This window comes from Takifugu rubripes, chromosome 17 (assembly GCF_901000725.2).
Source record: "Takifugu rubripes chromosome 17, fTakRub1.2, whole genome shotgun sequence".
NCBI lineage: Eukaryota > Metazoa > Chordata > Actinopteri > Tetraodontiformes > Tetraodontidae > Takifugu > Takifugu rubripes.
In genome coordinates, this window is record NC_042301.1 from 12,668,599 (window position 1) to 12,740,352 (window position 71,754).

The following is a 71,754-nucleotide window of genomic DNA, read 5'->3' on the forward strand; positions in this document are numbered from 1 at the left end:
AAGAGGCTCATTATCCTGCTTTTAAGGACTAAAAATTGAACATTTTGAACAGTTTCAGGAGATAAAAACCCCAATTAATAAACCATGCCAGAATTAAAGCTTTTTTTAAAAAAAATAAAACTTACTGTATCCCACAATAATTTTATGACGCGATCAGGAGCCTCTTAAAACGTCATAATCAAGCGCCCAGTCGCAAACAAAACCGTGTCATCATCATTTTGCGACATCCATTCTCTCCAGTCGGTGAAGAGTCGGGAGACGAACAAACCTGGTGGTTGCAGAAGGGGTTGTAAACGGCGGATTTATCCTCTGGTGGCACGCTGTTTGGACTCACTGGATGCGTTGCCTCTCCTGTAGTAGTGGCAGGCTATCGTATATCTTTTAGTTAAGTAACCGAGGCAGGGGTTCGACCATAATACTCTCCTGAATTTGACTGAGTGCCCACTGTTAGCGGTGTTTTACTACTAGCATGCTAACCTTACATCAACTTGGTTGAAGCTAGATCGCCCTACGGCGGCTAGTTAGCAGCTCATGCTAGCTGCGATAGCTCATGCGAGTTAGAGTCAGACACCAACTACCCCTGGTGGGAAACCAAGAATCGTAGAAGGACCCTTTAACCTCGTTGGACCCTGTGATTGTTAGCCTTAGCAAACCTCAGCGGACAACTTGTTTAAGATAAGCAACCGGATAGGATCTCCGGAGACCTCCGTTGTCTTTGTTCCTCCCAACATTTCTGGGGTAAGTGATTGTAAACAGTAAACAAGGTGCAAGATCCTTACATGAGAATATCGAAGCGAACCGGGCCTAGCATTAGCCAGCTAGTAGCTCGCTGAACTGTTAGCAATGACAATCGTAGCCAACTACAGTAGTATCAATGTATAAAAGATTTATATGAGATCAACAGATTCACATTCGTTTTAATGCTAATGAACACAGTGACCCGTTTCTCTGTGATCTGATCTGGTTTAGTACCCGATTTAACACACTTTTTAAGAATACGGTTATTTTCCAGAGACTGAACCGATAGTTTAGTGCGACAACGTGCAAGTTCAGTCAGGATAAACCTTATTTTTTTTTTTCATATAACTCGCTCGGTCTCGACGTTTTACTAAGAAACTGTGTATATAGGTTTTGGGTTGAACGAACTAGTTGCTTTTTTGCTGCAGACCACATTTATTATGTTTGCCTGAGTGCAGAATCTTAAGTTTTTCCCCTATAAAGTGCAGGTTTATAGTTTTATAAGAGGTTTCTATTTGACTGAGACTACATGCTAATATAAACATGTTTTAGCAACTTTTCCGAGCTTTTTGTTATTGCATTCACCGAGTGTTTCATTTTTTTTGGAATTGATCTGTTTCATGAGTTAAGAATTTGTTGGGTAATGTCTGTCTTATTTAAATAATACCCATGCGATGCCAGGTTGTTGTCATGGGGTCATTTTAGTCGTTTTAATCGATGCAGATGCGATGACTGCAGGTGTTGCACTGCAGAAGAAGGGTGAGAATGGGTCTTACCCCTAAATGATCAATAACCAGGCTGTCATGTTGACACACATCGACTTATTGAGTCGCAGAGTTAACACCCTTTTGGGCTGAAAACAGTATTGTGTGATAGCCGTTCCCTTCCCTTAAACACTTAAGGTCTTTTGCTCCTTGTTTGCCTACATGAAACAAACCCGAGTCTTAGCACAACCTCTGTTTTAGATTTTTTCCCCCCAGAAAAATCCCAAATACTTCCCTGTCTGACTGGATCTGGCTTTGTTCATTTTGACCCAGCATGACAGGAATGTGGTATTTGTGTAGAAAAGGGTTACCCACACGGATATACCTTAACCGATAACACACTTGTTGTTTCATGCCTGAGCTTTGCATCAAAGACTTCCTGTAAAACCCTGGATAAGAGCGTTTCATTTACTTATTTTGTGTGACAGACGAAACCTTCAGAGAGCCAGCGGAGGTCTTGTCACTCCCAGCAATGCAAGCATGCACACAGGGCGTTTGTGACGGCTTTCACGACATAAGGGTCCCTGTCGAGTTTAGTTGTATGTGATGGAATTTCTGCAGTCGCTCTGATGCTAATGCCCCTTAGTTAGCAACAGAATATATAGCTGGAGCCGATTGGTAGCGTTTGTGGGAGTTTAGTTTGTGAGCTCTATAACGTGGAGCCTCTTTTGTTGCTTACTTTCAGAAAGGCTGCACTTTTCTTGCAACAGATTGTCTGAAAATATTGCAACACCAGAGTTTTAAAGTACAGTGTGATGCCAGCCTTTTGTTAGCGCCTGGGTGGATTCATGCATCCGAGGATCGGATTTACCGGACCAGATTAAGTGAAACACAGTAACTACGGGGGGAAATCCATACTTATTGACTTCTGATGAGGCAAACAACTCAAATTTCAGTGGCGCTTCCTTGTTTGGATGCTTTTTCTTACTTTAGAGAAGAAGCGTTGGTGAAATATGAACACTACTCTTTTTGTTTTAACATCAATGCGAGTCGCTTTTCACAGCAAACGCTTGTTCGCAGGGGAAAGAACGGGACTCGTCACGGGTTGGATGTGCTTAAGGAGACACCACTTCAGGATTGCTCCCGTCCAGGAGCAGCTTGAAGTGGCTTCTGCGAAGCTCTGACCACATGATATAACACATGACATATTTACATGCAGTCAGTGGACAGAGACTTTATTGTTTACTTTTCTAATTATACCCACAACATCATAAAAGCCTTTCCTGTATAGATGCACCGAGGGGACGCTTTGAAAGTGTTAAACTAATGCGGGCAGCGGGTATAATGAATATTTCATCATTTTGTTATCTTTCCTTTGGTACTCTTCATTCGGCCGCATTCAACAAGTTCTCGTAGAAAAGGGCTTCAGCAGATGTCAACAATGAATTGTAATACGGAAATGTGTGTTTTACTGCAGCAGTGTCTGGTCGGTGGGGGGTATCTTTGGGCTTGTTTACAGAACGTTTCATATTCCCACAGTGCGTGCATGACCCCAGGGCCTTCTCCCAACCATTCTCATGGACACTTTAGATTTCCTCCGTCCTGCCACTGAAGCCCGTATTGACAGACGCGAAGGGGTCGGGCGTAGGTACGAGTGGAACCGGGCATCCGGCGTCTTCCACTGTGGTGGAAACTGTACCAAGTGGGTGGGCCAGATACTCGAATCCACCACACTCACTCGAAGCAGGGGTCTAATACAACTTTATAGCTGCACGGGGGCGTGCACGTAAGGGGTGGTTGTTCAATTTCCACCGGAGTTCTTTCACATTTTAAAGATACTTGTTATGACTGGATGTGGTGATGGGGACAGATGTGATTTGTAACCCGGAAACGTCATAAATAAAAAGCAGAAATGGGACTAGCGGCACGGTAGCCACCACGGGGGAACTCAGGTTCACACACGGTGCAGCCCCCCCCGCCCCCCAACCACAGTGACGCACGTCAGAAACGCGAACATCTGCGTTTGGGCGGCTTTTCGAACACCAAAAGTCAACAAGGGTGTCAGGGTGCAGCTGGCTGATGCACTTGGAGGCAGTTGCTGGGCCCAGAAACATTAGAAACCAAGAGAGAGGCGTCTGTGTTAAAGTGGAGTGCTTTGGTGATGCAGCGAGTGCGCTCTGATTTGAATGGGCCCCCGTCCAGGCCTGTCGGTGCCCAAACCACTATGTAGTGAAAAATAAAGAGGCATTTGGCTAATGAGTGATTCATGACATGACCTGTGATTTTTTTTTCTTTTCGTTTTGCCAAAGGGGAGTCGGGTCAAATAGAGAAGCCACCAGTCTGTTTCGCTTTGTTCTTAAAATGGAAAATCTAGACATAAAAGTGCAGCCAAACTGGGGGGCGCGGTTCCATTTCTCGGCTGTTTGGCGTTTTTCCTGGTTGATCTAGTTGAGAGGCCGTCTTAAAAGTAGATACTGGTGAAAGAGGACAGGAATGAGTGGAATATGAGGACTTGTTCAACGTTACAAGACACAAAAAGGAGATGCAGTGAGATTAGGAAAGCAGATTCAGAGTGTCTAGCCTGCTGCCATCAGCACCGTGTGTGGGATGCATGTGAGATCAATGAAAGAGGGATATTAAAGCTTCTTCTCTGCATCGGTGTCCAAAAGTCTCTTTTCCTAAACTCGACCGACCCTTTTAAAAATCCAAGCAGCAGCAAACGGACCTGAAGTTGCTCAAATCTCCGTGTTGCTCAAATCTTGTTCATCTTAAATACCAAGGTGGCTGCGGAACGAGAAACTCTGCAGATCCTGCTGCAGGAACATGATGTGGACTTCCCTAGAGAGTTCCGGTTTGTCTATTGAAAGTCATGAAACGGAGAGATACTTATTTGGTAATAATAGCATTGCACTACTAGCCTGCTGACAGGAAGTAGTGGAGCCTATATGGCGTCCAATCACTTTAATATGTCCTTTTTGGCAGGATTAGGACAACAAATGCATATTTTCATCCAGAGTTCTGATCGCATCTCCACTGACAGCCAAGGTCCTTGAATTAAACTCCACTTTTAGCTGTGAGTTGACTCACCCCTCCATGTTTAGCTCCTTCATTTTTAATGCTTTGGATTTATGAATTAATTGTGCCGCCTCTCGGCATTCTCCTTTGATACGTCCTAATGAACGTTTAATGCATGTTTACAGCCGAATGCGCCGCGTTCTGTGGTGAATTGTCCTCCTCTCTGCTTCTGTGAGGCACAGGCAGCATGTTAATAATTCAGTGCTCGGCTCCGTGGCTGTGAGTTTGGTAATGACGAGGAGGAGTAATCTTCCAGGCACGACGCTTTGATGCAGCGCGCGTCGCGAGAAAGTCACAGTTTGTGTCGCAACAAGTTAATAATGGATGTTTTAAGAAGGGCTCTCGAGGAAGGCCTGCCTGTCCTGTCGTGGTTCTTATCATTATTTTAACGTCCCTCCTCACCCGTCGGGGAATGGAACTCGCGTCCACGCTGGCGTCTGACACATTTTTCAGCGTATTACAGCAGCGGCGAGGAGAGACCCCGCGTCCACAGAGGCTCTTGAGCCTTCGGCTCAGACCTTTTCTCGTCTCGCTTTAACACAATTGCGTCTCTTCGCCGCCACCCACAACTCATCGCCTCTGAGAACCCACCAGTCTCTGAGACTGCAGCGGAGGTGTTGGATGAAGACCGCTTGAAAGGAGGAATCTCCTAGCAGAGGTCTCGTTGGCATGGAAACGACCGTCTTTGTGCGCGGGGGCTTCTCTTGTGTGCTTCGGAGGTTTCCCACTGTCCTGTGGTCCGAGAAGGCCTGAGCAGACTTTAGAAATTCGCCAGGCTTGGGTTTCCATTGTGATTTTATTCAGTACTTTGTGGTTGTGCATCCTCATTCTTTCTCAGATATGACCCCACGGAGTGTTCGATGCTTATTTTGGATCAGTGCCCCCTCAAACAGTCGGGAATTCACGCAAAATATCGAGGAAACGCCGATTGAAATTAAGTTGAGTATCAGAAAAAGCCCTGCTTTGGGTGGGCGATTAAAGGGCTCGTGAGGATGGGGGTGCGGAACAATGTCAGCGCTATCTCTTGTTTTAACCGTGTTCCACTGGAAGCGCCTGGAGCCTGTGGGCTTGTGGGAAATGTGCCATAAGTGGATGTCAAGTGATGTTACCAAACAGAAAGATAGTGCATGATACATTTCCTCTTAGAGCTTTCAAAGCTAAATACTTTGGCTCGGCTAAGGTTAATAATAGACCAGACGTTTCCCTCGATGGCTTGGTTGTTACTGGCTTTTCTATTTAGTTTTTTTTAAAAACTTGAATTCAATCAGCAGGAAATTATAGACTCCATCTGTTTATTTGCACGTGGATTTCTTATGGGATAAATATTAATCAAAGCTCAGTGACTTGTTTTTATTTGGCGTTCAGTTTAATTTAGCGGCGCTATATCCTTTCTAATCGATCTCGGTACACGACAGATGCTATCAAACCTGAATTGGGAGGAGGAGGAGGAGAGCGCGGCGCTCGTGCGCGTCGAGTCGCATCGAGCCCAGCTCGCTGGCCCACATTCTGACTTTTGGATAAATTATTTACTGTTTATCCAAATTAAAGTGGGTTGACTCGCGCTTTGGCTCAAAATGTAATTGAATCCGATTCTATCGACAAATTCAAGCGCGCTGAAAAAGCATTTTTGACATAATAAATATATCCTACAGTGTCAGTTTAGTAATGAATTGTTTGGGTGTGATAAAGAATTAGAGGCATTATTGGAATGTGTTACATTGTCATGGTAGGATATCCTCTCTGTGAATTGACCTGGGTGGCTTTCCGCCGGGGACGCAGGCAGCTGGCAGCTTAGCTAAAGTGCCTTTAAATCTATTAGAGGGGATAATCTTCAAGGTAGAGTTCAACAGAAGGAGCCGGCGAACCAGCCTGTCGATTCACTTTCTTTAATTTCTCTCGGACAATCCTTCAGTCCAGTGGAGTCCAGCACGTGGCTGCCAGATGGGTCCTTCATCACCTCCTGAAGGACCAGAGACTTTCAAATAAAAATAATAAAAGATTTGGAGGAAAAAGAGGCCGAACACCCTCTCGTCTGACTTCCTCTGCTGTCGCTGTAATCATAAACATTTGTTGCCCGCTCTACGCCCGCTTATGCCTTCCCAGCTGAGTTATTGGCTCAGGCTCACTTCAAAGTGCGGTCTGCAGAGCTGCAGATAACGCTGCGCATCCCTGAGCACCAGCAGGCTTTCCTTAAGTTGCTGCACAGCCTCTCGACAGAAGGGGCTGCCCCCCCCCGGACGGCACGTTCCAACATGCTGGCCACAACACTTAGCAGGCCGACAGCACGGTGGCACGGGGGTAAAAATATCGCTGCCTTTGAACTCCTGGCAACGTGGTGTCAAGACTGTTGATGTTCTGCCAGTTCGGGGTGGTTTATGATTCCCACCGTACACCCGCCCTTCATATAGTTCTCATGCAGGCCAAATTTGAACGCACCTGAATCATCAGCCTGAGGAAGAACAAGGATGATAAATTGATTTTGCTGCTATTTTAGTTCTCTATATTTTCCTACTTCCTTCAGCACGGCTGAAGCCTGAGCCAGAGTCCACACGCGTTCTGTCCTGTACAACACGGGCTGGGTTCTGGAGAGCGCCGCGATCATCGCCGTTAAGCCTCGCTAGTGTGATGCAGACGGAATCTGTGGAAGAAGACGCTTGAAAAGGTGGGGTTAGAGGAGGAAATGAGGCTGCATTCCAGCGGTGATTTATGAACCGCCTTTCATTCTGTCTGCACCGTCGGCCAGGTTGCAGCTGCTTTCGGACAGATCCTCAACTTAATAACTAAAACAGCACATGTGCAGAAGGCTGGAAAGTGGCAGAGATTCCTCTGGCCAAGAAGCCTTTTGAAAATATGTTGTTGCAGTAGTTTCTACACGGGTCACTGTTATAAAACAGTACCTGCTGTAATCAGCGTCAGCAGCGTGTGAGAACACAGCTAAACTCAGCGTTCCCACCTGTAGCAGGAATTAAAGGCAATCTTCTGAGATTTGGGCCGTGTTTATGCAACATTTTTCTGGAAAGTGAATGTATTCCTTTGACAAAAGCGCGCTCAAGTCACGTCACTGTAGCAATCTCTGCGTACACGTACTCACAGAAGCTCTAGAGAGTAGCAGCATGCATACCAGGGAAGTAGACTCATTTCTAATTTATTTTATGCCGCTGCAGAAGTGGCTGAGTGTTATTTTGCACATGCAAAGCTGGGCGTTACAGCCATGGACAAAGGACTGCTGTGAGTCATAGTGAGTCCATAGTTTTCACTTTTATGTGACGGTGTCGGAGTCTCGTGAGGCCATAGATTGCAAATTTTGCCTTTTTATGCAACAAATTGTCACGTAAAGATGTAAATCATTGGAACTCATCGGGCATGCTGCAGCCAAATTCCATTCCAACGTGTGCTACTCTGCTTTATGGTTGTGTTTAAACTACCCTCAAGTTGCCTCAGACTCCTGCTCTGGGTTAGAGAGGACATCAAATCAGGATAACATCTGTGATTTTGTTCATTGAACGCGGTTGCGTAACCCAGTGGTTGTCTCATATTTGGGCCAGAAAGGAGTCCAGCTAAACGGGGGCCAGGACACGCAGCACTCGCATTCCTCCGGGCGCAGTCAGACGGTGCGTTTACGCTACCTGCGCCCCGTCTTCTCCTGTTTGGATCCGCAGCTCAGATACATATTTGTCAGAAGATGGCAGTTTGATGTTGTCTTGTTTCATAACACAAGTGGTGGAAGATGAAACAGAGCAGGACAATATTCAATTATCCTCATGTTGTGGCGTGCTCCTCTTTATCTAAAAACGATCTTGTCACAGATGATCTGCTACACCCCTCCCCCCCCCCTCCACTACATCTGGAGCTTTGCAAAGGTCTCTCCGTACCACATCATTACACAACGAAGAGGCTTGATTTTCGCAGCCCTCCTGCCGATAAAGCCCGTAAGAATGCTCGATTGTTCGGCCTTTGCGTTTGTCTCACGGTTATCGGATGTCAAACAGCTGGACGGCCCGTCTGGGCATCTGCTCATTTCCCAGAAGTTAAGGTCCGTATCCAGTTTTGTTTGCGTCAAAACTCTGGAATCCCATTTTCTCCACCGCCAGCCTCTTAATGCAGCGGAATGGTCCAGTCTGGTGAGGCAAATCACGCTTCCAGGCTGCTTCTCCAACCAATAATCCCGTCTCCCATGTCTGAATACACTTTTCTGTATATTAACCTCTTCATTGACAAATGATACCCTTGGGTACAAAATAAGCCATCCTCTTTGTGGTGTTCTCTGCAGTCCTGATTGAATGTTGAGAGTTTTAACAGTTGAACATATGGATTGGTTTAGGAGGATTATAGCTGCTGTGAGACTTGGATTTCTCCTGTCCTCCCTGAACATAATAATAAGAACGCGAAGCCTGTGAAAGCCATTTTTTAATGCATCGGATACACGATCAGCATTTTCACCGCAGTAATACGTCGAATGGGCTGACAGTGCAATTTAGATGAGGATTAAGGAAAGCGGCATAGCTGGAACCCCAATATTGTGAGCACAAAAAGATAAAATAATTGCTTTGACACCAAAGGGCAGTAAATCCGGGTTCTACTGCACTGCAAGGGCAGAATACATTTCTTTGTGGAGAGAGTTAGAAAACAAGTTTTTGCTGTTGCAATACCGTTTGAGATAAAGTGATAGGCTGTCAAAGGCCTCATTATTTAAAAGGTGCCCCTCTCTGGCCCGGCTTGGCAGCAGCCTCCAGTTAACTTCCTGTCAGACAACACAGGAAGGGCTGACGCACCAGAGGTGGTGACTCACTGATGCAGGTGTTGCATCCCCAGCCAGGTTTGTAAGATGAAGGTTGTTTTTTGGCAGACCCATGAAGAGCAGATGAGTGTCCTGTCTAGTTCCTGAGGCCACGTGGTAAATTCCCAGCGACCTCACCAAGCTGCCATGGCTTTTCCGCCGTCTCCTCTCGCGATCCATATGGCTCGTTGGCCTGTTAACCCTTGGAAGACCTGTGAGGTAGATGCACTGACAGGCTTTTCTCTCTTTGTTTGCAGAAAGATTCGGCCCTTAGAGTGGCACCGGGAGCTGAGAAGACCGATTGTGGCCTCAACAAAGACGGACAGATAGAACTGTGAGTAAACACTGCAACCATGTGGGCTTGGCTATGTATTATTTCTCTTGATTCAGCTTCTGTAGGCCTACGCACTGGTTAGATCAGTAGGGTTTCTTGTCTTAGAAGCAGACATGTATGTCAGGGATAAAAAAAAATTCTTTGGTGTAATGTTTCATTTATCAGGTTCTTTGCAAATCTTTAACTAACATGGTAGCACAACTAGCATGTTTCGCTAATCCCCTTAATCCTGCAGTGAACCCTGTCAAATATTTAAGACATCGCTGTGCCATCTTTGCTTATTGTAGCTTGTGTTATTTCAGGCGCAATACCCATGATATTAATGTCACCTCAGTGTTACTGTTCTTTCCTTCGTTGGGGTTCATGTAACCTTTTGTTCGCCTTCTCGATTACCACTGTTTCATGACAAAGCGAAAACATCCTCCCGAATATTCAGTGTCGTTTAAAGGGGATATCTAAGCTAAAGTTCAGCAAGGGAAATGGAAAAGATATCCCAGTGGGAGGGACGTGAGCAAAAGCTTCAACTTGCTTATCTATATCCTTAGAGTTGATGTTTTCTATGATGCCTTTAATGCTCCTCGACACTGTGGGAATTTGTCTCTAAAGCCGTCAACGAGACGGTCTTGAATATTTCATCATGTTGGCACGTGCAGGTGAATTAAAGGTAAAGCGATAGCACGTAGCAGCGCCGCTGCTGCATTTTTAAGGCGCTGGCTCGAGTGTCAAAATGTTAACATTGTCTCCTGTAAACTGTTAAATGAGTCTCGATATCGACATGAGGGTTGAATAATTGGCAATGATGGTGATGGATGCATGATTTGGAAAACAAATATGGATCACCATCACTATTCCAGGTATGAAATGTAATTCCTATATTTTGAAGTAATACCCCAAGGCGTAACCTGGCTCTGTTCACAGATCCTTTCAGCACTCCACCTGCTTCTTAAACACACTTTCAGAGGAGACTAAGGATTTAATAATCGCCCGTGTCACCACGTCATCACCACTCACCTGTAAATAATTCAGAACACCTTCTGCCCAAGAGAATATCAGACAGTTCACTTCGTGAAAGGTACAAAAGCACATAGGAATGTGGCCAATAATCAGGAAGTTTAAGGTCATAGTTTAAAATGATAATGATTAGTTTCAACTCCAAATAAACATGAGAAAAGGATATGATCATTTATGAGGTTAAGAGGTCAATGCTGTGTTATGTAATATTGCATTATGACCTGAGGAAATCAGATATTGTGTTTGGGTGGTTTTTTGAACCATAACATGGGTGTGGACGTGCGTATGCAGGGTGTGGTTAATATGTGGTTGCTCACACCTCAGAGATCTTGTTGAAAACAGGGAATGGCTTTGTGTCAGGGCAACATAAACTTCTTCCAATGTATATTTGACTCTGCTTCTCTTAACCTTACACATTAAATAGATATACATATGAAATGTCTGAAGCAATGCTAAATTCCGTGGTTGTTGCAGCCGGCTCTGAGTTTTCAGTCTTTGGCCGCTAGAGGGCAGCGCAGTCAGTGGATCTGCCCTGTCTACATCTATGATTTCAAATGTCTTTTATTATATAGAATAAATATCAGTGAAGTTATTGAAAGGCGTGTTTTTTTAGGCTTTATACAGAAGGATACAAGCTGACACTGGTGATTTTTATTTCAAAAGTGCGCAGTCGGAGGAATTGCTGAGTGACAAACTACTACAAAGTAGTAAGCCTTATATGTTCTATATATATATATTTTAATTACACACTTATTCTTTAGTATATAATGGTTTAGCATATAATGGTGATGCATTGATGCTGTGAAGGTACGGTTCCAATGGGCTGCTTTGACCTCTGCTTCAGTTGCTGCCTTCGATCGTTTATTTATTTGTTTTAGAGATAATAAAGATGGCCGTTTGCCTCTAAAATTGCCATGAAGATGGTCAATGTCGTGCCGTCCTCCCCTCAAAACTGTTTGTCCAGAATTTCGAATGCCTTTATCAATACTAATAGTGTTATCTCATCTAACAGACCTACTGGGATTTGATGCCACCTATTTATTTTATCCTACGTAAGCCGTGTCATTCGGCCCCGAATCCCCGCCGCTGTGCACTGAATCTGCTTTAGGATCGATACCGAAGCTGTAAGCCGACACTTTGCAAAAAGCAAAATTCATAATTAATGACCGAGATATCCTTTCTTCCTTCCTTCTCTTTTCGAACCTGTGTGGAAAATAATAGATATGTAAATGTCGAGTCATCTCTATAATGTTTGTGCTTCATTTGCCGTGACAAAGGGTGTTTGTGTTAGTGCAACACTTTGTCCTTCGGTGCTACCGTCCTCTGTGTTTTTCTGCAGATGTGCTCATTTTCCACGTAGTTGGCAGCTCAATGTTTTAGAAAATCTGTGGTGCAGTGAATCTCAAGCAGGTGTCACCTTTAGCACCGCTGGTATCTGCACATCAACATTGTTCATTGAACAACGCAACTTTCTGTCACGAATTATTGCTTCTTCACCGCTTCGTTTCCATTCTCTGCTGCAATAAATGAAGGAGACGCTGTTCAAAATAAAGTCGGCTCATATTCAAGGACTTCCGTCCATTTATTTAGGAAGCGCATCTAATAATGGGTTGTTTTTTCCTACTTTGCTGTAGATGAAAGTGCATGTGATGCAGTCTGAATTCAAAAATGTTTTGTTTTTCCTCCACATAGTTGCTCTTAATGATGCAACCTGATCGGTTGTTAATCTTTATTAAGTCAATGCGCTCGAAAGAAGCAGGTGTGGAGAAATCCAGTTCTGTAAAGTCTATTATCCAGGAACAATAACTGCCATTATTTCTGAGCAATAAGTAACAAACTGCTGCTGTTCCTTTAAGAGGAAGACACTAATATAGAGTTCACAGTCAACCTGTCTTTGATTTGCCGTCGTTACTCTCTCCTCAAGGCCTCGAGGTTTCATCGGCGCTGGTAACTATTAGCTTCTGTGCTCGATAACGGTCGTGTGGCTCGGCGCTGTGCAGCATTTGAGATGAGTTGATGTGTAATCTCAGCCTGGCAATGAAACAACCTGCACTTTAATTCCAGAGGCTTTACCCAGTATCAACCACAGACCTGCAGATATCACTCATCGTAGGAGCTCCATAGCTGCGTGTATCATCCTATTCTATTGTTATTGGGTTTAAATATCTGTATCTTCATCCTTCAGAAACTTCCAAGTTTCACCAATTTTCATAATGCGTCTTCACGGCACTGACTGATGATCACCATGACACTCCTGTCTGCTCCGCTCTTATCTCCTAAATGCCTACAATGGGCCCCTCCCCCACCGCCTCCACCCTGTGTTCTGCTACACGGTTCCTCTGGTGCATGCAGAGTGGCTTGGATTTCTTAGAATAATCTCTCCTCTGCTTCCTCAATAACCAGGAAGTTCAGTGTCATATGAGGGACGCACTTTTTATCGGCAAGTTGGAGGAACCCGGTCTGAGTGGTTTACTCCCGGGGTGGCTGGAGGTGGTGTGTGTGTCTGTGTGCATGCGCGCGTGTGTGTAGGGTGGTGTATAGTTGTGGCAGCAGCATTAGCGGGGATAGCATCCTCGTTGCACAGCAGCCGAAGGAGTGGAGAGAAAAATGGGTGGAAATTGATAGTCTTGGTGGCATGTGATGCATCCTGGGTATTATTTTCAGCATCAGAGGAAAGTGTTTTGTGGATGGGAGTGTTTTCACAAGGGGAGGTGTGTGCTGTTCAGAGAAAGTACAGCATAGGGAGGGGAATAAGTGGGAAGCAATCAAGAGTGAAGTGGACCTGAAAAATGTGCTCAGTGGTGCATGTTTGCGTGGATCGAGGTGAGGATCAGTATTTGTGTTGCGTTAACAGCAGGTGAAGTCGGTCTGCTCTCGTTGATGGAGTACCTGTGGCTCAGCACCATGTGGAATACATCACAGAAGAGGAATCGGCTGTGAGGACTCGGGGAATCGCAGCAAAGACCAGGAAGTGGCTTCAGCTTGCAGACCAGTCTGGGTTTTTTTTCCCCCTGCCCGTCCCCGCGTCTTCTAACCCGTCTCGGTACATTAATGAGCAAGTCGATGTGCGGCTGTGGCTGCAGCATCATCTCCTCTCTGATGAAGAGACTCGGCTGCGCCGTGTGCTGCTCAGATCTTTTCTCCAGCCACACTTCAGAGCAGCTGCAGCGGCTGGCCGCCGGCTGCCCTCCTCAGCCAAAGGTAACGCCGCCACGGTCCCATCTGTGCCCTCTGTTAAATGGGTTTTGTGAGATTATTCCAGGAACCCTCGGGTCATGTGCCGTGCAGGAAGTATTTGGCCACATGCAGAACCCAGTTTTATTTATAATCTTTACTCTGCAACAGTACAGTTGACATCAAATCACACCCTCTCCCTGTGTGTAAAATGACTTCGTGGCTTTGTAAATAAATGGCGCATTTAAAGCTAAAACTATATCTGATAACTTTTGAAGGCTGTCACATTATATTACCAGTGATTGAGATAAGCTAATTAGCAGTAGCCAGTCTAACTGGAGAAAAGCCCAGGGGAATCGGCGACGACGTTGTTTAAGACTTTTTAAGAATCAGCGTTTTTTTTTTGCCGTAACACCGGTGTCACTGTCATGGCTCCAAGGGTCCCTGTTTCTCTCTCATGTACATGGTTTTCATAGCAGCCCTGCCATTGAGTTTAGGCCATTTCTGTTGAACTAGCAGCTTTCAAAGTGTTTTTTTTTTCTTGTTACTCTTTGTTTGCAGTATAGAACCCAATGACCTTTGGGTTTTCGCTGCGTTATCTCAGGGCACCCCAGAATAGGTCCATTCACAGCTTCCGCATTGAATTGAAGAAACGGAGGTTTGCGCAACTACAGTGCATTCATAAAATTTGCAGATTGGGTAGAAATCCTGTAGAATTGATGTGCTGAATGAGGATCCGCTGCCACGTTGTGCCGACAGACATTTCTCCAGTGTTTCTACGCACTCTGGCGCTGTTCTATTAAAGGCCACATCGGTGTGATTTATCGTTGCTATTTGAGGTTGTGCGGCTCGGTCCTGTATTTTTATACCCGTATTCTCAGCAGGGTTTATGTGCTATCTGTTTCCTGTAGCCTTAATATGATGGAGCCACTTCTATGGCCGCTCTCATCATTGGCGTCGCTCTTTCTCACATCCACGGGAATCGTTACTTTAAAACCACTCGTCTCTCAGACTTTAGCCATGAACAACTATTCTCATGAAATGGTAAATGTTGGATCACCCAGTTTAACCATAACCCAGTCTTTGTGGCACATCTGTGTTGTAGCGTTGCCATGGGATTGTTTAATGTACATTGTTTAATGTGACGTACGTGTCTTGATCAGGTTTAATGCTGCACATCTTCCAATGGATATTGTTGGTGCCTGTCCTCAGACTGTCGTCATGTCGCCTTTTAAGCAATTTTCATAAGAGCAGAGTAAAGAGGGAAGCTGCAGTGATTATTAAACCAGATTCGTGTGTAATAACCCTCTAAATTACAAGAGAATATCTGAGTTTCTGTTTCTGCACCACCCAATTCACACCTGGCGAAACCCAAACAGGCTATTTTTGCTCCCTTATCTCTTCCAGGACTGAGAATAAGGATTTATAACTGACAGACGTGATATCTCCCAACGTTTTATTCACCTCGAGATTCCATCTCCTCACGTCTGAGTATTCAGGAAACGCCAATTGAAAGCTTCAATTCTCATGCATGTACCAGCCGACGTGCAGAAATCCTTTTCTGTCTGTTTCTAAGGGTTTTAGTCAGGAAATGGTGGGCATTAATCAAAGCTGGGTTGAATTTGCACTGCTTCATCAGTGCTCCCGAGTGTTGAAGCAACAAACACTTTTCATGCTGCGTTTGGGAAATACGGCACAGAACCCCGGCCGGTTCTGGTAAAAGGCTGAGACAACTCCTGCTATTCATAGCCTTCCTCTTCTGAGCTGGTAGCAATGAACCGACGGTCCCGAGAGGGGCTGTGCAATCCGAGATAGGTCTAATGCTTCCCACCACCACACCGGGACTGTGCAGCAGAGACGGAGAGAAGCCTCACAAAAGGGACGGTGACTTTTCCTTCAAGGTCAAAGCAAATGGTTTTCCCTGAGACAGATAAACGATGTGAGCCTTCCGAAAATATTTTCTCATCTTGCACGCGGTGCGTCGAGGAGATATGGAATAGCAGCCTGCATAGCTGATCCATAATTTGTCACAGTTAAGATTAGCATGAAACCTCATGCGGGTATTTTAAAAGCCCATTGGCATCTTTTAAAAGCTAAATTAACCCAGATTATTTTCAACAGACAGAAAAACAATTCTCCACGGTTATACAAGAGGCACATCCCTCTTGTGTTATTGTAGAAATTGAGAAAACCAAAGTAAATAAATCAATTTTGAATGAATTTATGCAGTTTACTTAATGACCATCATATTGACGTGACCCCCCCAGTGCCTGCCAGTAAACCTTTCATACCTGCTCTGGAGAACAAGGGCGATCTGAGCATGAAAACTCCGGGTTTTTTTTCTGGTATTTCTGAGCCTGTGCTCGATTATGTATTCAGTGAGATTCTCTGTGTATCACAGTGTCTGAAACATCATAGTTGAGTTTTAAAGAAAGCAAAAATGTGTTGATAAAATGTGCCTGTAGCTGCCATTAAAGGCTTGAAACGTGCAGTGCTTTGGAACAGACTCCTGCATTGACTCATCCAGATCACCATCACTGCGGAGTACACAAGTTTAGATAATTGCTCCTGCTTCTATTACATTTAAGCCCTGCTTGGTTTCCAGTTTGACAGATTGGACTTTATTCATTGGCTTTGTTGGAGGCTGGAACACGAGTCGCTCTCAAGGCCTTTCTGGCCGTCCGAAGCTGTGTGATCTGAAGCCAAACACAATCACTCCTACCCTTTTCCTCGTGTGCTGCTGAGCGCTAATAAATGCGGTCCAAGATTCACCAAAGGATGGCTCATCCCAGCTTTAATTAAAGAAAATAAGTGTAGCGTATATGTTAACGTATTCTGTTATTTACCTTTTCTATAGGTTTTGTTCATGATTGCTCACTGGTTTCTTCTGTTCTGTTGTCTTCTCACAGAATGCCAAGCCCTTCTCATCATCAGACAGCCTAGCGAAGGTCCAGGAGGTAGCAAGCTGGCTTTTGGAAATGAACCAGGATCTGCTGTCGGGGGGCAGCAGCAGCAGGCGGAGTCGGGCACCGGGGGGTCCGGCCGTGCGAGGTAACGCCTCGTCCACAGCCCGGGCGCCTCAGCAGGCGGCAGACGAGGGCGATGAGGATGAGCACATGAACCGGGTGGTGGAGGAGGAAGAGCAGCTGCAGCAGAGGGTGAGAGCGTCCCGCGGTGAAACTAGCGTTGATATGTGCAGGAAGGCTGCAAACAAGCAGTTTTAGCTAGCTGTGGTTTAACATGCTCCTCTGAGCTCTTGTGTTTCTGATCCTGGGTTTTTGCAGCCGGAGGCCTCACAGGTGGAGAGCCAAGGAGAAGCACCATGGGCAGAGAGCGGTCGGGGAGGTGATGAAGGCGAAGGAGAGGAAGAAGGCCCTCAAAATGAAGTGAACGGGTGTGAGAAAGGTGCCCGGTGGATGTGGGGGACAGGACAGAGGCGGCTGCGGGGACAGTCCCTGGCTGAGGAAGAGGAGGAGGAGGAGGAGGAGGGGGAAGAGAACAACAACAGCAGCAGCCATCAAGAGGACGACGAGACGGAGGAGAGGACTGAGGGCGGGGATGAGCGGGGAAGAGAGGATGAGGGAGAGGGAGAGGGAGAGGAGGAAGAAGAAGGGGACGATGACGAGGAGGAGATGGACCAAGACAGTGATGAGTTTGAACACTCAGCTGAGAGTGGGAGGGAGGAGGAAGACGAGGAAGGAGAAGGGGAGGAAGGGCTGCGGTCTCCCTCTCTCAGGAACAATGTCTCTACACCCAACAACAACCTGGACTCCAGTTCTACACACCAAAGCTCTTCAAACAAGAAGGTAAGCACAGCTGGTGTTTGCATAATAGTTTTTTATTGGAATAGCTCCATTTTTAAGCGGATAATCCACAGACCAACAGTTCACCATCAGGTCACAGGTGGCAGTGATCATTTTTGCAGCTCAGGTGCTCTTGTGAGGATAACACGAGCAAATAAAAGCGCATGTGCTCACCTGGATGCTGCTAGAATTAGCTCAAAGGGCGACTAATGCCAACGTACGGCATACACGAAACAACAGCCCCCTCTTCTGGCGAAAACCAGCTACTGCAGCTTCAACAGTCGAATCAAACCTGCCCAACTGATTTACATTTTCTACATTTCCAATACAGCAAATGAGATGATCAGAGAAGCCTCTAATGACTTAAATGCATGACAGCCTCATTCCCATGTCTTCATTTAAAATGTCAGAGTGATTGCTTCTCTCTAAAATTAGTTTAATTCTTAGTGATGGCTTTCGCTGAAGGAGCAGGATTGTTGCCTTTGTGCCACACATCCATCCCAGCGTGTGCTCACAGCAAGTACTGTCATTATACTATTTTAGCAGGATTATGTGCTTTATGATTATGATTACATTATGATTCCCACATTCTCGCCGCTCGGTGTGGTTTCTGCTGTGAGAGACAGAAGTGCTTCATGCCCAAAAGTCGTTTATCTCTTTCCTCGTCAGTATTGCGTGTGGTTCAAAAGAATAATGTAGCGCAGCACTGACAGTTGTGCGTCCGTCAGGTTGGTGGGGAATTAGTGCCCGTCGAGATGTTCTCAGAACAGTGTTGACGATGGCAAAAGCTACTAGGAAAGTTTCTATCACTTCACTTTATAAGTATTGATATTTTCACCGTCATATTTTTTGCAGCCGATTGAACAAAAGTCTGTCAGCAGATATCGGGGCTGAAATTCTCTTCTGCGTATCTAGAAGTAGAACCTTTTTCAGGCTCCTGTCAGCAACTTTCAATATCATGTTTGCCAATAAATGAAGCCAAGAGAAGACGTGCTGTCAGCAAGAATACGTCTAAAATGTGTTTAGTTGGTCAACAGTGCCAGGGTCTAACAGACACGACCCAGGACCTCAGACGTGATCCACCCATCAGCAGGGCAGTCGCTCGCCACCGTTCTGCCTCTCCACATGTATCCAAACAGTCGGCATCTCGGCAGCGATTAGGTTTAATTACTGCTGAGGAAGACAGTTTGTCTCCGTCTCCATTAACCGGCACAGCTGTTTCCTGTCTCGCGGACCCGATGTGGCTCCGCAGGAACGAGGGCATCATCTCCTTCCACATCATCCTATATCGACCTAAATATAGGTCTGAATTTGCTCTCTCCTGTCTGTCGCCATGTCGGACAGCTGTCAGCAGGGGCCAGCTGGCCTCCGTGTCCACTGTGCACATGTCATTCCGCCATGGATTTAGCTGCAGCTACAGCAGGAGAAAGTGAAAGCGAGACGTGTAAAACCTAACGATGAATCGTGCTTTTCGGAAGTCGACCCGCAAGTATGTCACATTTAGAGCGGATCTCGGTGTAGAGGAAGTGGCAACGCCGTCAGAGCAAAGGCGCAATGAAAATGAATAATTCAACAGTTTACTTGATCATCCAGTCTTACACATAACCCAGATTTCCTCGGATGAATCATTGCAGTCAGAGCTATTGTCGTTCAGGTTTAGTCTTCGAAGGAGACTCTGAAGACTCTTTAAGGCTTTTCTACATCAGACTTTGTTCCACTGCTCTGTAATTAAAGGTGGCTTCCAGGTTCGCTTTGCAATCATCCAAGATCAGGAGTCCTATTCATGCTCTCCCAGGTCTTATGATTACTGTCTTTGCCTCTATGCCATCTGCATTTTGACAGCTTCAGCATGCGCGGGTCAGATGAGGGTTGTAGCAGAGCGTCGGCCTCCTCATTTGGGCCAAGAATGTGTCAGAACATGTGCTGTTAGCCGATATTGTTCCTGAACCATATGCGAGGCAGAAGTACGAACACAAATAGCTACACGTGTGAGGGGCTTGTGTGGCAGCAACGAGCTGAAGACTCATTACGTGTCATCCAGCCTTCGATGCGCCTTGTACCGCATTCCACTGAGGAGATTGTGTTCCCGCTTTCCAGGTGCCCAGGCTCGGATCACAGGAATTAGCTTAGCTTCATCTGCTCATCTTACGTTAGCGTAACTTTCTGATCCCGGTCCGATGAGCTGATTCCCAGAGTATAACCTTATAAACGTGTAAGGTAAAGATAATACTGATTGTGGGGATTTCACTTTTTCTGAAACCCACAGAACTGCCCCCCCGTCCATGTTGGAAGGGGGTGAGAACTGATTAATTTATCCAGTATTTGACAATTTGATGCATCAATTCTTGTTTTGTTTTTACCATTCCTACAGTTATTTATTTATTTTTTTAGCAAAGAAAATGCAGCTTGTTTATTGTAGGTGGCTTCTCCCACACACTGTGTCACACAGGCAGAGACGAGCCACAAAAGACTCGTGTTCTCATCTTCCCACACCCGTCCACCGGCCGGATTAATTGATTTCTAAAGTAAAATCTTATGTTATTCCTAAGAAAAAGGACTCTATTTCTTAAATGTATTTCTCTTGAGCAGTGCAACGGGACACATGTGATATCCACATGCAATCCGTGCTTGGCCTGTCCTATTATACAGGTTGACTGATTTTTCTCCTTAGATTAGAAAGAATCTTAGAAAGATTAAATAGCCAATCATTAGGTTGTTGTTCCAGTCTCTGCCACCAGGTGGAAGCACAATTTAAGAATGATCTCGCTCAGCCACAGGTTGTGGAGAGCTTCTGGCCAACGTGCTCACACTGCATTACAGGCTATACCTACTGCATAACAACCAGTTTTTATTTTTTCCCCACCTTTTAAAAAAAATAAATAAATAAGAAAAGAAAATCCACTGCTCTGAGAGGCATGAGGCAGCTCCTTCTGGTGGTCACCTTCCTTTGTAGCTACACATGCCAAAAAGGTACATATTTAGACTCTTTTTTTAAGTCACCACAGTGGACAATTAAACGTGTGCATGCGTGCTTCACATGTGAAACTGAAGGATGGTGTGACTGCGCCACAGCTTGTGTATGTCAATATCATCTGCCAGCCGACTGTCTGCCTCTTGTGTTGGGGCCCTCGGTCTACGCCGACAGATGTACCGGCACTGTAATCCTCCTCAAACAATAGCGGACGTGAGAACAGAAGAGAGGCTAAGCCATGTGATCAGACACGGCCTCTTGGTCTGCGTATGATTGTTGGCTCATTTAGAACTCTGCATAAATGTGCATAATTTTGCTTTGTGTGGCATTCATGCGGCATCCTTGGCCTGTCCTACAGTATCACCGTATGGCTGGTGCTCTTTCATGCTAGCTGGCCCTTAAACTGACCTCGTTGGTCCTTGCGTCGAGTGAATCCCGGTTTAAAACGCATGCGTCACGCATACTGAGCTGCTGCAGTGTCGTCTCTTGAAATATCCCCGGCCTCTTCGCTGACACAGGGTGTCTGACATTGCCAAACACCTTCGGTTCACCGAAGACTCAGAAGGTCAGCGGCTCCGCCACCGTTACGACGGGATAAACCAAAACTTTACTCAGCAAGTTGGGACCAACAGAAGAGGGTCAGAGTCTGACCGCAGCGAGGACGCTCCACAGACATGTGCGCTACGTTGGACGGCTGCTGGTTGGCATTCCACCTCGTGGGGGGGGGGGGGGGGGGGGGCAGAGTGGGGAGCAGATTCCGCAGTGGCCGTCTGAGGGAAGCACCGACTGATTTGGTCTAACCTGCTCTCAGGGCCTAAATAACAGCTGCTCCGCCTGGCTGTGGCGCAACACTGATGTCACACTCTGAAGATATTTTAAAGGGTGATACTCAGCAGGGAGGCGACTCATGAGTAGATGGGCGAGGAGGCGCAGCGAGGAGAGCGTCGATACATCCGCTAAAGGAAGAAACGGTATCGGCTCACGGCAGCCGTCGCCTGACATTTACCCCGGGTAATGATACAGTAGAGGGGCTGCTCTGCGATGCTGCGGCATTGCCCCATCACGCGTTTTTCCTCATCTGGCGCTCGGAGAAAGATGCCAACTGCCGTCTGCGGGAAGGAGACGCCGCAGGTTCCGCCGGAGAACCCGCCGGCCGACGCCAAGGGCGTCGCCAAGGAACCGCTACCTCCTCAAAAGGTTCTCAAGATTTTTAGCATCAACATCATCGCGCAGGGTCTGCCGTTCTGCCGCAGGCGGGTGAGTACCGCGCCCTGTCGGGCCATTGCCTTTCCCCCAGCGTTTCCCCGCAGAAGTGGGCAAATGTCAAAGGTCATCCTGCAGACGCGGGTAGGTTTAGCGCTGTCGTACGATCAAGCTATTCCCGTGGGAAATATCATCTTCAGTATCTTAATTTGTGCTTTTTTCTCTCTCTTGTCATGCGGGTTCGGCCTCATCACGGCAGAAACTGTCACCTCGCCGTCGTGCTGCCTTCCGTGCATTTGCTTGTTTCTAATAAATATACTTAATATACCAACTCAACAGGGCGACGCCACAGGAGGTGCAACGCTACACTCATTCCATTTGAAGGCCCTTATTATGTTGACGGTGTGTTTAAGTACGCTTCTGGATGGTGTGTTTCCTACACTCGCTCACCCACATTTCTGAAAACAAACAAAAACATGAAGGATAATAAATTAATTTAAATTCAAACATCAAAAAAAGAAGCCAAATGGGCTTTTACTCCTTCCCCACGTAAAAGCCTCCCACTACGGGACCCTGCCTCGTGACCCCAGGGGTAGTTTTGTTTTAATTACTGCCACTTATGCACTACTTTCATAAGAGGCATTGATTTGAGGTGGGAGCACAGCGGAGGGTTTCATTAGTTCACCCACCCACGAGTTTAAAAATATCCAGCGAAATATTTGTTGCAGGGCGAGGCCGCGCCGATTTTTAAAAGCTGTTGGGTTTCGCCTCAGTTGAAAATAATGTCATGCATCATCCTTAATTATATCCGTACTTTTAAAGTGCAACCCCCCACTGCATGACTGTGCACACCACATGTTCAGAGACTCTGACTCATTTTATCTACTTGGTTATAAATGCACCACCCCAGAACAGGAACACCATTTTGAGGAAATGCAGCTCTTCTGAGTTTAAGGTATTGAAGCGATTTGATCATTTGGCCACTTGCGGTTGTTTGTCATGTTTTTGTAGGGTAAGTTTGACTGGAGAGCTCTGTGGGGTCTGGTTATGGCTGGTGGTCCATCCAGAGCAGGATGTCATGTAGATTCAGCTGTCTTCACTGAATAGCATAGCTGGGATTTCCGGGGCTCTCTGGGCAACCTCAGTTGCCTGGAGCCGCATCTCTGTAGGAAGACATTGTATTGTAAAATAATTTGTATGCTTCCTCTTTCCTGTTGATGCTTATATCGCTTAACTGTCCCCTTTTCTCTCCTCTCTCCCTGTTGGATTCCACCATTGTTTGGGTATAAACAGAACTGTATAGAAGACACTTCTGTTTCTTAATGTGTGACCTATAGTGTTCAAGCCATGCTAATTAAAACAGACCCGGGTTAAATTCCAACTAAAAACGTGCCCAGGAGAGGCCTCCGTATTCCCTGGAGCTAGAAAGGGCATCCTTCTCCCGCAGGAAATGACAGATCGTGTTATACATCGTACATTAACAGTGGGCCGTATTGGTTTGCGGGGGCGGCGGGCCTCGGGTAAGGTGATCTGGACGTGCCCATCGCAGCTATGAACAGCTAACGGAAAGATGCATCTGCTGTGTGAGCAGGTGTGACAGTTGGGCGGGATTATCAGAGGGATGTAAACCTTTGCATTTCGTTTTAGGCCCCATCTTGTTCGGAAGCCGTCAGTTCGTCCAGTCCAGACCAGTCAACACAACAGCTATGCTAACAGCGAGGGGCCAGTGGTCCACATAAACCACATATTAGCCACCTCGGGTTTAAACAAGCAGAAGCGATGCTAATTTCTGCAGCTTTTGGCCATGGGCACAAACGTTGGACCCCATGTCAATGATGCTGTTTTAGTTTAGAACCTTATATTGCTGACAAGTTCTCTGTGATGCTGCTCTTGGCTTTACCTTTAATGACCCCGTTTGAACGCACCCCTCTCTCTTCGCCCTAAAGTAATGGCCGCTCTGCGATACACTGCCGGGGGTTAGATTCCGTTGCCCTTGAGCTCCAAATAACACGGAGGGAAGGAAGGTATCTGCCATTGGCTATTCTGAGAAGCGGTCCCATTCCAGGGAGCACATGGATTCAGCCAGTAAGCTAAACAACACCTCCATTCGGCTGCAGAAATATAGTGTATGTTTACCCGTGAGTTCATTAGAGAGTGTGCAGCCCCCACTAAGAAAATTACTGAATTATAGATGATCATCCAGCTCTGTCTACAAGCAGTTTGAGACGTGCTTTACTGCTCACACACCCCATCGGCGGTAGTAAACACTTCATTATTTTCACTATGCTGCTTTCACAACCTAAACATGCAGCTGTATATGTGAGCTAGTAATGTGTGTTACCTTTATGCAGGGTGTTTCTCTACATTTTGACAATGCGTGTGAGCTATGAACTTGAACCTGATCGAAATGCCTCTCAAAGTTCAAACTCCGGGTTTGCTGTATAGCCTAGCACGCGTATTTGCCTGCAGGATAGATGGCACCAGATAGCGATAAGCCCCCCCACCTGCCTCGGAGCTGCTTGAAAGCTCTGACATTTCCTTTTACTTCCAGATGCAGCGTGAGCCGCATGAGAGACGACGCCTCTATGGGCAGGTTTCACAGCTCCTAAACTTTTGTCATTGATAAAAGACTTCACAAAGCTAAAGGGGATCTTTTCAAACCTTTTATCTGTCAACTCCCACCTTGCGCCTACATTTTCCTATTTATAACTGAACGCATGTGACAGGATGTTAAAGCATTGAAATTGCGAACAGCGACGTCTAGTGGCTACATAATGCAACAGCAGTTCATTGCTAAGGCTAAAGCGCAACACAATTGACTTTGTATTCTTTAAGAAATAGATTGGTTAAAACATGTTAACGACAAAGAGGGAGATGGACGTGTGGGCGCCGCGCGTCCAGTACGGTTGTGTGTCCAGCACGTGGGGGGGAGGCGGCTTCACATTTGTCAGTGCTGACCTTCAATGACGCACTTGTGCCTTTGACAGGGCCTAGTTCGCTATAATCTGCTCATCAATGACGGTCAGTGAAGGCATAGCTGACTGGCTAAAAGTGAAGCGCCTGTCTGCATATTTTGCCTAATCTGCGCATGAACCCTGTCTGACTGATGGTGGGTGGTCTCGCAGCATTTTACACGTACATGGAATGCCTGCCGTATTGTCTGGACCCTGACTCCATCACAGCACCGCAAACCTTGGGTCAAAGTAAAGATTAATAAGACAACAGGCGGCGGAGTTAATGTGGGTTTAGGGTGGGTCGGGATTGCCCGCTGTCGTTCTGTTGGTCCTAGTGTCGCCATGGTGTCATAACGTCATGGTTGGAATGCTATGACAACTATAGTCTCATATTTTACATTCTAATGTGTGAACACAGTGCATTCAAATTTGAAAGGGAAAATACAGGAAACGAGTATTCTTACTCCTCAGTGGAACAATATCCACATATTCTTTTGATAAAGAGGATTATTGTCACGTGCATTTAAAAACTCAATGCTTTTTAGGCAGCTTTGTCTAAATTGACCTGAAACCTTGAACTTACAGCATCTCCTTTCGGTGTTAATGAGTGTTAGGTGCCTCCTTAATACTGGAGCCCCAGGAAGACGGGATCTGAACACAACACACCGTGCATGTTGTGTTGTGTTCAGAGGTTAATCAGAAAAACAAACGCTTGCTGAGCAACAAGAGGATTACACTTTGTGTAGGATGAAAGGATTTGGGGGGAAAGGTGATCCCAGAGCTTAAAACGTGTCGAGACAGAACAAGGAATGGGAGGACTTATGGATGCACCCTTGCTTATTATTTATTATTTCATTTATTATATAGGCTGCTGGATTGTAGTGATGTGACTGTCAACATAATAACACCACAAGAAAGCCGCTGACTGTCAGGGCAAAGTGGCATCTATACGTGCGTGATCATCATCTGACATCGATAGGCAGAATGTGAGATGACGGCTGTATGCCAGGTGAAGACACTCACATCCATAGTGCGGGAGTGACCTCGCAGGTGGGGGGAGGTGGTGTCGATGGAGGGGGGGGGTGCCTCTTCCACTTTGAAGGTTTATCACTTGCCAGGACATCAAACGGGGATTGCAGTACTGTGAAGCAGAATATTTCATCTGCGGAGGGTTATTGCAGAGTTCCCTGCATGGATGCAATAGGTTAAATCCACAGACTCAAACTTCTATTCTTTATTTAAACATGCAGGCTTCACCAGGGCTTCTCTGGATTATTAGACTCTTTCTGGACTCTCCTGCCTCTCAGACATTCATTGATGCAAGACGGATTTAGATTAATTTATTGTTATTATGCCACTGTTATTGTAAAGACTGTGACTCGGACGTCTGTTCGTGCATTTAGTCCTTTTCAGAATTGAATTTTCTTTCTTCGTTGTCTTAGTTTTCTCAGGTTTTCTTCCACCCAAACTTTATATTTGTTCCACCTCTGAGTGGAACAAATGCTGCTCACCATCTATACAAATGGACTTTTTGTCTTTCAAAGACTCACTTGTGCTCTGTTCCATTAACAACAAGAACAAAATGATTGCTTTTCTTTCAGGTGCCCTCCGAAGACTTGGAGCTGCGGCGCGTAGCTGCGTTCTAGCCAGACTAATGACTCACTGTTCGTACTTTAAGGCCAAATTCACCAACCTTTTTGAATAATTTTTGGCATTTAACTATCCTCTGTGCTACTCATAAATCATTTGTTCCCTCTCCTGACTGGATGAGCTCTTTAGTGCTCTAAAAATATTCAATCATTTTTCAGAATATAAAAAAGTGCTTGAATTTTCTGTATTTGTAAAATGCGTTTGTAAAACTGTCCCTTGCTACATGTCACTGATTAGTGATGCGTGTCTATGAATCTTGAGGGGGTAAGAGGAAAATACTTGGATGAGTTTCATCCTTGAGTGATGTGTCTGTCCTTCACTTTTGACTCCCAGGTTCCTTTTAAAGTGACCTCTGACCCCCAAGGCAGCAGCTAGTCGTGTGTCAGGAAGTGCAAATACAACAACAGATAAAGGAAAAGAAACAAACCCAACATACATCGGTGAATGTGGAATGAACAAGAGCATTTTGGTTCCTGTGACTCACAGTTGACACAGCTTTGTTGGGTGTGTGGGTGTTGTAGTTTTTCTTTTCACACATTAGGACTTCAGCTCCGATTTGTTTTTCAAACACAGAAGCTGTTCACTTTTCAACCTGTTGCTGATCCTCTTTCAGCTCATGCTGCCTTGTGCACGTGGTTACTTTCTATGGGGCGAAAATCAATTTCTGTGGACAAGAAGAAAATTGCTTCATCATCCTCACCTACACAAGCAGTTCAGCCGCCCACAAGCCTTTCTTTTTAGTTAGACTTGCAATAAGCACTCTCTCAAACCATGATAATTTTCCAAAGGAAAACAAACCAGATGTACATCTGTGGTCCTGTTGTCGCAAACATTTTTTTAAAATGTTTTGCTAATCTCCAATTGAACTAATGTACCATTATTTTCTTCCTCCTATGTCCTGCTCCATGATATGCCTGAAACCATGTGCACACACAGGTAAGAAGAATTTCCATGTCTATCTTTATCTCCAGCTTGTATGTATCAATTTAACTGAAATTGGAGTGCTGGCCTTACCTCTAGAGGGCAGCATGAGCTAAAGGTTTTAACATGTGAGCATGGAGAAGATTTGAGCATCACTCTGTCATTTAATGGTGGTTTTACCAGCCAGATGTTTATTGTGGCTCGACAGGAATCTTTAACTGTGTGTTCTTCAGTCTTTATGTTTATGCTGTGGCCCATTCTGGCGTTATTGAGTTATGATCAATTCGCAGTGTTTCTCCAATGCCGTCTTTTCCCCGCGGATTGTGTCAACACGTCTTTTGGAGAGATTTCCGCTTCCACACACTTCTCTCAATCCTCAGCCACACATCTGCTGTCTTTGGAGCACCGGCTCCACTCGCTTTCCACATGCATGCACTCTCAGGCTAAGAGCTTCATTCAATGTTCAGGTTGTTATGACAACTATGAGTGCGGCGCTGAATGCTACATTAGGATCTGAAGCAGCTCTTGCACTGTTGCACATCTCCACAGCTTTAATGCAATGGTAATTATGCAGGCAATCCTTGGAAAACAATTAAAGCAGCGCTCTGTGCTAAAAGATCAATAGCCTTTGTTGGAGTTTGAGAACGACTTCTATTTGAAGGGGCAATCTAAGAATTAAAATGCCAGGAGGCTATTTAATTATCCCGTTAAGTTGTCTAATGGGATTCTTGTGATGAGGGTGAAATCGCAGAGGGGTAAATCAGTTGTCTGCATTGGGGTTTTTTATTTATTTTTTTGACAGGGCTCCAAATCACCAGGTGCAAAGTAGCTCCCAGTATCACAACTGGGCAGAGCATCAAATGGCTCGAGGCTAATCAAAGGCCTGGTACGACACCAGGACACCCTGACTTTCTCTATGGTCAACTGTCAAAAGCTGAACCTGTCACCTCTTTACCAGATAAGTTTCTTAAAGCCGATCATCCGTACTGATAAAGCGTCACCCTTTTTCCCACCATGGGCCAAGACACTTACGGATGATTTTGCCTGGCTTTTTGTCGCCACGGCCCAGTGCTGTCACGCAGGAAACAGCATAAATAGTCAAGTTGCCAGGCGGCGTATTTGTATTCATGTGAAGGTCACATCAGACGACATGGAACGCGGCATAAATCAGAGATTTCCCTGGTGACCTCCCATCCTCATTGTGCATTAATGTCCACTAGGGAACTGCTCGGGATTGTTTTGAGCATGCAGAGAATTAGAATATCTCCATAAAAGGGAACAAATTGGAAGAATTTAGCTTCTTATTGATTCAGCCGGCTGCCTGAGTGCGGATGTCAAAGTAATCAAACCTCATCTCAGCATGAGGGAGAATTATTCTGCTGCCAGAGTGTCAGTAATAGTCATTGGAAGTGATTTGTGATTGAACAAGGTGTGATTGGAACAAGGTATATCAAATACATGTTAACATGTCAGTGTAGTCAGAGGTTAGAATGGATGGCTATAAGTGTCAATGTATGAAATGAAGTTTATAATAGGAACATTTTTTATATGTTGCATCATCGGACAGCTGAATTATTATATTACATATTACATATGTATATATTGATTTATATTGTATACATTGATATTACAATGTGCCCTGACGGGGGTCATTATTTTCTATTGGAAATATTAGTTACTGTTTGAAAAGCTTTGGCTTCTGATGGACGGTTTTTAGTACTTAAGAGTCTAATAATGGTGATTAACTGACTTGTAGTTGGATTCGATTTGAAGTTTGGACCTGACACACCTTCACCATAAGAATGAAAATAAACCGCCGTAGATTGTGATTTCCCCCAGCAGTTTAGTTTGTTTTTGTGTGGCCAGGAATTGAATATTTACCCAGATGTTCGGTGCAGCATTTGGATTTTGGTCAGCCTTCCAGGACCTGCTTAAGGCAGCACAACAGAGTCATCAATATCCTCTCAGATGAGTGTTGGGACTGTTGTCGGGATTCATTTACTGACACAAAATGGAAAGTCATTGATTGGTTCCTCACCTGTAACACACACACACTGAGCACGTCCTGTCTTCACTGCAGTGTTTCTACGTTACTGTCAAACATGACATTGGAATTCCAAAGGAATTGCCTGATTATGTTTGATTTTCCGACTATCTGTCCCGCTGATGCAGCAGCATCAAAAGCCTCTCTTTTAAACTGAATGCTGATTTAATTAGCGGAGCATCAATAGTCTCAATTTTTTTTAAAAAAAAATCTTACTTGCTCTACTTCAAATATACTTTTCATGTAAAATGAGTTATTGTGGATCAGGTTATCTATCGATTGATTATCGGCTTCTTTAACTTCATTCAAGGTTTAATAGCAGAACAAAGAGTCGATGGATTTAGAGATCAAGTTGTTCTGGCTATAGTGGAGATGCTCAAGGCTCATTACACTCTCAAGTGCACTTCATGGTTGATCTCCCCTGATCTTCTCAAGGCATGCGTTACACCTCCAACAACTTCGGTGTGCAAGGAGGGGCGCGTTGGTACGAATAGCCTCGTGCACTTGTGAAGGAAAGTCAGCCGAGGAGCTTGTGTCCCGAAGACTGTGCTGTCTGTTCTGTTAATGCGAGCTGCCAGGACATTTCAGCTACTATTAACACCCTCAGATCGCAAATCATTCAACATTTTAAGGTGCCGGTCTTTCAGAATGATCATATTGCATCAAAATTCCACCACGTTCTTTCATTGAAAATAGCCGAAAATTAAAAGCCTGCAAAGATTTTAAATCAAGAATGACTCAAATCGCAAAAATGTCCTCGGAAATGATTCATTGACGATCTACAGTTTGAAAATGAAAGTCTCTCCTGTTTTCTGCATACCCGATGAAGACAAATCGGTCTTGGCAGGAGCTGCAGAGAACTGAGCGCCTTTGAGTCCCGCGTAGAAGGCAGACAACAGCCGCTGAAAACATCCCAAAAATCGTTTAAAACAAATAAAAATCGTTACCGCTCGGCCGTTTTCTTCTTTTCTCCTCTGGGCTGGTGAAGCAACTTGTCTTATCCCCAAATATTACGATTGCATGAAGGCATTTCTGATTTCATATACTTACACAGATGTTATTTTTCTAAAAATCTCTTCATTGTGGTCAAGAAAATGAACATTTCAGTGCATTTTAAAAAGCACCACGGAGCCAGTTTTTTTGGCAGTAATGCGGAGATTACTGATTTTTTTTTTCCCCCAGTCGGACAAAGAGTGTGGCTGTAAACCACCTGGTATGTGTGAATAATATATGAAGTGGTGATTTAAGAGACAGGTGAACTTCAGAAAGCTGTTGAATGCATGAATGATTTAACCAGGAACTGACAGCGAGGGTCCCCTTCTGCAACAGCCTTGTCAAACACTTCAAACTCAGACATGTTTAATTTGCAATTCTCATTTTAAAAAAAAAGAAAGAAAAAAGTGACATCCACTCTCGAAAAGTGCTTACTTAATTAAAAAAGAACCACTTCCTGTCATCTCAACAAAAAAGCAAACATTTCTTCTCATCATTTTGACAGGAAAAATGAATTTTTTGATGTTTTATTTATTGTCAAGGGGATTTGCATTTGTGCTTAACTCTGGTCTTTCTGCAGTTCTTATCATTTACTCAGTTATGTCTCCAAACACATCTGCCATCCTAACGGCTAACTCTGCTTGTACCTGAAGGAGAGCCTGAGACTTGGGAGATATTGGATCTATGGGTTGTTAGCAAAGCCTGAAAGCCTGGATCTCTGTCCACGTCACTCCTAGCAACAGTGAGGAGGATGTCCTCTCGCTGTGCCTTTTCCCCTCCTGTGTTTGTGATAATTGTTCAAGAAGTCCCTGAAACATTAGCGAGTATCTGACTGGGTTCAGTGTCCTGCCTGTGTGGGCAGCGAACAGGAGAATCACATTTCATTTGTCATAAGCTTCTCTCCTGCATAACAATTGCGTGACATCAAAAGTGAGTGCATCAGACAGATGGCAGGGCCAATACTGAGCAAAAACCCTCCCGAGGTGGAAATACTTTAAAGGTTCCTCCTAGGAGGCTGTGGCCTGATGTTGATGCCACTGTGAGTTTGTTAAAAAACAAACCAAAAAAAACTATCTAAAAAATCTAAAGAGATGCTTTCTGGGTGTTGCTTTGGTGACAATTAGGTGGTCATTAGAGGAAACCCTGGCTACCGCTGCCAGGACCGGTTAGACTCGAATGACAAACAAGTGTCTGATCCCTGGATGTGTCCAGAGGCAGCACACTGCAGCCTGGAGGCCAGTGAGAGTGAATCTTGTTGCCAGGCAACAGTTTACAGACCTGGGGGTGGGGGTGGGGGGGCTGTAACGGCAGGGGGGAGCTTCCGCTGCTGCCCACACCCCTGACGGTCCTTCGTCATCATCGCGTCAAGATTAAATCTGCCCGGCCTTGAATTATTGATTTGATTTTCCCGAGCATCACCAGTTTTCCGCGCTGGTCCGAACCATCCTTCCAGTTGTCGGGTGTGCCGGCTGAGCCGTTACACTGTGAAGTGGCAGTTTTACTTCAGACTCCTGATTAGAATAAAATGGCTTTTTTTCCTGCTTCTTGTTGTCCATCATATGTCTCATTATCTAAAGAAGCAACATCCCAAAGGTCCAGAGAGTTTTTAATCCTTAAATGGTTAAAGAATATTAGGTTCCCCTGTATTCTGTCTACGGGCTTTGGGCATTACTGCACATTTGGTTGTTGTTGATCTCTGATGGATCTCTTTGATGGAGCCTCATTTGTTTCCTGAATGTGTAATCTGCCAAGTCCGTGCCTTCGGCTACCCACTGAGAAGGGCTTCCTTGTTCTGTGTCTGCCTGGCAATCCCAGCAACTGCTGCGTGTCCCCGGCCCCTCGTGCACATTACCATACAGCTGTCCCACAGGATGCACCGAGACAGACTGACATCCACGAGCTTCAGAGGGAAACCGGGCACTCCCTCTCCTCCCTCCCAGATCCAGCTCGCTGGGAGCAGCCGCAGCAGATGGGCTATGGAGATTAAACCGCTCGGCACACGGCAGCTATTGTGGGCCACCTATTGTGAAATTTAAAGGTCATATATAGGGTCGAGGCTGAATCGGTGTGGCGAGCCCCGCCCTCTTTACGCTAACTGCTTTTTTCTTAACGACAGCTTTCCCTTTTGTCAGGGATATTGATAGTTACAGCAAAACATCAGCCTCGGCTAAAGGAGGTGCTTCACCTTACAATTAAACTTATTTTTTTGATTTTATTAGTTTATCCACTGCACATTACCAATTGGACCAGGGCACCCGTTTTGCGGGCGTACCATCTGTGATTCCCCGCCCCTTTTAAAACCCTATTTTTAAACAACTATACAGGAGCAAATGTGTGTTTCCTCTGGCATCATACTAGCTCTTCCTTGGCAGTTGTTTAGCCTTTAATTGGAGTTTTAGGTATTCCTTCGCTTTTGTTTGTGATGAGTAGTCACAGGACAAAACGGGCTGTTATGGGTTCGTTGATGGGGCTGGGAAGGTCAAAAGATGGTGGGTTTCAAAAATCAGTTTTAGAACTTGTTGCATCAGATACATTTTCTTCTCTCAGAGTAAGGGACTCAAAAAAAAAAGGCGTGTAATTTCCGAGGTGACCTTGCTGGAAAGCGGAGGCAGACAAAATGGAATCTGATGTGCTGCCGTTAAATGAAATGTAGACGGACAAATGAGAAAATGTTGCAGGGTTTGTCCTGGATGGAGAGATGAGATTCAGCTAGGGGAGCTCTGCAGCAACATTACATGTAATGTAGCTAAAACCTTTCTTGTGGAAAAGGAAACAAGGCGCCTTCCACATTAAAACGAACCACCTGACCTGTCAAGCGCTCGGCAGGCACAGTTGCATTCTTTTGACTGAGCTGATATTTGAGGTTGCATTTTGTTTAAAGGTCATGACACATGAAGAACAGGAAATGCAGTTTGACTGAAAGCCTCATCGCCTTTTCCTTTGCATGTCGTCCTAAATGCTGAAAGTACGCACGTGGCTCGCTGAACCTTCTCGCCTGGGCTGGATTCATTTAAATTGCATCCACTTTTGTTTGAAATGCAGAACAAGCCCCCCCGAAGACGACTTTGTGGTTTGTTAGTTTGAGGCAGTGAAGCTGTACGTCGACAGCGCGTCCTGGGGGGAGTCGGGTTTTTGGGCAAAGCCCGGACCCCAGTTTGATTTTCCACTGCTGCACTCATTCCATTGAATTTCCAGTTGGTTGCACAGGTCACTTTTTGACGTTGTGTGATGTATTGAGTTACAAATTACCGATGAGCGGCCGCGCCCCAGCGCGGCGACGCCTCGGTTTCCAAAAAGAATTTGTCTCGGGGAAAAAAACCTGCTTTGTTACAAAAAACTTTACAATAATTGTGTGCTTGGCTCTTTAAAAGATGCGTTTGTATACCTCCCTCAAGCGTGTCCACATATTTTGCAGGCAGCTGTAATCTCATGAGACATCATGTTGGTTTTTGAAAAGTTCTGGTGCGTACAGCATAATTTAAACTTCAGACTTTATTCACGCTCACCCCTTTACCCCTCAGTGCCTTCAAATTAAAAGGCACGCTTTCCGTTTTCTGCTGGATGCATCACCCGCTGGCAGATCCTTCAGGGTGGTGAGCTCATCTAGGTGACTGACAGGTTTAAGAGAATAAAAGAAGGCGGCTGACAGCTTGGAAATCGCAATAGGCTTGCTGTTACAAGGTGAACATTTCCATGTTCTAACACTTAACCTCTTAAATAAGGTTTACATTAACTCCCTTTAACGTGGACTGATTGAGTGTTTGCAAACCCATACAACCATGCAGATGTATCTTTGGATCGCAGGACGTCATTGACTTCACAATCCATGTTTGAGCGGTGTGTATTTGTGTGTAGGAGGGTCTGAGGCAGCGTGAACGTGGGAGAAGCAGACTGCAGCAAAGTCTGAACTGAATCAGCTTCTAACACCTTCACAGGGTTCAACACACCAACATCCTTTAAACCACTCGCTGAAGCTCAGAGAACCCGTAATGTGAATTAGAAAAAGCGATTTCCTATAAACTTCCCACCAGATGAGTCTGTTTAGAGCTGCGCACCAACACGGAACAGGAGTGGGGAGCTTTGACAGGGTTCTCATCTCTTTGAGAAGCGGTTTGGGTTGTGCGGTCGCTGAGCGTGGCCCCTGTTTCGCAGCAGGTGACAGGTTTCCAACAAAGCCCCCGTCCTGTAACAGCCTGACAGATTTCACCTAGATTCAGCAGACATGGCAACCACCTACTGTATCAGCCCCTGCCAATTATGACTACAGAGCCGTGGTTACGTGTTGCTTTTAGAATCAGGTCGATGATAATTCTGTTTTACTACAGTTTGGATGTTTGATCTAAAAAGTTTCTTTTGGTTTATTTTGTGACTCGGCTGATTCCACCCCCCCTTTCCCTTCCCTCCCATTTGCTCCTATAAAGAGAGAAGAGCGACATCAGCAATATATCCACAGTGTGTCTGTTTGTCTATAAAAGCAGCAGTATCCATATCCAATATTTGTGTGTGGGTGTGTGTACAAGGAGGAATAACTGTGCTTGTCAGACCTATCCAAGGTTCCCTGCCCCTTCTGCCCTTGATATGAAACATTTATGGTTCTTGATCCGCGCGGCTCCATGTAACCTTTTAAATCTTTGCGGCAACGGCTCTCTCAGCCCAGATATTGTCCATCTGAACGGCCTCTTTTGCTCTAAATTGTCATCTAACCGCAACATGGGGCCCAAGAACTTCTGCTTGGGTGGTTCTCATGTACAAGTGCTCAAGTCTTGTTCCTCTCCGTGGTGTTTGGAGTCGCCTCCGGCTGTGTAGCTGTGCATGTTTGGACACTGTGAACGTGGACAGCTTGACATGCGACACGACGATCGTTCCGCATGCACCACTGACAAAAGTGGTGAGAGCGAGAGCAAACTGTGCTCGTTTTTCAGATTTGTGCACGTGCACTCGCAGACTTTGTGGTTATGAATCAATTTGCGATACCAGTCAAATGAGGTTTCTGGCCCCCACTCTGCCTGTAATCCCACAACACTTCACACAAGAGCCTCCACTTTTGACGTGTCACCAGCAACGATCACATGGTTTGACATCGGACGTTATATGTCAACTTTATGTTCTACAGATCCCTTTTTGTCACTGCTCCGTCTCCAGTTAATAAGATCATTATTAATCATATGAGCCCTCCTGGTGTTTTCTCACTCACCCCTTCAGTTTGGCCTTTTCTTCACACAAGAACATATCGAAGCAAATATCCTATCCCCCATAACATAAGTCGAACCGTTGCCACAAACAAGCCGTCCTATTTTTCAGATGTTCTATTGAGTTATCAATTCTGGAGATGTCCTGGTTGATGGTATTAAAAACAAAACAAGAAAACATTAACTGCAGCTCATAAAAATGTTGTTAGTATTTGATCAGACATGGGGGCACTTGAAAAATACATTTGTAACCTGATAAAAAAAACCTCTATGAAAAATGAGCTGGTAAGTCACTTAAACACGCTCTGAGGGGAGTCTGAACAGCCCAGCAGCCCGTTGAGCTCCCTCCAGTAATAATTGAAACGTGTTTTTTTTCCCTTCCAAACTCCAACGGGCCAGGCTTTCCGCTCTCATTGCCTGAGACCTGGAAAATTCACACCTCTCCTTCCAGACTTTACGATAACTGTGGGTGTATAATTGCGTTCTGTGCACTGATGTTGACATCAAACCGAGTTGTTCACCCTGCTAATAAAACCTGAGGATTGTGGCTAAACTATGGAGGAATGGTAATTGTTTCATCATCTGCCACGGGTTTAAAGGGTTCTCGGCCATTTTCATGTGCAGCCATGACAGTTTTGTCCAATAACTTGAAGCTGTGCGACCCACAACGCCTAAAGGTGGGTTTTGGAAGGGCTCAGGCAGCACTCGTCCAGGTCGGTTTGGCTTGCTCTGCTTCATCTGGGAGGCACAACAATAATTCTGCGTGATTAAAGTGGTTTATTTGTTTCTGTGTAAATGTTGACGCCAGCCCCGGCCAAATTTCACCTGGCTCATCACACACATTTTCATATCGGTCTCGTTTGGGAATTAAACACCGCAGCTCAGAATGGAGAAGGATTAGAGGTAAAGGAAAACCTTAATAGCCCTGTTGACTTTTTTCATGCAGTTTTTCCTCCTGTTACGTCATGCCGATGACGTCTGCTGTGAGAAAAGGTGGCGCAGACTTTAGATTCTAGAGCCTCATATATATTCTGTCCGCCAAACCTCTTCCACTTTTTGTCTCACTCATTTCTGCAATATGCTAATGAGCCCCACAGACAGCTACCTGCGCAACCCAAAAGTTGAATATCAAAGAAAATAAAATTATGGCTCTGCAGAAGTGTGACACCAATGAAGGTGGATTCCTCTGCATTTTAAGATGGAAGCCGTCCTGTTTCACAGCACTGTTCTCCTTAAAAGGCAAAGGAAGCACGTCGCACTCCTCCAAAGCTGCAGTTTTATTCTCTTTGATTTTTAACCCTTGATTAAGAGGGTGTGATGTGGAGGAACCTGACTTAGAAAATTCCGAGCTCCTCTTGATGGGGAATTGTTGCGGCCCTTAATTGCTCCTTCATAAGCACGACAAGTTTAACAAATTCAAGGACAAAGTAGTACCGATGCTTTTGTCTTTGAGGCTTTGTGAGTGACTGTGTCTGAAATTGTATTTCCTCCGAGGGGACTGCAGTCTGCCAGGTTGTGTGTCTGGTATTATTGTGCTCGGGTGTTGTGATGTGTACATAGCACCAGCCTTCCTTCCCATACATTGGTGTCTGTGTGGGACAACAGCGACAAGTCATAGCTGCTTTTTCACTGAGCATTTGTCATTTGTCCTTTTCATTTCACCCCATTTATTACTATCACTTCAGAGTTTTCTCACTGCTCCCTTTTTTCCCCTTTTATAAAAAAAGCTTTGGCTTCTTGAGTGGCTTAAAACAGTTTTGTAAGTAATGGCCAATACTTGCAAATGCTGACCTCTTCTCTTCATTTATTTTCCAAGAAGCCCATTGATGTCACAGGGGAGATACCAGTGGCCCTCGCTTTAATTTCTTTTTTGACCTGACCCCTTCAAACTTGAAATGATTCAGTCGCGTGGGTGGCTGCAGGATATGTTAATTCAACACCAGGCAGATAATGCCATTATTATCCTTTACTAAAATGCCACGATCCATGGTTACCTTATTCATCAAACCTCCTCCTCACGCCTCGCATCTGCCCGGGCCAGGGATGGGGCTCGCGCTCTACCGTTTCAAGGGGAGGAAGAAAAAGGAGGAAAAAACTATTGAGGGGACGGCCGCACAATAACGCAGATCTCCTTAGCAATGCGTCACTGCCCAAGAGGTATTTGTCGACTCCAAGTTCACCACCTCGCATTAAACATTTGCTCAATCGAGCCGGGTTTGAAGAGACATTTTCCTCTTGACACATGACCGACATTATTCAGTTATCTGCTATGGTTAGCCTTTATATATATCCAAGAATATCCGGCTTAGCTGCTGCAGCTTTGACCTGACGTATTATTTGTGCCAAATGAGACGATTGCATTATTTTGCCTCATGGGTACGACAAAACAGCAAAAGAAGCATGTTTGTCTGGCCAAAGATGCCTTTAAACTGAAGTTGGTTTGAAATAAAGCGTATTCCACCGCAAAAGTACTTTGGTTTTGATAAGCGGGAGCGCCGGCGTGGGGGTGGGGTTTGTGGTTAATACTTTACAAACTGGCAGAAGGAGAACGACAAAGGAGACCACAACCTATTCAAAGGACACAGTGCAGCTCGTCCCGCATGCCAAGCATTCCAGCGCGCCGTGTAAAGGTTGATCCGGCCGCAGACCTCTCCCATGTGGGCCACCTTAAACACACAGAGACGGAGCTGGGACCGCTCCGTCTGATCTGCCACGCGGTGTTTGAATTGCACCGCGGGTGTCAAGTCCCTCAACGTCTTCTCTAACCTCATTTTAGCCCAAAGTCCCGGGATTTATTGTGTAGGATTACTGTGCGAAAACCTATTAGGATTTTAGGATCGCAGAGAAAGTGTCGCGCCACGTCTGAGTTTATGTCTAATGTTACTCGCTGCATGGCTCGCGCATTGTGGGAGGTTTTACCGGCGTCCTACTGCCAAGATGTGCTTTCAGTTACAAGCTCCAAAATTCCTCCCGGTGCCAGGTCACTCTGTAATTACAGGTGTAAGCTGGGAGTGTGTGGAAAGCTTCCAGATTTCCTTCCTCCATTACCTGTGAATAACACCCTTCCCACGACCTTTCATTACCTCTCCTGGGTCTGTGATCTAATGCCAGTGTCTTGTGGGGTCAAAAGGGTCGACGCACAAATTAAAGTCACGGTATTACCCAAATTGTTCAGAGTTAAATCTATAATAAACTTTAAAAGGAGGACAATATCATGTTGTGGCACGCGCAGACGCTGGGAACCCAGAGTTAAATTCAAAGTGCTCATATTTTTATGCAGTTTTATGTCTCTATTTGTTCCCATGCACAACAATTCAAAACTATTTGGTCAGAAATGCGGTTTCGTTTTTAGCACTCTGCTCTCAGTTTGACCAAATTACCTAAACAGGCACCTCTTTGTCACAGTCGGCTAATGAATAAGTTGTTTACAATAGTGCACATCCCCTGTAACAGCAGTTATTGTCCACATTTTAAGCCTCAGCTGCCATCTTCAGGTGGTGAATTATATTGTTATTTTTAAGAAGCTACAGGTGCAGCCTCCATTTACCTGCTGTACTGAAATGCAAATATTGGCATGTTCTCTGCGCACAAAGGGGCAGATGCATTCACTCTGCTGCTGTATAGATCGTAATGGCCGACTCCCTTTTCCTCCCCTGGTCTATTCACGGGGATTTCAAGCTTTAAATGCAGCACAGCCGAGAGAATATAATTGAAGGATTCCGAGTTAATTGTCTACCAGAAATTCCACAATTCCATTTTTCTTTATTACTCAACACTAGTTGCGGGGCATGCGAAATAATGCAAAAGAAGATGCGAATATTTTGGCTCTAGTTCTTTAAGGCTGCATCTCCAGTGAAGTTTAATTTCCAGAGGGTTTCACGAGCGAGGATTACGCATACACTGAATATTAAGGGGGGAGTCCTTATGGTTCTGTAACAAGTGACGGACCCCTCCTCGCTCAAGTACGCCCCCACTTCCCTGCTGCCTCTTCGGGTACGCGTCCTGTCCTGTTCCCCGCCGTCCGGCTCACCGAGGAGACGCCGCGCACGGCGCCGTGCGCCGGACTGCACCATTCCTGCCGCCTCCACCAGGGAGGCTGTAATCTGATCCCGTTTAGAAGCGCCTGTGAAGAGGAAGAGGGCACTGCTCTGCGCGCTGACGCGCTCTCATCCACTCCGCCCCTTTCTCTCCCCTCGCCTCTCTCTTTCCTCCCTCATCTGTTTCATTCCCCGCTCGGTGAGGCTTCTCGGTGGCGCACACGCCTCCGGGACCGTCGTATCGCATTGTTCACCCGTCGACCGAGCCCCCGTTGGGTCGCCTCTACGCGGCTGAGTTTGTTAGAATTCTCGGTGTCTGTTTCCACCCAACGAATGCCTTTGCCGGAGAAATCTACCGCATGCACACCAGAGCGGTGACGTGCCCGAGCATGTTCACATTAGGGACGGATTTACCTGCGAGTACGCTGCCCTCACATCGTCACCGCGGTCTCCCCAGCGCGCACTCCTAGTTGGACTTTACCGATTGTCACCGAAGAGGAAAAGGGAAAACACCGAAGTTCAAGGATGGGGTTCTACGGCACTTTAAAGATGATTTTCTACAAAGTAAGTAGGATCATCGCCGGCGATGATCCGCCCGTGTCACCTCTAACACATCTCCCGTCTCGTTTTATCCGTCTTCGCTTCGCGTCGCCCTGCTTATCTTTGACGCGCCGCTTACGGCAGATTTTGCCGCGACTGCGGAGGATGCGGAGCGGTGGAACAGCCCCCCCCGGAGACGCCGCTTTAATTGCCCGTGCATATATGGCGTTCCGCCGCCGTACAACGGCGCTGCGTTAGGATGAAACGTCGTGATTTGACGCACGATCCCTTTATTGCAACTTCATCTGTTTAAAGAGCCGCCGTTGCTGCGCGATTTGCGAACGAGGTTACTGCTGTGGCACATATGGCACTTTAATTCCGCAACGCTGGATAAAAATCTGTTTATATTTCTCATGCTTTGCGCATTCAAAGGGCTGGCTGGGGACCTTATTATGCTTCTCTGTCGGCTTCACGCTCCTTGCACCTGTGTAGCTCCAGTCCTCCCATCCTTTAACATGCTCTGTCTTTCTACCAATTTGGCCAGTCTGTGTTAGGAACGTGCACATTTCCACTTTTCTAAAGATCTGCTCTGTCCAGGGTTAAAAAGCAGCCGTGCCCCCCCCTTTGATCCTCCCTCTTGTGCAGGTTTATTATGATTCGACGTTATGCAGCAGTGGTTACTGACCAGAGGAGCTGCACGGCATGCTTGCGTGTGATCAGGCTGCCGTTGCCTGTTGAAGGAGCCTGTCCCCTGACACTGTTCTCTGGCCCCAGGCTCCAGCCTCAAATAATGGGTCACTGTGTCAGACTGCAGGAGGTCGAATATCCTTAAGGATGTTCATTGTATCATGCCGACCGGCAGCCATAAGATCGCGCTGCCTCATTTGAATATGGAGAGTAGTAACAAAAATGGGGAAAACATCCGGCAAAAAAAAAATAAAATCAGATTCTGACCACTTTTTACAGTGTTGAAGCGTTTACTCGGGTACCTCTAGTCATTAGCTGGAAACGTCTCTGGGTGGATGTTGATTGAAAGGAACTGCAACTCATTTGTATTCTCCATCCATTTTGCGGATGTGCTCCTACTAAATTATGGGGATTTTGACGCCAGCCCCTTGAGTCTCTTCATTAACGCCGCTGACAGAAACAGAAACAGAGTCTGAATTATTGAAACACGCACTTGTGGGTTAGCTGGGTGTAATTTCTGCTCCTTCCCCATCCTGCAGCAGTTAAAACAGAGAGGAGCTGGGTGTCGCTGATTGATGCACAGTTCCTGTTGCTGCTCCAAATGGTTTGAAAAATGCGATTGTTATAAAGTGAGGAGGCTGAAGGATTTAGTGTGTTTGGGGGGAGAATCCCATGCTGCAAGAGTTGTGGCTGTCCTTAAAATAGCATTAACTCCCCGTCTCATCCATCTGTCATTCTTTTGGGCTGATAGGAAGGCGGAAGCCAAGAGGAAGGAGGGAAGGACTGATTACAAGTGTAGTGATTTGCAATTTTCTCTTCTCTGGTTACTTTTTCCCAGGCTGAAACACAAGGAGATGCCCGGTTACACGTTTTTGTTTTTTTCCTTGAGGTTTTTCCTACTAGTGGACACACTTAAAGCCAGCCACCCCCCACCCCCACCCCTTTGCCTTCTTCCTCGCACACATCCAACACACGCACACACACACACACGCACACACACACGGGCGCTCCCTGGCTACTGAACTGCCATTGCAGTGAGATCACTGCTTTGAAAACAAGGCACTCGAGTCTAAGACCTGGAAAGTCTTACAAGGCCTTTTTTGAAATTTTAATTGGCGAGCTAACAGGCTGTGAAATACACAATACAAAATGGTTGAAAGCATGTTGTGTACCTGTAAGGATTTGTTTTGTTTTGCCACTCCAAAGTTAGCAGTGTTTAACATATATTATTAATAAGAAAAGATTAAAAAAAAACATCAGAAAAACTCTTCTATTGATCCACTGGTTCTGGAAATTGGGAAAAAAAAACAACAACAGTCTTTTCTCCAAGCATGGCACACATTGGCATGCCAGTCATGTGCACACGCCTGTAGAAACCCACCCTGATTGTGTCCATTGTTTGGGTTCAGCGGTTTAGTCTGTAGTCCAAACAAAGGTCAGGCTCCCGTGTGCAGTTGGTAATATCCTACTTGCCATTCAGCTTTTCTAATTTGTTTTTTCCCTTTTCAGTCAGTATTGTTTTGATAGATAATAATACGCACATAAGCATCTGCCTCAGGCTAAAATACCCAGAAGACCGGCTCGCGCTCGTCAACTTGTTTATTTTGCTCTTAAATTACCAGGCAGACGTATAATCATGCCAGGTTGAAGCCAGACAGCGCGGAGTCAAACGTCCACTTGTGTGCTTTCCTGTGGAAGGTACACCACGGTTACAGGCCAATTACATGGATCACAACAGAACTGTTTGTCCCAAATGTGGGCGAATGTTCCAAAGCCTCTCGATTATCAGTCCCCAGCAGCAGGAGAGAATTGCCCAGTACAGGTCGTGTCTCTCCGCGCCAAAGATCCGACCCTTCCACAGACGAGCTTTTAAGAAATTCGTGTATGTTTTTCACGCAAAATTCGATCTTTGGACTTTGAGTCTGAGTGAATGTGATCCACCCTCCCTAAACTTTGATGCAAATCCGAAATAATAAAAAGAAACAAAAGAGAGCGGTTCACGATGAATATTTTATTTTGGCCAGATGATTTAGTATTCAGTTTGTTGCTCTTGACAGACTGACGATGAGATGGGCATCGCTTCTGAGTATAGAGGGGGGCCTTGACTACAGAGTGGCAGGCATGGGGTGAAGAGAACCGGCGTGCCCAGACTAACACAGGGTCCTTTGTGTCAGCCGCAGCGTATGTGCTAAAGGAGACAGGATGGTGTGTGCTCACTCAGGTGATGAAGAGTGATAAAGAACTGACGTTTTTTTGCTTTCCTTTCCGCACTGTCGGTGTGAATCAAAACTCGGTGCCAGAGAATTCGCAACGTGCCCTCTCCAAATGGAACAGTGAGCTTTGTGTCCACGAACATTCTGCATGCTTCAGAGATTTAGGTGTGAACGTTTGATTGCCTACGGATATTATGGCGTGTGTGCCTGCAGAGGGATCACTGTTATCACTACTCGTGTGCATGGAAAATCAAGATTATGATTATGAGGCTGCCTCTTCCTTGTATCCTACTATCTCATAATTTAGAGCCGCATCTTCAGGTAGAGCTTTTCTTTCTCGCAGAACATGTTCATAAATTGATTATTAGGCCTAGTTATTAAAGTTTAATACCCTATTTGCATAGAGCAGTTATAAAACTGAATTTAAGATCCCGGTCAAGCCTGTTAACAACAATTTTAAGCTTGTTTCTGAAAACTGAAATGTGGCTTTTGCCTTGAAATAGAAGGGACGTGGAAAAACATTGTCACCCTCATTGTTTCTCGTTTCAGATGAAGAGAAAGTTGGACCATGGCCCCGAGGTCCGATCTTTCCCTTCAGGAAAAAAGCCCTGCAAAGGCCCGGAGTATTCCAGGTAAACAGCTTAAGTTGGACGCTCAGACACGTGTCGTCTGTCTAGACAGAGAGTGGTGCTTCAGGTCACATCACATCCGCTGCGCTCCACCAGCATTTCCAGATGTTTCTCCCACCTTGAATATTTAATGCCCACGTTCGCGTGTAGCCACTTTAAACTCCAGACCAAAACAAGCACTTAACTGTAAACGTTGCCATGTAACCCACTCCCTCTCACTTTCCTCTGCCATTAAAAATGAATCAATCATGAAATGGACTCTCAGCATTACCTTTTGCCATCAGTGAGCGGAATTTGGAGCACTGATGATGCTCTCGGGATCTCAATTGTCTTGTCTGAAAAGTGTTTTGAACGATTTCCCTTCAATTACAGCCCAACAGGAATTGTCCCATGTCCAGCCACACCCACCACATTTGGCCACATCAGAACAGCCAACGGTCAGGGGCAACAGAGACGACGCATCACCTCAATCCAGCCACCCACAGGTCTCCAAGAATGGCTCCGAACATTTCAGGTAAGCACAGGGAGCTCTTACTTCTCCTGTCCCGGGAGGAGGGGGGTCGTCTCCCTTGAAACCTCAAACAAAACCACGTCCAAAAGCAGATGTTGCGCCCAATCAATGTTCACTTAGTCTAGCAGATAATTGGAGCCTTGTTGTTCTGGCCCACCACATTACCATAAGCACTGTAGCGTGGAATTGGAATTAGCCGTACCTGTTCAGACTAAAAACGCGAGTATGAGGTCGCCGTGTGCTTCTTTGATCATGTGCGTTAAAAATAGCCCCTGCCCTCTGTGTGCCACTGTAGTTATTATGTCATTTTTAATTGCTATTGCTAACAATTTTTTTTAATGCTGTGCAATTTCTTTTTAAAAATTACAATAGAAGACATAATTTTGATCAAGAAGAAAATTATCCCTTTCAGATTGACTTTAATACATAATCATAGCCTGCTGTCATGAAGGGTTTGAATTAAAGAATTTCCAAATTGAAGAAAACTGCACATCATTTCAATATTTGGTGCTTTGTTTCCTTATACTAGAGGAACTGGGCAAGCGCGTCACACCCTTGTTTGTTTTCTGCACATTATCCCTCTGGCCTGACCTGCTGCTGTGACGCTACTGTCTTTCTTAAGCAGCCAAACCCAAAATGCACATTCTATAAATTCCCCTGTCCAGTCTTAGCCTGCCGTTCTGTTCACAGCGCGATGAAACAGCATGTTGTTGTAGCTAAATGAGACGGTTTCCCACGGAATCCTGCTGACTGTTGGGGTTATTTTGAGATCTTAAATGACAAACACAAGGACACACAGACTCATGCCAAAGTCAAATGCTGCTTTTAAGGAAGAGCATGAGATTTTTAGGGAAAGTGCCTGTTCGCTGTTGTAAAGAAAGTTGGATTAGGGGAGCAACTCATTTCCGTGGAAAAAATATTAAACCATGGTGGTTTTTCTTAACTGTCACGACCTCAGAACTTAGCTTCCAGCCTATTTAATGATTTGAAATGAATGTTAAACATGAATCAGGTTTTATCTGCGCAACAATACTTTTATGTTAGGATATTATGCCTTCGGCCCCGTTCTTTATACCACTCGTGTCACAGTTATACCTGAATAAACAAAATATACTGTAACGTCAACACATACCATACGGACAAATGTATATAAGGAAGAAAGGCCGGGACGTTATTATGAAAAGATGAGTCAAATTTCAGTCTCTTAGTAGCTCACAAATCTCCTTCAATCTGTTTTTTTTTTACTGCCTTACTTAAGACTAAAGATTTCTCCCTGAAATTAAGTTGGGGTTTTATCAGCTGATACTCTGACTTTCCTGTGAATTTTTATAAGCTGCCTGTCACGACGATTAGCCGATCTAAAGATTAAGGGTTCCGCAGCACTGAGCCCAGCCCTTTTCTCTGCGTGTTTGGGGATCAGCACCGTGATACCAAATGTTTGACACTTGTAGTTGCTCTCGCAGTCATCCTTGGGGCGAGGTGGTGCTGTCTTTTTTTTAATTGCACAAGTGAATCAGCGGATTAAGATATCTTCAAAAGCGCTTTTAGGTTTAAAACGTCCTGACTGACTTGTGTTTAGAGATGAGATGGCTGAAACATTTTAAGGTGAAAAAAAGACAACTTCTAATTACTGAACATTAAAATTTACAAGGCATCTATTTGAAAGTGCCATGAATGGAACTAAAAGTCTAATTTCAGATTCCAATTTCAGGTTGTGAAACTTTAGTGTTTTTGGTTTAGGAATTCTGTTGTGATGATAGTAATCTGCGGCTGGAAATTGATGTGACGCGCAAGTAGCCGTCGTGCTCCTCGCAGTCGTATGCAGAAGGTCTCCACACCCTCTGATTACATCCAGACCCATCACTCCTGGCGATGGCTTTTAGCTGCCAAATTACAGGTAGTTTGCGTGTGGCAGATTTTCCCACCCCACCTCGAAGCCTGTAATCACTGATAGATTTCAGCGCTCCGCTGAGAAAAACAACTGTGGCCGCTCGGGTGCAATGTGCGGAGCAGAGCTTTCCTGAACGCTCGAGCAGGAGAAACAAGCGCGCCCGTTGTTAATGGAATTTGATTCAGGGTGTTTACATCTCCTGCTAATCTGTTTGTTGGAAATGGGCAGGTGTCTGGAGCAGCTCGATGAGGGAACGTCAGTGCTGGACACACTGAACCTGGGTCTGTGTAGCTGCCACGCCTCAGTGAAGCACCGCTGTAGTAAAGTGTCACAACACCGTCCAGCCACTCTAGCTGCCCATTTACAGCTGTTTTGGGTGCATCTGCCCAGATGTGGAGCTGATATTTCGGTTTTGCCACCTTTGATAGCAAAGTTGCCACAGGGCAGGAAAGTTGTCCGAGGCTGGTAACAAATAAGGAAAAGGTGTCAGAATAAACTGTTTGAAATGTGTTTGTGTGCAGGTGAGGAGCCCGTTGGAGACCTCTGTCCCTCACTAGTGTATTCCAAGATCCGAGCTTTATATCTGCTGGGTTTGTGCCCCGTGACTCTGACCAATCACTTCTCTTTTCCAGAGTTGGACCGGCCCAGAGAAGCTGCTGGCGTTGGACGAGTTGATCGACAGCTGCGAGCCCACGCAAGTCAAGCACATGATGCAGGTGATCGAACCGCAGTTTCAGCGAGACTTCATCTCCCTGCTGCCCAAAGAGGTGGGTCCCTACGTCTGCAAATGTGGCATCTTTACAACATTACTGCGTCTACGGTGACATTGCATCACATCTACTGATGAATCACAAAAAACCAGCAAGTTAGGGTATCAAGAAATTACATGATATAACAATAGTTGCAAAATATGCATGAGTACCACATTATATAACTTTGTTATTGCTAAAAAATACTGTACCACATTACCCAACACACTGCATCCACTTTTGCATGTAGTGATGTTAAGGGTGGGGTGGGGGGTTGTGACGGTGTCAAGCATGAGGCAATTGGATGCAAGATTTCAAGGTGTCACTGCCACTCACTTCAAAACCTATACGAGAGCAGCATGTGTCCTCTCAGCACAAGAGGCCCCTTTTATTTTCCCTTCCCCTTTTTTTCCTATCCTGTTCCATCCCACGTCTTTTGATAATCCCGTCTCTTCACTCTGGCAAAGCTGCCGGGTTTATATTGGGTGGTGCTGTCAAGTCATTTTAACAGACAATCCCCCATGGCCACAGTATAGATACAGTTGAAAGAGAAACGATGGAGAGGAACCGCAGAAGGGCTGAGTGTTGAGCTTTAAAAGCAATCTTTGAGGTCCATTTATGAAACTTTGAGAGCATCCTCCAGCTTGCTGATGATTCCTGGTTTAAATGAGCTTTCAGGTGATGGATTGGTGTTGAGTTCCGTCTGGGGAAAATGGAACCTAGCACATAATATATAGAATGATTATAAAATCATTTTCCGGTGATTTTGAAGTCTGAAAACATATCTGAAGAAACAACTCCAGTCCAACTTCTACGGCTTGTAGAAAGTCTTAATTTGCTTGAAGAGAAATCGTAAGGAATTGAGTGATTTTCAGTTAATTCGGTTATTCTGAGCACATTTAACCACTTTAATCTCCCAGTCAACAGGAGCATTGACCCTCAGGGGTGAGATCAATTAACTGATCGAGAACATCAGAGAAATAAAAGAAGTGTAGAATTAGGACCGACTTGGTTATATGAAACCTTCTGAGCCTGACAACTGCTGCGTGTCCTTTGCCGCTATCATATTATATTGTAACAGAATAAAAGAACAATATTTACCCAAAGGTTACGTGTCATCCTTTTAAATGAACACATGATCCTTCCCCTCCTACTGGTTAATCCACCACATCAGTACACATTCGACAGACGTGTGTTGGGCGTTTTCTCCAAATGTATGTTTTTCTCCAGTTAAACTAGTTTTACCCTCAGTTTGGGATCTATTTACAGGCTTTGACTTGGATACTGAGCTGTATCTGTATATATTTGAGGCTTTTTTTGAAGAGTGTATATTCTAGTTCTGTGATATAATCATTGTCTGCCCCTGTCAGTTAGATTTATGAGATTAATATTGTGTAAGGTTTGCACTGCGCAACTGTTGCTGGGATGTCGGCTTCCATTATCACACTTGAGTCATTAAACTTGGCCTTTTCCAAGTAATGTTTATTCTGTATACCTCTGCCGCGCTGAATAAATGGCTCCATTTGTGTCTCCTTTTCCGTTTACACCTCACATTCCTTTGTCTTTCAACAGCTGGCTTTGTACGTGCTGTCGTTCCTGGAACCCAAGGACCTCCTCCAGGCAGCCCAGACGTGTCGCTACTGGCGCATTCTAGCAGAGGACAACCTGCTATGGAGGGAGAAATGCAGGGAAGAAGGTGAGCCTCAGCTCTCTGCTACAGATGCAGAGAGGGAGAAGGCTGCAGTGGGCAGCACCTGGTTATTTAAAATGAGCTGTTTGTTTAAAACGAAGAGCCTGCGACTCACCTCTGCTCCTGTCTCTCATCGCAGGCATCGATGAGCCTCTGCCCCTCAAGAAGCGGAAAATTGTCAAACCCGGCTTCACCCACAGCCCGTGGAAATGTGCCTACATCAGGCAGCACAGAATAGACACCAACTGGAGGAGAGGGGACCTCAAATCCCCAAAGGTAGCCTTTTCCTCCCTTTTAGCATTGCGCTAGAAGATGGAGCTGTCTCTCGTTCACTAAAAAGCCTCGACTTGTATTTTGCCTCTTTGAAAGTTTGAGTTATGCATGACCAGCATACTACAGCCAGCGTTCTGCACTTTGCAGACAGCCTCGGGTCTTTTTAGGCCACTACGGTTGTAAAATTGGCTACTGTACTCTTCCTGCTTTGCATATACAGTGTTTGCTGAGCTGGCAGACTTGTAAGCCAGTTCTATACAGAACAGACGACACACACATACGCCCACACACATACACAGACGGGTCTTTGTAAAGAACTGTACCCCTGCAGCACTTGATGACATTTCCTTCTTATCTCATCTTTGATATAAAGCAGCGGCAGAAACACGTCGCCGCTGCCCTCAGTCCTCGCCAGTTTCATTGTCATGCTGCATCCGCCCATCCTTCCTGTCCAGTTTTATTGAATCCTCTCCTCTCTATCTGTCCCATCTCAAAGGTGCTGAAAGGTCATGACGACCACGTGATCACCTGCCTCCAGTTCTGCGGCAACCGAATTGTCAGCGGCTCTGACGACAACACGCTGAAAGTCTGGTCGGCCATTACAGGAAAGGTACGTTGGCGTCTGGCGTCGCTGAACCGAGGGTGGGCAGGTCAGCGCCTCGGTTAAATAAACTTGAATGCCATTACAGACAGTTTTTCCACCATTCTGTCTGCACAGCTCCCTCTGTGAAGTGGGAGTAATTAAAACCATCCGCTCCTTCACAAAAAAACCACATCCCTGCTGCACATATCAGCCATTTAGCCGACTTATTACACAGCACATGTCTGGAGGAGTGTTGGTATCCACTGCTGAAGCTGGTGCTGTCGCCCAGGCCTTGATGCTGCAGCGTTCCGCAGCGTGTTACAGAGCGCGGCAGCAGTTGTGTCGTCGTAGAGGAGAGCGCCTCAGATTGTTGCAAATCACAAAGCTTCCACGCCTCTGCGTTGGTCTCCATTTTCAAAAGTGCTTTTTTGTGCGCAAAACGACCCTCCTTCTTTTGTCGCTGCGTGCCGCGGCGTCCTCGGCATATTAATGACAGGATTTCGCAAAATTAAAAAAACTCAAAGGGTTCTTAGAGAAATTGATATTCAGCATGGTGGCGGTGCTGCGGGTTGTCTTTCTGTGGGACACAATAAACCGCAGAGCTCTCCTTTCATACAGATAGTAAAATTGGCATGGAGCCCGCCAGAGATTACACGCATATCAGTCCCCACATTTGCTGATCTGAACAAATCTCGCCAAGGTCATCTGATAGGCGTGGAGTAGATTTGGCTCCCCTTCACCCGAAGACTAATATCCGGATGACAAGTTGCTTGAGTTACCGCCACGGTGCCTCCATATTGCTGCTGATGAGTCACATCGCCAGCAGGCTCATTATCTTTTTCCTTTTTTTTTGTTTTTGCATGAAGCCACCGCGCTCTCAGGCTTACATCACAGACACTCGGGATATCGTCTGAGCTTTCCACAGCGTTAATCCGTCTCCGTATTGTTTGTTTACGTTCGTTCTGAAGAGAAGCCGAGCAGGAATTTTGCGTCTCCCTGGATTCCATCTCTGTTAGCTCCCAACGCCAGAGAGAGCGCCTCACCCAAGAAGAATAGGCAATTAAACCAAGTCATCCATTTCGGGTCAAGTCGTTGCCGAGGCTGTAAAGTCCAACGTACGACAAGATCACAAGCAGCTGCTTCCATCAAAATATTGCGCTTTATTTTACTATTTGAGTAATTTTCTTTGCTGCTAGTTTGTCTCTTTAGATCTCTGTACGTGAACTCTGGGTGGCATCTCTTGGTCCGCTGCTCTTGTCTTTCGTCAATGCAAATATCACCGTCACCCGACCTTGCCTTGACCTTGCGTGGCTTTTTATCCCTCTCATAAATCCATCCACTCCAGAGCAATCTGTCGGTACACTTCCACAGCTCAGGCACTAACACCGTCACACGGGTCTCGCAGCGTCTGATCAATAGGGTCAGCTTTGGTTCATGACAAAGATGTCCTCGCATAGGAACGAGGATGTGCCCTTCAGATCACTGCTTAGTTTTCGAGGTCCAGCGACTGCAGCGTGTTCTTTAGGAGGAGGGTCTGCCCCAACAGAAATGAATTAATCACAGGAAGGATGAGACGATCCAGAGTTGGAACACTACTGACACCTCTCTTTAGGCCCCTGAGCGCTTCTATTTCCAAGAAATTGCGTTCATTTCCCAGCAATCAGAAAGATCCCCCATGTGATGAGATGGCGTGAGGGTGTCTCGAGTGGTGTTACATCATTTCTCACTTCACACTCTTCCCGTTTTACCACATATATTCCAGTAAAACCATTTCTAAACACTGCATCATTCATTTAAAGAATCCAGTCTTTGCTTGTTTTTGAAATATCTTTTTTAGATGGATTGGATTTAACCCCTTTTATGAGGCAGACTGGGATATTCAAAGTGATCAAGTGGAACAGTGGCGATTCGATGGTGTATTTTGTGGTACAAAATGAAATATTTTGTTCAAATTGTAGTGAGATTTGGCTCCAGCGGACCTTTGTCTTTGCATGTCCTCCAGCCTCGGTGAAAGACGTCCGTCTTGGTCACGCGTAGAGCTGCACACATCTCATTGCAGCAAAGGTGGCTCCCTGGTGCTTTATAGAGCAGAACGTGTCCTTGGCGGTGCCTGTCAGCATCAGTCACAGCTGTCAGGCAGATCTGAGATGGCAGAACGAGGAGGAAGTGTCCAGCAGCAGCTGCGCGGCCTGTCTGGATATCTGTCCTCCGATTCTGTATCGAACAGCAGAGGCTGGGGTTCTGTTTGAGGGTGGGTTCCTCTGCAGGTAATAAACGCGGACGCTCCTTAAATCAGCAGCTTGGGGAAGTGGAAAATCTAAATGTCTTCTTATTGTGGTGGAGGTGTTTTGTGCTTTAAACCAAGATGACTCTCGTAATTCTTGCCGAAGCCAAGTGATTTTTTTTGGGAGGGTCGGAGTAGAGTCTTTTTTTAAATAGCATTTTTCATTAACTGAGCATGAAATAGTTTGAAAATGTTTTTCAGAAAAGGTCGCTCAGTGGATCGTTATCACTCTCCGGGATGGCCTTGATTTCAGAGATAAAGGAGCTCCTGCCTTTCATTTCAGGTGTTTTCTGTTCCTACGCAGTGCGTGAGTCAATCACACAGTGTGGTGTTTGTTCTTAAAACCTCACCCACAATTGAGCAGGAAGCCCTTGCATTCTCAAAGCAGGAATCACAATAAAGCTGGTATTACAGAAGAAAAACAGGTATCGCCGACATCGACTGCCAAAAAAATGCATGAAATCTCACGTTTCTTCCGAATTTAATCGAGAACTAAGAGTAATTCAGTTAAATGTTCGTCCAGCTGCACCATTATTCTCTTCACAGCTGTGAAAAAGGGAGCGAGGGTAATAAACCATCGCGGCGAGGTCGATTGTACGATCATGCCACATTGGCCCACGGTTAATGAAGTGATTCCCTTTATCACAGCTCGGAGCGGGACGGCGGGCTGCAGCCTCGTCCTCCCCTCACGCCACAATTCACCGCTCTTATCAGCCGCCGTCAGGGGGAGGTCACATGTTGTACAGCTTAACGCCGCGCTCCGCTGTCACACAGACGGGACCAACCGCGGCGGGCAGGAGGTGGATGGGGGGCCGCCAGTCTTCCTGTCCCCGAATGTTTCCAATTAAAGTTTGCTTAGTCGCATTTGGGGACAAACGAGACGTCGCGGAGCTGCAAATTCAATTGATCAGAACAATTTCTATAACTGTGGTGATCAATAAGTAATCTACCGCTGGTGATGAAGATGAATCGGTGTATTCTGTACGTCAGGCCTTCATGCGAGAGGCCCGCGGAACAAACGCAGCGGCAGCAGATTTGAAATGACGGATCAGCTCTTCTCAAGAAACCACTGATCAAGAATGTTCTTCTTCTGTGGTCTCTTCAGTGTCTGCGCACGTTGGTGGGCCACACGGGCGGCGTCTGGTCATCTCAGATGAGAGACAACATCATCATCAGCGGCTCCACCGATCGCACACTCAAGGTCTGGAACGCAGAGACGGGAGAATGTATCCACACCCTCTACGGGCATACCTCAACAGTGCGCTGCATGCACCTACACGAGAAAAGGTAGGAGCCAATCCCAACGCTGACTCCCTTGGTAATGGCCGGCTGAACGACGTTAATGAGTTACTTTTGTGATTTAAAAAAAAAAATTTTTTTATAGATGATGTGCTGTTTTCAGTAGAATCCTGGTTTTTACCTATATGTGGGGCTATTTAAGATATATAAACTGTACAAATACTACACAAGGAATCGTTATCTCAGTTCTTATCAAAGGGTAGAATGTTGAACAGCTTTGACGCCCCACGTCTGGTCCTGTTCAACTCACAAGCGATTCCCACCGAGGAAAAGAGCAACTCGGCGGCACAATAAGATGCCGTTAAATCCGTGAAAGTGAGCATGTAGCCACCCCGATGATAAATAGACCCTGCGAGCCATCTACACCGAACGGCTTGCCCTTCCACTCGGCATTAAGCTCCGGACCCAGAGTGCTCCTTTTGCCTCGGGGACCGCAGGCATTATGAGCAACTGCTAGCATACAGTAAATATCGGGTCGCTGATTTTTATCACATTGCCCTGTGAGGAACAAACAATGCCTGATTCACTGTTCTCACTTTTAGGCAGAGGAATTTTTGGGATGGGTAGTTCCAGGTGTGGAGGAATACTCGGCTTAATCTGTGCCGTTGTGTGTTGGCGAGATGTTGTGCTTCGCATCCAAACTGTTCTTACCTGAAAAATCTGACTCATTATCTCGCCTGAAGGGATTTTCCTTCCTCTCCCCATTATGCGTCTTTCATTTTCCAATCTTGCGAACAGACTGCCGCGGGGGTGGATGTTTAAGTTGAAAGGGTGTTGTCGTACATTCGAGTATGAACATGAATGAGCGCTGTATATTTCACTTTTTCAGACATTTGAAAGGACACAAGCGTACTTGTGTCTCATTATTCTGTCAATAAAGCTGTCAGGATGTGCGGGGAAATGTTGTGCGGGATATAGAATTTAATCTTGAGTGTGGGAAAGTTCTAAACCTGAGTGGTTCTTTCCTCTCAGGGTGGTCAGTGGCTCTCGCGACGCCACGCTGCGCGTCTGGGATATTGAGACCGGTCAGTGTTTACATGTCCTCATGGGCCACGTGGCGGCCGTGCGCTGCGTCCAGTACGACGGCCGGCGGGTGGTCAGCGGTGCCTACGACTTCATGGTGAAAGTGTGGGACCCCGAGACGGAGACCTGCCTCCACACGCTGCAGGGCCACACCAACAGAGTGTACTCATTACAGGTGAGGCGCCTTCAGCTAATATTGAGCTTGCATATAGAAAAAAGCTTTTCAGATATGGAAGCTTATCTTCCCGACTTCCATGTTCCAACCTGATTTTCTGTACGTGTAAGTTGTGTTTACATCTGTTTGTCTTCTGTGTGGTAACGACACACTTTGGTTGCTATACCAACAGATCTAAAAGAAGGCAGTTTTATCACTTTGCGTCATTGGGACACTGAAAAGATTCAGGGATCAATAAAATGTATTTGTGTCATCTTGTCAATGGAACCAAAGTGGTGTCAGCTGTTATTTGAGCTAAGTTTGGAGGCCAAACTTTAATTTTTTAATCCTCCCTCCCTTCTAGTTCGATGGGATTCATGTGGTGAGCGGCTCTTTGGACACGTCCATACGAGTCTGGGACGTGGAGACGGGGAACTGCATCCACACGCTAACAGGACACCAGTCCCTCACCAGCGGCATGGAGCTCAAGGACAACATCCTGGTCTCGGGCAACGCAGACTCCACTGTAAAGATCTGGGACATCAAGACAGGCCAATGTCTCCAAACGCTTCAAGGTGAGCCACACTTGGAACACACATCCACCAGCTTAATTGTACATCTTTTTTACATCAGAAAACATAGAAATACAAACATGGATCACTGGTTTGGGTCCAGAGAGTCCAGTTAATCCCAGACTACGTGACCTGTATGTCTGTGCGAGGCGGCGCCTCGCCCTCCCGCTCCCTTTGTGTGTGCAGCTCGAACTCCATTAGCGACGCCGGTGCCTCACAGGAAGTTGGAAATCTCTTCATGAATAGTTAAGCCACGCCCCTAAATGCCCTCATTAGCAAACCACATTCTTCCGTGCCGCTCCAACAAACAAAAGGATGGCCCAATGTGGGTCTGAAGAGAGAATCGGGGGCAGGCTGAAGCTGCCGTGTAGACCAGGGGAACTTTGTAGGTCACATAATCAGGTTGGAGGGCAGTTTCTACCGTTCATTAGTGTTTTCTGATGATAGCCCAACAACAAGGTCGTTACTGTCTGCTATAGGTAACGATGCAGATGGTGGCTTCTCCCTGATAATGGAGGCAGGAACGTGGCTGACAGGGAGGTGTGCTGGGGGGGGTGCAGGGCCACGCTGGGGGAGAAACTGCCTTTGATCTGATCACAGAGCAGTTAAAGATCCAAAGAGCTGCTTGATTTGAAGACGTTTCTTCCGCAGATGGAAGCGAAAGATGAATGAAATGTCTGCCACAGCCGCTCTGGCGGAAAACTCGATCCCGCTCTTGGTTGTGTTTCGCATGGCCTTAATTGATTTAATTAAGATATCGTTTTCAAACCCTCCGGGAAATCCGCACTGGGGAACAGTCACAAACAGACAGCGAAGGCAGGGGAAGCGTCGCGCGGTGACGGGCCCGAGTCCTGGCATGTGCGCCGCAGCCCCTCCCCGACACCCTCCGGCAGCACAACAGACACTTTCTGATGGAACCTTAGACTTAATCTGCCTTTTTAAATAAAAAATATAAATAAATACCAGAAATGCTGCGGTGATGTCGAGGCCCAGAACAGGCTGTTTAAAGGATACTGTGGCAACACATTCGTATGAAGTTGGTATTGGAAGATATTTTCCTTTTGCGATGTTGTTTGTGCTGTCAGCAAGAAGCAGAAAGTCATTCACGTTTTATTGTGGCTGTCTGTATAAGCTGGTGGCACCTCCTGTTTCCTGTTGGTGCCCAAGTCTAATTAAATTTAGGAGCGCACAGATGTTTAACGGGCTTTTAGTTTGTGAGCTTCCAGCTCGGCCTCGGGCTCCTTTTGTCTCACGACCGCCTCTCCGTCTGCTCGCAGGGCCCCACAAGCACCAGAGCGCCGTGACTTGCCTCCAGTTCAACAAAAACTTCGTCATCACCAGTTCGGACGACGGCACCGTGAAGCTGTGGGACCTGAAGACGGGCGAATTCATCCGGAACCTGGTGACGCTGGAGAGCGGGGGCAGCGGCGGCGTGGTGTGGCGCATCCGGGCCTCCAACACCAAGCTGGTGTGCGCGGTGGGCAGCCGCAACGGCACAGAGGAGACCAAGCTGCTGGTGCTGGACTTTGACGTGGACATGAAGTGATGGGGAACGTGACGGGGAGGGACGGAGAGAAGGAACCACAGACGAGAGCGGGAGACAAGGCACTCGGTGGCGTCGAAGATCCCCAAAAAAAAAAAAAAAAGAATCCACCTGTCCTGCCCTCAAACATCATCTCCCCCAGCCCCCCCACCTCTGAGGAAATGTTACCACAGACCCTCAAATGTTCAGCTCCCCCCTCCCATGGGGGGGGGGGACGTGTCCATCCTGTCCCCTGTTTAGCTGAGAGGACTGAACTGTTGAGAGGCGGCTCAGCCCGGGTCGGCCGCACACAGAGACCTAGTTCTGCTCAAGCCTGGCAGATTCTTTAGATGTACAGAGATATATTATTTTTTAAAAGACGCCCCCCCTACAGACACACACACACAACCACACGCACACACAGCCACCCTTTGACCCCCCCCCCCTTAAGTTGCCACAGTCACACTCAGAACTGGACCATTGAGGAAGGTTGGTCGAGACTTAAATCTCCACATTTACACCTGAAGTGGACGGAGGGATCTTTTTTCCATCGATCATTTCAGTTTTTGTTGTTCTCTGCTCACTTCCCCTCTTTTCTTTCTTCCTTTCACACAAACACAACTGTGAATTTCAAGTTGTCTTTGGTTCATCATAAAAGGGGATTTTTTTTTCCCTCCTCAGTTGCCAACAGCAACAAATCCCAGTATTAAAACGCTGCTCTGTTCAGGTTTGCTGTCACAAAGGTCCCCCCCCCCCCCCCCCCCCCCCCCCCCCCCAGTTGTTTGTTCTTCCTCACTTTTTTTCTCCCACGTTTCTGCGATTCCGAACTCCGTCTCCACGTAAACACCGATGCTGTCCAGAATTTTTTTCCACAATGTTGCTAATGCGGTTTCCTCGGCGCTGGTGCTGCGATGACAGGAAGTTAAAGCGCTGTGGATCAATGCCTCTGATCCCCCCCCTCCCGTCCCCCCCCATCTCTTCTGCCCCCCCCCAGTGGCCAAACTGTATTTATGCTGCTAGACGAATGGAAAAAAAAAATGCGTGAGGGAACTTTTACATGCTGCGACGTTTTAGTCCCAGGCAAATCTCCAAAATCGAGCTTTTAACGAAGCAGAAGATGACGAAAAAAGAAAAACATCCGACGTTTTTGCTTTATTTTTCTTTGTTTTTGCCACTGAAACTTGAGCCAAACGTGCCTCTACGAGGCTGAGAGGAGGAAGCGCGTCCGACGGGAGCCGACGGCATCGCCAGCAGAGCGGAAGCCAGGGGGATGTACGCTGCCGGCGTGCGTGTGTGTTTTGCGTGCATGAGTGCGTGTGTTAGCGCGTTAACGGGCAAACTTGTAAACACATTCCTCGGGACAAAGCTCTGTCAGCCTGTTCTTTTGGGAAATGTACAAACGCCGCGCGGGGCTGGCGGGGAAGGAGAAACGGGCAGATGAGTCGGTTTGAACGCATGAATGGAAGAGCCGTCTGTACGTGCGCGATTGTCGTTGCGTTCAATGCTGTCCCGAAGCAACAGAGGAGACCTTCACACGAATCAGCCGACAGGTGGAGCAGCCGGGAGCCTTTCGTGTTAACGCGCACGACAGCCGCGGACACGTGGGACCGCCGGCGGGGAAAAAACCCGCGGAAGGGCGACGAACAGGAACATTGTAGCCAAATACAAATCGTCTCAATCTCCAGGAGTCACAACTCGAGCTGAACTGTGAAAGTGGTATAACACTGTATATTAAAAAAAGTAAAGAAAAAAAAACAATCTCCCGACATCTCCTCTTGTTGTTTCTCTCCCTCCGTTTTAATTTATGATCTGGTTTGAGAAATCAGATTTGTTGCAGGTGTTTTTGTTTTCTTTTCCAGTTCATGTAAACTGCCTGGCAAAAAGAAAACAGACGGAAAAAAAAGAACTTAAAGGGATTGTGTATTTGTTTGATTCACTTAGAATTTTATTTTCTTATAACTTAAGTGCAATAAAAATGTGGGTTTTTCTTTTTTTTTTTTTTTTTCCATTTCAAGCATATCAGTCGTCTGTTTTTGTTACCTGTGTGAAGGCATCTTATATGTTCAATAAAGCAAATTATTTGGTTAAGAACATCCAGGCCGGAATAATTTTAAGCACAACGGGAGGGAAACATGCGACAGGAACCTGACGAGCAACGTAATGTTTAAAACGTGCACATTAGCGCTGCGTCAATTACCCATTAATAACAAAAGTTTGGTGTAAAGTAAGAACTTTAGTACATGAACAAGAGTGTGGACCCGTTTGTCATTTACAAACTGCTGTACGAGGGTCCGCAGGTTGCAGTCTTACTCCTGGCCGCTAGGTGCCGCCAGATTTCACACCCTTGACCTGAGAATAACCCCGCCTTCCTCTGAGAACCATTGTTTTTATCCAAGCCTGCGTTTCCAGAGGAGTTTTAGCTTCCTTTCATGTTTTCTGTAAAGCGCCTCACAGAAGGCGAATCTGAATTTGACCCCGTGTATTTTTCACGCCCCGCCAGGGTCAATTACATCCGGACGGTTATCTGTCATGAGCCCACACAGCGTGGTGTAGCTGCAGCGGCGGCGGCGGCGGCGGCATCTGTGCTGCGGATTCCCTTCCATCCTGTTGCCTAGCGATGGCTGGGCTCTGGCCGGACCCCGGCGCTCTGTGTGCTGTACTGGCAGTATAAATGGTATTGTGAGGAAGCGGCGAGGGCTGTACATCCTCACATGAATGGGAGCGTGGGGGAGTTTCCACTTCTGTTGGCAAGGTTCCTTTGAGCGCCTGTTTGTTCAGCGCCATTCGTGTTGTGTAAGCTCTGAATGGTCAAGGACTCCAACCGGGTTTTACTGCAGCGGAATATTTCTTTTGGAAAAGAATCTGAGGCACAAAACGCCACAGCAGAAACGGAGCATTCAAGGCTCTTAATCTACGGGTAAACAACTCACCAGTGGCAAGATGTAAATTTGCTATTTGGTCGGAGCTTCTGATGCAAGAAAGTAAAAGTAGGAGGTTGAATAGTTGCAAGGGCTTTATTCAAATATTGAATTGGGTCCCCCTGCGTGTGTGTCGCAGTGTCATTCCAGCTTGTTGCTACAGTAGCCAAACTAAAATTATAGCTTTTTCGCAGTTTTTGAGTTGAGTCGATGCAGCCGAGTCCATTTTGTCCACTGGCGGCCACCGTAGGATCGCTGACGAAAAACCCCTGGTTCAAGTCAAAATGTTTTTGACTGATGTTGAATGTTTTTTACTGATCTTTAATTTTTATTGTAGAGCTTTTTTTTCCCAAATTGTATTTTCTCTTAACAGTGACACCTGGTGGCCAAGGGTCGGTACAACAGTCATGCAAGCCTGAGATAGAGACACTGGCACAGCTTTATATTGATACATTTATAGAATTATCGTCCGCAACATAAACAATAATTCACTTACAAAGCAGTGAAAGTGGACAAATGGCCATCAGATATTGCCATGGGCCGTGGAGACATGAGCCATTTCCGGGCGTAAATCTGGAGAGATGCTGTGAAGTACATCCGAGTACATAGAAAAGCACATTTTGCGTGTGTGTATGAAGAGATAGCATCAAATCTAAATGCAAATATCCCGAGGAGAAGCTCCAGAGGGCACCCGCTGTGGAGACACTGATGAATCTCCACACTTAGTCCCTTAATGAACTTGAATTTAGGAAGTGATGAATCATCTCATTACTGGATGCTGCTGCTCGTCCATCTACCTTACACTTACGGGCCTCCGACGCGCTTCACTCCCGCTCCATGAATGACGTTCCGTGCACTCGGGCCAAGCCTCTGATGTACCTGTGAGGTGGCGCTGCCTCAAATATGACGGCCCAGGAAGCGCAGGAGAGGGTTAGGTGTGGAGATAAGAGCAGGAGGAGGACGGCTCCCACACTGCGCTCCATATCTCCCCATCTCTTTGTTCCCTAATCCTGGCCTGCAGCATCCCGCTTCCTCTCATTGCCAACACGTTCTCAAAGGGCCGCAGCATTAGGAGTGCGAGCATTCCTCCGCTCTGCTTAATCCTTTTTTGTGCCTTTGTTGTAGCCTGAGAACTGATAAAGAAGCACTTAATCACCGTAACCTGCTGTCGGTGGATGGCGAAGGCGGCTCCAGCGCGGCATCTTGCTCGGATCCCCGGATCCCCGCCTCCTTCTGGGAGCCCACGTTGATGCCTGTCATTAATCTTGACCGCGGCCCTTTGAGAGAACACTCGTATTCGCCACTATGAGGTCAGCATGTTCCCTCCACTCCTCCCCTGTGGCTGAAAAAGTCCATTTTGTGACAAGTCTGACCTTTATTCCTCCTTTCAGGACACAGCTCCTCAAATTCTCACCCAAATGCCAAGTTGTCACAGGCAAAATTGGCAATTTGAGCAAATTCCCGAGACTTGATCACAGCTGAGCGGCGCTCCGGATCACATCTGGGGTTCCATAACGCGATGTGACAGTGGCGATCTTCGGGGCGTCCTCATATTTGCCTCCATCCCTGAATATGAGATGAGGGTCACGAGGAGGATAAGATCAGTTGACTCCGAGTTAGTCACATTCATCTGAATCCCTCAAACGAAATGCCGAGGTTACCCGACACGTTGGCCCGAATCACAGAAAATAAAGTAAAATCACGTCTAGAAAAATTCCCTTTGATCCAGGAGCACAAATGTAGCCACGTTTTCATCAAAGGAAACTCGACGCGCTTGATCAATTTTTCAAACTGTCATTTGAACTGAGTCACCTGAGTTTTGAGGTCAGGCGTCATTAGAAACAGGATATCCACGCCGCCTTGGTTTGACATCACTTCCTGTCGGCGGTTTCCACCTTAAGCAGTCAGTGGAGGCACCTTTGAAAGATTTAAAACCGACCTCGACTGAATCTTGTGCTCGTGTCCGACCCCAGAAGTGACTTTCCCTCAGTAAAGGAAGCACGTGAGGCTGATCGGATTAAGTGTTCCGATCAGGAAATGGCGGACGAAGGTCTGGCGGTACGAGAGGCAGCGTTCTAATCAAATAACAGTTCTAATAAAAGAGGAAATATCATTTAGGTAACGTGGTTTATTCCCCCTCTGCCTCTCTCTTCATAGGCCTGTTATTACCCGATAACATCACTCATATTAACCAATCGCATCCATTGTTTACAGCCGTGTTGCTGAACGTTGCTAAGAGACCAAACCCAGAGGAAAAGAATCAATATTGATCCGAATGCTGTATGTTTATTCTGTGCAGGGAGAGATCCTTGCACGCTACAGAGGTCTTGGGTTCAATCTCAGGCCTCTGCTCGAGTTCTGTTCTCATAACAACGTTACCCCGGCTGGGTTTTCACCTTTTTTGGCGGCGACTAAAGACAAAGCAGACACAGAACAGTGTGTTTTCCGGGGAGAGAAGCAGCATCAGCACCGAGTCGCCACAGCGGATCCCATCTGGAGCGCTCCTGCGTGGGCCGAGGAGGACGCCAGCCCGGAGCTGCTGCGGAGGGCGGATACGTGCTGACTGTCCAGCACCGCCTGTCTCGCTGCGGTAACTGATGAGCACAAGGTGCGCGCTGGCGTGTGCTCCCATTTATCTGCCGAGGAGACGAGTCAGCAATTTCACCTCTGCGGCGTCGGCCTCAAGTTCTAATTATGGTGCATTTTGGCAAAGACTGACCAGGAGACGGATGTGTTTTTACAGGAAAATGCAGTTGCACTTGCTTTCGCCTGTCTAAGCAGTTGTGTGTGTGTGTGTGGGTGTGTGTGTGGGTGTGTGGGTGCTGTTGTTGGTGGCTCCTGCACCCTCTGTGACACTGAGACGGAGCAGAAACGTGACCAGCCCATCTGGAAGACGCGCCTGGTTCCAGAATTAGAACAAAGACGTGAATCTCGGCCTCCTGCGGAGTTCTGCACCTACGTGTCCCGCAGAGGGGTTTATTATCTCCGGAGCCAAAGTTGAGGTCGGTTACGCCTCCACAACATGAGACACGATGGCAGGCTTTCATCTTTTTTGTTTGTTTGAGATGCAGTCCTGGATCCAGCTCGGAATCGACTCAGACAGATGGATTTTTCTGGCCACAAATCCATTAAAATCAGAGAAATCTGCTGAGTCAGCGCATTAACTCCATATAAGGCAGGACAAGTTTCACGACCTTTATTTTGACGAGCTGCGGCGCGCTGCTGGATGGGCGCAGTAATCCACACAGCCATACCTCGTCCGCTTTGAAAACCAGAGACAGCCAAAGAACAAGCAGTGAAATATTCCCGAGAATAGCTTCAATATCAGGACATTAATTATGCTCTCCATCTGTGCAGCAGCGATTCCCAGGAGTCTGCGCTGCTACGCTTTCATCACGAGAGCCGAATTCCACCGGGAGGAGACGTCTCCCTGCAACGGTGGGTTCGGTACCCGTCTGCAAACGTCTCCTGTCGAGTGTGTGGGAGCAACAGTTTGATAATTATCCCATCAGAGGTCGCAGCAGCGTTGATTTAGCTGTAGAAACTAATTGAAAAAGCACATAAATGCAATTTAGAGATGTTATTGGGGGCGATAAAGCCATTCAAACGGAGGAGGGGATGAGTTTTAGGTGAATTTCCACTCAGCCGTGAGGCTGCAGGTCCAGGAGGAGCTCTGGGAATTCTGCTGGGCGGGAAAAAAAGAGACCAAAACTCCAAACGTGTCAGGAAGATGTACTGTATAATCTGGAGCTGTGTGCTGAGAGCTTCGCAGGCCGGCAACCGGGTCGTAATTAGAGCTGGAGACCGGAGAGGCTGGATAATCAGACAGATATGATTGAGTTTTTCCTGCTAATTACGCTGCCAGTCTGGATCCGCTTCCAATGAACCAAAGCTCTCGAAATGCTCTAACATGATGATGAGCAATTAAGAGGATTTCTATAATCGAGAAACCCTCGTGCTGAATTACGTTCCAGACGGTTGCCAAAAAAAATCCCCCAAATTCAGATAACAAAATACCACAGTTGCGTTTGCGAGGTGAGACCTTGTCGAACATCACGCCAACTCCCTGAGGTCGTAACCAGGGTAACGGGGAGCTGCAGAATCGGTGCGGCAAGACGGCCTGAACAGCACGGCGGCATTTTCCCAGCATTCATAGCATTTCCTGGTTCAGATCGGACGTCTGCCAGGCGTCACCGTAGCGAAGACTGTTTGCAATACGTCCTTTAGCCGTACAAATTTAACACGCTTGCTTTAACCAGAAAATGGACTTTAATCGGAATGTTACGAGGAACCGACATCCGCCATGAGCTAATAAGCTAGCAGCTAATTGCATATTGTCTGCCAACTTTTTCAGCACTTTCTTGCGCTGTTTTGAGATTTAAGCTGCAGTGTGAAATGACTGACAATGCAGCCAAGCCTGATCGCCCTCTGGTGGTGGGCTGCAGTAACAGAGCCCCTCCCTCCCCTAGATTATCGCGAAAGCGCTTGAGGAGAGTTAGTTACTGCTGAATCTACCAGAGACTTTACTTCAAATAATGCATTTCTGCACGAATCATCAGGTATTTAACAACTTCTGACGCCGAGGGACTAAACTGCGTTACAGAGATGAATTATTTCATTCAGTCTTGGTGTAGCCTGGTGTGACGCCTGAAGATGTGGCAAAGATGGATGATTTACTGCTCGCTCGCTTTGAGAAGATTAACGTGTGCGGGATAATTCCTCCCTCAACACACGGGATCGCCCTTTGCAAATTGAAATCGTCGTCTTTTCCTCCCAGTCCAGAAAATATACCTCGTCGGCATCCACAGCGGCCGTTCGATAACGCCGACGACGACAGGGACGGGTGACGGATTGCACATTCTGCAAAGGCCGCTGGGAGACGCGGCCAAACCCGATATTAGTCTGAGCCAAGACCGCTTCGCCAAGGTCAGGAACAGCCCTTCACGGTCAGTTTAGCACTTCATGATGGCGGCGGTGAGACCAGGAGGCAGAGGTCAGCTGGAGAATAGATGGGAAGAGCAGCGGAATGAGGATAAATGATCCTGACCCCAGCATTAGCCCCCACCCTGAGCATAGCGTTAGCGTCCCGACAGCGCGCTGCTACGTGGTCGGTCTGCAAGATGAGAAGGATTTCTGATGAAAGCTCCGTGTTGGGAAGCTCTGATGTCATTATTGGTGATTATTTTTATAAACGTTATTCCAAGAGAGGTTAATCGCGTCTATAATAGCTCTGATATTTCTGCTAATCCCTTAGAAGAACCGGTTTTATTTCTAATTGTGTTTTCTATGGCCCCACCCTAAAATATCTCACTTACTGAGCGTTACATCAAAGGAAGCGCTGCAGCCTCCTCGCAGGATGTGTAATTAGACACTAATGAAGAAGAAGACGGCCGCCTTCGTTCCTCCACAGCGACACTAAAGGCTTGCATCACATCAATATCACCACTTTCCCTCTCAGAGGGAGTTGATCATCCAGTTACTGGGTAAGGCTTGAAACCTGGGGGGGGGGGGGGGTAGTCGACATCAAAGCAGCAAATGAAGAGGGGGGGGTTGGTCAGGGCGAAAGGATTTTACTGATTTCAAACTAATGAATGACCTCAGCCTCAGTCCGAACCCACCGAAGCCACCTCACGATGTCGGCCATGAATATTTAAGGCCGGCGCCGGCGTTCTCTGGTGCGTTGCAGCGACCTCGGCCGAGCTGGGATTGATTGGAACGATCTTCAGCCGCCGGCTGCGTGAAACCACTTGCATGGCGATGTGCTCGGCGCCGCGCGGATCAAAGCGGCGAAACACGGGATGTGAAGAGCGTGTGTTGCACATGTGTGCGCCAGGCGGGGCGCTTCACAGGCCGCCATCCGAGCCGGGCGCCTCCCGGCCGACGAGCCGCTTCAAACGGAATGACGGGAGGATCGGGTGGACGTTTGTTGGCTGATGAATGCCAGAGCGGCGGAATAACGACGCTCCGGATGAGACGGCTGTGAAGAGGGATTGAAGGAATGCTCGGCAGACCGGCATGGCTGCCAGAGCTGGAGCGGAGGCCGTTTACGCGAACAAACGGGGAGAACCCCCCCCTTCCCCCCCACGACAAACGCAAGGCGAAACATCCGGCCTTTAAAATGGGATTCCCCCGCGAGGCTGCTGCTGCTGCTGCCACAGAGCCGGAACAGAGCGTTGTCAGTCCTATCAGACAACAGGGGAGCGGCTGATCTGAGATCAGCTGAATTTACCGTATCAGAGGAGAACTCTGTCCCGCTGAGCTTCAGAAGCGGCTGCGCACAGGCAGCTTCCACGGAGCCCAAAAACTGGAGTCAGAGGATCAGCGTAAAGAAAAGAGAGAAATCAAAACTCAGGGCCATTTGTTCTTATCAGAGAACACTCTCAGGGGCCTTTTTTTAACGCTGCGCCCGTCTTTACTGCCGCTCGTCCCAAGTTTCCCCTTCAACCGAAGGGGATGATTAGAAGGCCTGCAGTGGGTGCAGAGGTTCTGATTCTGCAGTCACCCCAAACTTCAATCAGCCTTCTAATTGAAAAGTTCTAATGGGGTTCAGCCGCGGCGCTCCGGCTTGACTCCGATTAAGCGGCGGCCTCGACTCACGGCACAAAGAGGAGACGACATTTCGAAGCTCCACACCAGCGTCCTCGGCTCCTCCGTGAGAGGCTCTGATTGCTCCCTTTAACCGAGCTCGAACAAAAGCACCATTAAAGGCCGATCTGATGCAAATTGGATGCGATAAAGCGGTTTGTATTTTTCATTTTCCTGAGCGTGTAATTAGTCGCAGCCCATTCAGACTGAAAGGGGGGAAAACAATGCATGCATATTGCATTAGGGAGCAGACGGCCGGGGAGGAGCGTCGTTAATCAAAGCTCCGCAAATACAGCTCGTAAGACACCATCGCAGTTTATTCTCAAGGAGAAAAAAAAGGGGGAAAAACCGGAAGTGGTGCCAGTTCTCATGGATAATTCAGCAGATGCAGCATGTTGAGTCCTACATGCAGCACCAACATGCAAAACTCTGCTGCATTATCCATGAGCAGCAGCAGCACCTTCTCATCTGCTGCTTGGTCCAACAGACACTCCACACACGAGTCCCGGTGCCATGAGAGGAGCGGGTCGGGTCGTCTCGGGGAGCATCTCCACGTTTCCCTCACCACGATGCGTGTCCGCGCCGGCTGCCTCCCTGCGGGCGGCGCGGGGCGGCAGACAACCACTCGCCCGCATCACCTCAAATTAATTGACTGTGATTACCTGCAGCCGTCCTTCGCTGCCATGATGTCTCCTACTTCTTCCCTCACAGATCTATAATGCAAACACCCTGCGGCGCACGCACGCCCGCACGCACGCCCGCGTACCTGCTGTTATTTATTCATGTTTGCACGTGTTCTGCGCGCAGTCTCCGCCGTTGGAAAATAGACCCCGCGGGTCCTAATGGAGGATGGAGGAAGAGGAGGCGAAGGCAGGGTGAGTTTTCCTCCACTGACCGGCCAATCTGGAGGAGAGGCTGAGTGCTTCCGCACTGATCAATACCCACCTAATCCTCTTCTGTGTATCATCCCTACGTAAGCTTTGCGGAAAAAACCCATTACCGAGCACTCAACTTTGATACATTGTTAAAAGATTATTTCACGATTCAGCTAGCGCGACTCTTTTTCTCCTTCTTTTCTTTTTTTTTTTTTGAACAATGAAACATCACCTTGATGTAAGAATGAAAAAAAAGGTTTGTGGTGAGAGTTTCACCTGTATCTCTCTTCAGCTCAATGATGGCGGCTCATTGTTTCTATGCTAGTCAGCATTGGGGCACTTTAATGTGCTGAAAAGTTCTGTAATTCCTGGGCTCACACATTTGGCGTTGTTAAACTGAGGTGTTTAACCTTTATACATATATGCAGCAGATCCAGCAGCTCGTCGCCCCCCCCCTTCTGACCCGCCCATTCAGGCTTTCAGAACCAACCACGGTCAGGTATCAGACTGGATCACCAAGCTAATGCGCAGCTCCAGCCCCAAACCTAAAGGTGGGAACTTATTTTCATGAAGCAGCAGCAGCCGCAGACACATTTTTAGCCCCAGCAGAATCTGCGTTTTAGATGTTTTTTTTTAACGTTTTTATCCAACATTGTTAAATTCCAGCCGATATCTTGAAAATACTAAAAGGGGCACGCAGCAATTTCCAACTATCATGAGTCCAAATGATCTTATTAGCATAATTCTCACAGCTATCGAGTCTTCCGCGCTCGAGCCGATGCTGGAAGCTTTCGCCACCCATCTCCATTACGCTCGGCTTGTCAGCGGGCGAGTCGAGCAGAACGGAGGGAGGGAGATCGGTCATGATGAGGCTCCTAACAAAGCAGAGGATGGAGAGATGTCGGCGACGCGGCGAGATGAGGCTAAACAGCCCGCCCGGCCTAAAACGGAGAGCAGCCATTCCTCACGCGCGCTGGGAAGGAAATGACAATTAGGGGGTTGTTCATCATTTCAAGTAGGCCGCCTCTGTCCAGAGCAATATCGAGCGCCGCGCTCTTCATCATTTACAAGAAAACTATGAATTAAACATGGCCGCTCGCTCGCTGGTGGTGATGGGAGCGGATTCGGAACCGTTCCCGACACTTGGTTTTATCTCTTCTTCGGGAGAAGTAGCCTCACGGTGCGTTTGCATGAGCGTTTAGCGAGCAGCTGGGGAAAAAGCCGCTCCTTTTCGCTCTGTTTACATTTCTACATCTCTGTGTTGGGATTCGTTGGGAGCGTTAAACTCCTCCGTCACGGTTCGCTGCTTCCTGTCTGCTCCTCTTCAAGGGCTGCAAACAGGAAGTGGCTTCTCCTGCCAAAACAAGAGGACTCTCCTTCCTATGAGGTCAGCGAGGAGGCTTTGAGCCTTTACAGACTTCTTCCAACTATGGAGAGCCTGTAAATGCTGCATGTGGAGCATCTATGTGCATCAGTGATTTAAACAATAACCAATAAAGAACACAGGATTTGCCTGAGCCTGGACGGGCCACCGGGCCATCCCAGGACACATGCAGAGGCAATGTGCATGTTTTCGTCTGTGGGAGGTGAAAAGGACAGTTGCTAATGCTAAAAAGGCTTCTCCAGATCACCTCTGGGGCAAATCTATTCATTTTTCTATCCAGTTCTTGGTCAGAAAGGAACAATCTCCTAATATTAGTGTCTTCTTTTTGTTTCTTTTACACTGTCTTCTAATAAGGAATGGCTCATTAACAGTCTGAAACCAATAACATCACCTTTTATTAGAAGATGAAGAATGAAAGTACACAAATGGCTGTCATTTAGAGGATGATCCTTTCAGCTTCCGTAGCAGGATCTAAAACCCGGTCACCTTTAGGTGGGCATAAACATGTCGGCGCATTCCTCCCCTGGATTTAGCTCTGCCTGTCAGATTCCTGTCAGGTGTGGGCGAGTGGATTGTAGATCCTATAAAAACGGCTCAATAAGAGGCCGTTTTGAAGCAGACCTCCAGCTGAAACACATCTGTGCAGCGTCCTTCCTCCAGTACATAAAACAAGCGACCCACGCTGGCTCAACCTTCCCCACATGCAGCCGTTTTGCACCTGAGTGTCTGACGGGAAGTCCAGGAACTGCCGGCGGTGTAATATTGATGGTGGAGGCTGAATTACGACGGCGCTGCTGCGTCTGGACGTCTTCTCTGACGACAGCGAATCCTCGTTAATGAACCCCGCGTGTGCGATGCAGCCAGGTGATTAAACACTCCAATCTTCTGTTTTAGTCACAGGTGTTCAGTATTGGGACACCGAAATGGGGCCTAATGGCATCCCCAGCTAAAAGCATCAAAAGATGAACACGGGTGTGTGTTTCCATCCCTCTCTCTCTCTCTCTGGCTCTGGCAGCTGTATCTGTTCCTCAGGCCTCATTATGAGCCTTTTTCCCTCCTCCTCAATCTGAGGCTCACAGGTATTTTCTTCTGTCCACTGTCCCTGCGATTGGATCCGATTATTGACCATCAATTTCTCTCGGCAGGCTCAAATGCTGTCCTGAATGGCAGGTAATTACCAGCCTGCAGTCAGCAGCATGTGTGAGCGCACATTTGTGTGTGTGTGTGTGTGTGTGTGTGTGTGTGCGCGCGTGAGTTTTACTTGGACCTCGAAAAGTTCCCAGAATCAACTACTGTGTAAGAGTAGAGCTGAGATTTCAGATGGAAACAGCAAAGCACTTAAATCTGGACACTTTGAGCTCTCTGAACATGTTTGATTTGTCCAGTTTGGGTCCATTCACTTATGTAAGTCTTTATTTTTTCATCCCGCTCTTCTCAGTAAAGTTAAAACCACCTAATGTGACAGGAAAAGATGCATTAAACATATTTCTGCGATGCCTCGGGTGCATGTTCGCCCATCGTAAGGTTTTTTTGGGGGGGAATCCTCACTGATCAGACGTTGCGGAGGGTTTGATGGCGCACTCGACCCTGTGTTTTTGTCAGTTTCGGAGAGTAAACCACAGTCTCTTTGATACTTCTGCGTTAATCAGAAGCAGACTCCGCCGCCGTCAACACAGAGAAGCTAGAACCTCTCTGAAATTCGCAACCGTTCTGCCGTTTGACCCCAACTTTAACATAAAAAGCATAAAAAACAACTTTCATGTCTTGCGTTAGAGCAGCGACACCACAGACGCTCCCCTGGGGAAGCCTACAAGGGTGGAACTTGAAAAGTATGAGCCCGCTTTGAAGCCCAGCGCCTCTTTTATCCACAGTATCACGGCTGAGACAAGCTCGCTGGTCTTTTGTGTGGCTAAGTGCTTTAATTGCCGTCTGTGTGATCTGGTCAGGCTTCTGCAGGGCTGCTACCCCTCATTTATCTCATTCGCAGCATTAACACACAATATCAGCATCTTCAAAGTCCCGGTAGCAGCAAAATTAGCATTAGCTTCTCAATCCTTGTAGTATAGTTTTCAGTGGGCAGTGGATCGGACTGAAGATCAGTTTGGTTTCTCCGGCGCGGCACAAGCGGCTTTTCTTCTCTTCATGCTTCTGCTAGCGCACGCTCGGAGTTGTGTAACGCTCGGCAGCCTTTATTTATCCGGTGAAGGCTCTCATTTGAGGTGCAGCAGAAATGATGTGGGGATCTGGATGACGCACATGAACGCTGAAACCATGGAAAGGGTTCCCGCCGCCGCCACTTTGGGCACAAACAGTCGCCACCGTGCCGGCGAGGGGACGGTCTGAGTCACTGAGCGGACCACATGGCTGACGTGTGCCTCGAGTCTGAGTCGAGTCTCCTCCCACGCTCCCGGTAAGCCCTTTTTAGACATGGGTGCAGAAAAAGAGCTCTCCACTGATAAGTCGCTTCGACTAGAACGTTAGCGTGGGAATGCTAGCAGGACTAACGCGGAGGGCGTGGTGGAGCTCCTGTCAGGCCGGAAACTGCTGACTGCTCCTTCCCACGCGCCCGTCACCGAGCACAACCACCATTTACCAACAAGACGGCGTCCTTTGCACCGGCTAACCATCACGCTGACTCCCACACCCGTTGACATCGCTATTATCATCCCAAAATTACAGCATTCCTCCAGTTCCTGGCTGGCTCGACTCTCCCTCTGTCTCTGTGGATGCATCTGCACGGCCAGGCAACGTGGTCTTCATGAGAAAACAGCCAGCCTCCTGATTGATATGCACCGACTGTCCTCATGTAGGCTGCCACGACCGCCGCTGCACGGGAGGAGTTAAAATGGAGCGGGCGCAGATGAAAAGGCTGCAGCCGACGCCATGATCCAGCCTCTGTTGGAAGACAGGACGGAGCTGCGCTAACAGACCCGCAGATGTGAGCCCGTTAATCTCATAAAAACCAGGCTAATTGATACTTCGCCGCTGCTCAAGAGCTGATTCTTTGGGGCTGGAAAGAAACAACCCTCCTTTTATGAGATCTGAGCGATTCAGTTGATCGGAGTTGGTAGGAGGAGGAGAAATCCTGGCGTCTGTTTCTGGAGCATCCGGACGTCCGTCGGCTGGGTTCACGGCGCCGCATCACCTTCAGCGTGGCTCCCAGACCAGGACCGAGCTCAACCAGGGTCTGACAGTTTACAAATGTGACAGCAGCCGCGAGCCCTGCAGGCCAAATTAGCCAAACAAAAACAGCTCCTTAATTAATCTAATTAACATGATGCGTTTGGTGATTAACGGAACCAATTAATCACGTCGCTAATGTCTCATAAATAATAAAAAGCACTGTGGCTGAAAGGCTGGATGGATGTGCTCAGCGTAGCGTGAGAGGGATGGGACAGATGGATGTTGCTCATGCTCATTTTGCTACGTCGGTTCACATCCCTCTTCCCGCCCAGACCGCTAAACCTCTAATGGGGGTTCTGGTGTCAGCGGTCCAGCGGTTAATGCCGTGACTTTGTTCCGGGGAACAAATGAATCTGTCTCATCTGCTGCTTGAGCCATCTGTTGATGCAGGATCATCCCACGCCACCAGAATCTCTAATTTCATTAAGCTTGCAGCGTCTCTGCTAGCGCTACGCCACGCGTCTCAAAGTTGTGGTTTTTCCCTCGGTGCGACAGTGACGCCGCGCCCGCGGTCGCGGGGGTATTTCCGAAATCCGCGGCCATCTGGGTGATTTCAGCTGCGGCGCAACGAAGCGGGTTTTTAAACATGTGTGCGCGTCTAATCCTGCGGA

General features: G+C 46.8%; 1 protein-coding gene across 4 annotated transcripts; it reads left to right on the plus strand.

Moving 5' to 3' along the window:
- Positions 1–231: 231 nt before the first annotated feature.
- Positions 232–58,291, plus strand: fbxw7 (F-box and WD repeat domain containing 7). Of its 4 annotated transcripts, XM_029850506.1 has the most exons (14): positions 232–738; positions 9,552–9,628; positions 16,723–16,971; positions 17,098–17,619; positions 43,568–43,650; positions 44,020–44,161; positions 46,682–46,816; positions 48,371–48,494; positions 48,628–48,764; positions 49,258–49,371; positions 52,734–52,915; positions 53,900–54,125; positions 54,469–54,679; positions 55,954–58,291. In XM_029850506.1, exons 3-14 carry the CDS (start codon positions 16,792–16,794, stop codon positions 56,220–56,222), a joined length of 2,325 nt encoding a protein of 774 aa, XP_029706366.1. In that variant the 5' UTR covers positions 232–738; positions 9,552–9,628; positions 16,723–16,791; the 3' UTR covers positions 56,223–58,291. The 4 variants fall into 4 exon arrangements, with proteins under 4 accessions (XP_029706366.1, XP_011611264.2, XP_029706367.1 ...); XM_011612962.2 differs by lacking the exons at positions 232–738; positions 9,552–9,628 and adding an exon at positions 13,434–13,840; XM_029850507.1 differs by lacking the exons at positions 232–738; positions 9,552–9,628; positions 16,723–16,971; positions 17,098–17,619 and adding an exon at positions 21,403–21,844.
- The last annotated feature ends 13,463 nt before the right edge of the window (positions 58,292–71,754 follow it).

Bases quoted from the DNA above. Each gene is read 5' to 3' on its own strand.
- fbxw7 (XM_011612962.2), top strand. From the start codon at position 13,691: ATGAGCAAGTCGATGTGCGGCTGTGGCTGCAGCATCATCTCCTCTCTG. The intron at 52,916-53,899 runs GTAGGAGCCAAT...CTTTCCTCTCAG, and splicing joins ATGCACCTACACGAGAAAAG to GGTGGTCAGTGGCTCTCGCG. The intron at 54,126-54,468 runs GTGAGGCGCCTT...CCTCCCTTCTAG, and splicing joins ACAGAGTGTACTCATTACAG to TTCGATGGGATTCATGTGGT.